This window comes from Mustela nivalis (genome assembly GCF_964662115.1).
Source record: "Mustela nivalis genome assembly, chromosome: 3".
NCBI classification, from domain to species: Eukaryota; Metazoa; Chordata; class Mammalia; order Carnivora; family Mustelidae; genus Mustela; species Mustela nivalis.
In genome coordinates this window covers 102695282-102757882 of record NC_139022.1, presented here as the reverse complement: position 1 = coordinate 102757882, position 62601 = coordinate 102695282, and the positions used below count along the sequence as shown (strand labels likewise).

General features: G+C 53.3%; 1 protein-coding gene across 3 annotated transcripts; it reads right to left on the bottom strand.

Moving 5' to 3' along the window:
• Nucleotides 1-34399: 34399 nt before the first annotated feature.
• Nucleotides 34400-60675, bottom strand: PCDH1 (protocadherin 1). Of its 3 annotated transcripts, XM_082724534.1 has the most exons (6): nucleotides 60448-60663; nucleotides 51195-52057; nucleotides 45905-48100; nucleotides 40626-40845; nucleotides 39640-39678; nucleotides 34400-38453 (listed from the first exon to the last, which is right to left on the bottom strand). In XM_082724534.1, the coding sequence occupies exons 1-5, from the start codon at nucleotides 60485-60487 to the stop codon at nucleotides 39653-39655; spliced, it is 3345 nt and encodes a 1114-aa protein (XP_082580660.1). In that variant the 5' UTR covers nucleotides 60488-60663; the 3' UTR covers nucleotides 34400-38453; nucleotides 39640-39652. The 3 variants fall into 3 exon arrangements, with proteins under 3 accessions (XP_082580660.1, XP_082580658.1, XP_082580659.1); XM_082724532.1 differs by lacking the exon at nucleotides 39640-39678 and having other exon boundaries at nucleotides 60448-60675; XM_082724533.1 differs by lacking the exons at nucleotides 39640-39678; nucleotides 60448-60663 and adding an exon at nucleotides 58169-58324.
• Nucleotides 60676-62601: the final 1926 nt, after the last annotated feature.

Below are 62601 nucleotides of genomic sequence, written 5' to 3'. Positions count from 1 at the left end.
TCAGCTTTGAAGGCAGGGCTCCTGACAGGCTCCTGTTCCCATGGCAACCCGGGCCCAGGCTGCCCTGCCCAGTGCTTCCCTCCGCCTGCCTCCCCGCACCCTGAACCCACATCACCCTCATTCACAGAACAAGAACTGCTTAACCTGGCAAAGTGGACCGCTTCATCCCAGCTTTCTGTCCCCCATTCCTCCCTTTTTCTCCCCCTTTATGGTGAAGATCCATGAGCCAAGGAGAGAAATGCTGAGTGGCAGTGAAAATAGGGCTGGCCTAGAGTGGGTAGAGAGCTAAGATAGGGATGGGAGGGAGCCTCGGCTCACTGTCCCCCTATCTTTCAGTCCCCAAGGCTTGGGCCTCTGCTCCTCCCATTCCCAGTTCTGTCTCCGTTCATGGACCTGTGTCCCTGCCAGCTCTAGTTCTGCGACCATCCAGGCCCCAGACAGGTGCCCTGATGAGCTCAAGACCCTAGAGCACAACAGTGCCAGGTCTCTGCCTCCAGGCTCAGGTTTTTCTCTCCGGGACCAGCCAAACTGGAGCTCAGCCCTGGAGCTCAGCCCAGGAGCATTAAGGCTGCTGCTGACCCTGGGCCCCTCCTGTATAAGGCACTGCCTTGCAATGCAAGAGGGGTAGGGGGGTTTTAATTTACAGTGTGATTATGAGAAGAGCTAGAGGGGTCGCCCACACCCCAGCCCCGGTTAAACAATGCAGCTGCCTTGGCTGGGAGGAAGAAACCTGGCTTTCTGGCTTTGGCAGGTGCTGTTGGAAAGTAAAGAGGAGCCTGCTACTAGCAGGCATCAGTCCCATCCCTGCAGGAGGTCCTGAGCATGGTCAGCATCTCAGCCTCAGAATCAACCGGCCTGGGTTTGAATCATAATGTCCTAATTTACTCACTGCGTGATACTTCCTTCTCTGAGCCTTGATTTCCTTATCTGGAAAGCAGAGATAATAATTATATTCAGGTATATGCTGGACATCTCTGAGCCCTACATCCCTTCCAGACACAGTGCTATAGATGTGATGTTTAATTCTCAGAATGGCTCACCAAGGGAAATGTGACTATTGCTGTGTTCCTTCTGCAGAAGGGGAACTGAGACTCAGAGAGGTTAAGGGGAGTCTGCTAGGGGGAGAGCAGGGCTTTGAAGCCAGGCAGCATGAGATGTAATAAGTAAGGACATTCTTACTAGTGAGGTTCTGTGACTGAACTTGGGGCTCCGTCTCTCACTTCCTTCACTCTGAGGATGCACAGCCTTCTCTGGACTACAATCTGGAGGTCAGGGAGGGACCCAAGCTTGGTGAGGTTTGCAATGGGCTGAATAGAGGAGGTCAACTAGCTTTGGTCCAAGGAATGTCTGAATTGGCAGTGTCTGAAGCTGGGCCCAACCCTCAACCTTGGAAACAAGACAAGGTAAGACGTTAAGGAGGAAATGACTTACCCATGGTTACTTGGTAAATAATCAGCTCTACCCCACTGCCCATTATATACAGCCTTTGTTGTTCTTGTTTTTAAAGGTTTTTATGTATTTGACAGAGAGGATAGCGAGAGAGGAAACATAAGCAGGGGGAATGGGAGAGGGAGAAACAGGCTTCCCACAGAGCAGGGAGCCTGACATGAGGCTAGATCCCAGGACCCTGAGATCATGACCGGAGCTGAAGGCAGATGCTTAATGACTGAGCCACCCAGGGCCCCCATATGCAGCCTTTGGTTAGCAGATCTGTATTATAAGTCTTGGAAAGTTAGAATCCCCTGGGAAAGCTGGGGAGGAGTGGAAGGTAAGCAATTCTTTCTATCTGGGAGGCTTCTCTGAAACTCAAACCCACCTTCTGGTTCTCCAGGCTCTTCAGCTTCCCCCTTCCCTGAGAGAGTCCCCCATTCCTGGGCAGCCCGCCCCTCCACAAACCTCAGAATGCTGGGGCCTTACTATCCCCCACCCCCCACCTTGAGTGAATGCGCAGAACAAACAGCATTGTTCCCCATACAATGGACAAAAAGAACTTGGGAATTCACAGAATGGTCCTGAATTTCAGCTTCCTTCCCCTCCAAGCCCTAGAGAGATCTATTGTCTGTAAACTCCGCTTAAAATATGCTCTATGCTCCAGCTGGGGAGCCACTTAATGTACAGGAAGAGCCTCCGCTACCTCTCCTTCCCAGGCCCAGTTAGAACAAAGCAGGGAGGAGGGGGAAGAGCAGCCACCGAGAATGAAGAAGCTGACAAACAGCCCTGCCCCCGACTCCATGCTGTATCCCTTGGTGCCTTGGGCCTCTATTTTGCAGCTGAAGAGACTGCCTAGCCATGGGGTTGAGGGGCCTGACCCACTGGAGACCCTTTACTGTGGTACCTTGGCAGGGAGATGAAGGCTTCAGGGCCCCTCTCCTCTCAGTCTGCTTACAGGAGCCTCCAAGGACAGGGAACTCACTGCCTTCTAAGGCACCTGTTCCACTCCTGACAAGTCTCACTATTATGATGAGGGAGCAGCCCCCCACCGAACCTGACTTAGGTTCTGGGACTTCATCAATTAGAAGACCTTCCTTGGAAAGAGCCCTACCCACCTCCCCATAACAGCCCAGGCCTTCACCTTCTGGTTCCCTATTAATGTGGTCTCCCTCAGGAAGGTGACAGGCCTCCTGGAATTTCATGGCAGTCCCTGCAACCCCCTGAGGCTTTATTTTTCCTGGGCTAAACAAGCCTGAGCCCTTCCCCCTGGCCCTATTAGTCTGTAGTTTTGAGTCTCTTCACCATCCTATTTTCCTCCTCTGTGCTGCCTGGTGTGTCACTGAAGATTCTTAGTGGTGGAGCCCTGAGCTGACCCCAGCACCCATAAGTATTTATTCAATAAATATTTGTTAAGTACCTTCCAAGCACCAGGCACTGTGCTAACAGCTGGGGATGCAGACAAGATCCCAGCTCTCCCAAGGCTTGTAATTCTGGTGGGGAAGTCAGATACTAACATCAGATAAGCACAAAAATGAATGCATAATTACCAAGTGAGATAAGGGATCTGACTAAAGCAACTTGGTAATGTGGAAGCATCTAACAAAGGAACCTGATTTAGTGTGGAAGGGAGAGGGGTGGACCACCATAGGCTTCCTGACATCTAAAGGATATAAGCTTTAAATAGAAAGCAAGGAATATAGGGAACAGTATTTAAGATGATGTGGAACAGACTGTGCAAAGGCACTGTGTCCAGAAGGAGTTTGTCTCATTCAAGGAACTAAAGAAGCCAGGCTGAGATCTCAGTGAGGAGTTGGACTTGATTCTAAGAGCAATAGAAAAACATAAATGTGTATATGCAATAAGAGCTGATTAAAATTTGCCTCAAAAAGACACAGATCCAGGGGCGCCTGGGTGGCTCAGTGGTTAAGCCGCTGCCTTCGGCTCAGGTCATGATCCCAGGGTCCTGGGATCGAGCCCCGCATCGGGCTCTCTGCTCAACAGGGAGCCTGCTTCCTCCTCTCTCTCTCTGCCTGCCTCTCTGCCTACTTACGATCTCTGTCTGTCAAATAAATAAATAAAATCTTTAAAAAAAAAAAAAAAAAAAAAAAAAAAGACACAGATCCAGGGGCGCCTGTGTGGCTCAGTGGGTTAAAGCCTATGCCTTCAGCTCAGGTCAAGCCTCGCATCGGGCTCTCTGTTCAGCAGGGAGCCGGCTTCCTCTTCTCTCTCTGACTACCTCTGCCTACTTGTGATCTCTGTCTATCAAATAAATAAATAAAATGTTTTTTTATAAATAAATAAATAAATAAATAAATAAAATAAGACATAGATCCCTAGAGTGGCAAGCAGGTTTACTAAGCTTTTGCAGGTGCTGTTCCCTCTGCCATGGATGTTCTGTTCCTAGGTTTGTCTGTCTTTCTTTCTTTCTTTCAACGATTTTACTTATTTATTTGAAAGAGAGAGAATGAGCACAAGCTGGGTTTGGGGGAGACAGAGGTTAGAAGTAGACTCCCTACTGAGCAGGGAGCCCGATGCTGGGCTCAATCCTAGGATCCTGGGATCATGACCTGAGCTGAAGGCAGACACTTAATTGACTGAGCGACCCAGGTGCCCTGTTCCTAGGTGTTTCTGAGGCTAACTTGTTTTCATCATTCAGGGCTTTGCCTAGCACACCCAGCCTAAAGAAGCTCCAGCTACATGCCCTGTCATTCTCTATCTGTTTAGCCTATCTTATTATTTTTATTTTTTTAATTTTTTTTTAAGATTTTATTTATTTATTTGACAGACAGAGATCATAAGTAGGGAGAGAGGGAGGAGGAAGCAGGCTCCCCGCTGAGCAGAGAGCCGGATCCCAGGATCATATGACCTGAGCCCAAGGCAGACGCTTAATTGCCTGAGCCACTCAGGTGCCTCAATAAATGCTTGTCTAAAAAGTTGCCTATGGGGGGGGGGGTACCAGGTGGTGGGAATTATAGAGGGCACAGATTGCATGGAGCACTGGGTGTGGTGAAAAAACAATGAATACTGTTATGCTGAAAATAAATAAATTTAATTAAAAAAAAAAAAAGTTGCCTACCTGGTCAAATTCCCAAGCCCTGTAAGCGCCACTAAATTTGAATTTCTCTGTTGTAACTCCCATGTAATGCCTGGTTAGGCCATCCCCCAGTAGAATAGGACATAGGGAGGCAATAGGAAGTGGGCTGGGGCACCAGGACAAGTCATGAGATGGACACTCTGAGGTACTCTTCTGCTTCCAAGCCACATGGTCAATCTCTCTCTTCTGCCCCTCCTGTAGGGCACTTAAAATTCCACCCTCATCTTTGATTAACCAACAGCTGACCTGAGACATGTCTGTTTGCACAGGTCCTCGTCCAGCCAGAGAGTATAGGTATTGATTAGCTGAAGCAGTGCAATGAACTTCACAGGCCATGACTCTGAATTGTCTAAGAGGCCCCTTGTGAAGTGACCACATAGGCAAAGGATGTCTCTGTGTGTTTTTGGACACATATGCACTTACCCTTAAATAGCTATGCATTTACAGATGTGTATTTGTGGGTAAACACAGGTCCTTTCATATTGGCCTCCATTCAGTGATTCATTCTTGCATTCATTTCTTATTTATTGAGGTCCTACTATGTGCTAGCTCTATGCCAGATGCTGAAGTCACTAAGACATACAAAATTCCTGCCCCCTGCAGAGTTTATTTTCTAGTGAGAGAACAAGAGTAAATATGCAAAGAAATAAATAATTTGCTTTCAGATTGTGAAAGTGCTATTAAAAATAATAAGATGGGGTGCCTGGGTGGCTCAGTGGGTTAAAACCTCTGCCTTCGGCTCAGGTCATGATCCCAGGGTCCTGGGATCAAGCCCTCATGGGGCTCCCTGCTCAGCAGGGATTCTGCTTTCTCCCTCTCTCTTTCTCTCTCCCCCTCAAATAAATAGTCTTTCAAAAAATAAAAAATAAACCAAAAAAATTATTTACTGAGTACCTACTAAGTGCAAAGCATGGCTAGGGACTGCCACATTTATACATAATAGCTTATTCAAGGGAGATTTTTTTTTTAAGATTTTATTTATTTATTTGACAGACAGAGATCACAAGTAGGCAGAGAGGCAGTCAGAGAGAGGGGGGCGGGGGAAGCAGGCTTCCTGCGGAGCAGGGAGCCCGATGCGGGGCTCAATCCCAGGACCCTGAGATCATGACCCGAGCCGAAGGCAGCAGCCCAAACCACTGAGCCACCCAGGCGCCCCTCAAGGGAGATTTAAAAAAATCATAGAAATCTTAGAAGTTTTGTGGGGTTCTTGGCTGGCTCAGTTGGTAGAGCACGTGATTCTTGATCTTGGGGTTGTGAGTTCAAGCCCCATAACGGGTGTAGCGTTTACTTAAAAAAAAAAGAAGAAGAGGAAGATGCTTTGTGTTTCCAGAGTACACATGGACTAGGGGGACAGGGCATGGTTAATTCCCAGATGTGGAGCTCAGGGATAACTTATTGGAGTATTGTTTAAAATAACAACCATACTGATTGAGCACTTACTATGTTAGGTGCTTTTTATATAGATTCTCTCACTTAATCCTCACTATAAATCTGGGGGGGGGGGTGGATTACTCTTATTGTGCAAAGACTAAGTCTCGACGGTGGGTGGGGGTAGGGGTGTTAAGCAACTTGCCCAAATTTTCAACAACTATTAAACAGCAGAATGGATATATTCAAGCTCAAGGGGAAAGTCCAGAGCTCCTACTCTTAACCACAATGGTGGTCATAGCTTTGCCAAAAGCAAAGGTAGGACTTGGGTGGGCAGGTACAAATAGTCCATTCTAGGAAGAAGACACAGCTTGAGCAAAAGTTGGTAGGCATTGCTGCCAGGTCTGCCTGTTTTTGAAAATGTCTGGTAGCCTGAGATCCTGGGAGATTAGAAAGAAAGAAAGAAAGAAAGAAAGAAAGAAAGAAAGAAAGAAAGAAAGAAAGACAAAGCCAGATTTTGTCAACTTTTCCTTCTCCCTGGCCTTTAGCATATTAGCCCCATGGTAGTTTCTTGCCCTAGGTATGTCTCTCTCTAGTCCCCAGACGGAACTTGAGAGTGTACAAGGAGGTGGCCAGGATGGTGCTTCTGTTGAATTGGTCTTTTCCCTACCCTGGCTGGTGGGGGCCACTTGGGGACATTCTCTGGGCCAAGCTCCTCCTTTGCCCATCTGCATCCCTGCCTCCTGACTCATTTCATTCCAACCAATAGATTCGTAGCATGCAAATTTAATGAATAGGCAAAGAAGTGATTGGCTCATTTTCCCCTGATGTAAAAATGCCACTATTCAAGTAACCCCTATGTACCCTCCCCCCATCCCATTTCTGGGCATTTCATCATGTTTCTGGCAAGAAACTCCAACTCCTCTATTTCCCCTCCTTTTTTTCCCCATTCTGAGTTAGTGCATCACTTAAAATGCCCTACTCATCTCCTGAGGAATGGGACATGCGGAGGACCAGAAGCACCCTTAGGCCCAAACCACCACAGTCCTCCTGAGAGGCCCCATATGCCTTTGCTGGCTGTAAGTAGCATCAAATCCAGGACAACAGAGCCCATTTACTAAGAGATTTTGTGAGAATCCATGTCCAAAGGCTTCCTGAAACCAAACCCCAGCATATCGGCTGTTCCTTTCAGCCCCTAATTTAGTAATTCTATTGAGAAAAAGAGATTGTGGGTTTTTTTATTTGGTGTGATTTATTCTTTATCATATAAATAATAATAATTTACAAAGCTCTTCCCCAAACAGAAGAGAATCTGTACATAAAAATAAACAAAAATTAAACTGAGCTGGGCCTGGTGCCCAGAAAACCAGCCAATTCCAAACACAACCAGGGGGAAAAATTCCTCCAGGTCCTGGGAGCTCTGAGGACTTGGCTGGAATTCTGGGTGGAAGCTCTGGTCCGGGAAGCCACTGCCCCCTCTTCCCGTGATCTTGTGCAGGACTATGGCACCCCCGGCAGCCAGCAATCATGGAGAGCCAACCAGCAGACTCTTTGGGCTGGGATGTGGGTGGAATTTGGACCCAAAGCCATAATCAATTTTTAAAACTCCTGGGCAGTGTGCTTGCTGCTGGCTTCCAGGGACTGCAAGAGCTACTGTGCTGGGAAGATGGGGTATTTATTGGCCAACACCCAAAGTAGATGGAGCTGCCTATGATTCCATTTTTCCCATGTAGTTCTTCAGATGATTGGGTTGGGCAGAATATCCTCTGATCTTCTTTTCCCTTGGAGCTCCGACCCCTTCCCTGGAGGCTTGTTATTGCTATAGATATTGAAAAATGACAAGCAATCTCCTTGACTATTGATTAATTTCCCTCAACAGACACTCTCTGGCTGTTTGCAACTTATCTCCCCCACTCCTCTTATTTCCAGAAAAGTCTCTAAGAGCAAGACCAATTGTGACTGGCTTTGTACCTTTTTACTTTAGAGACTATATACAGGGGCACCCAGGTGACTCAGTTGGTTGGGCGTCCGACTCTTGATTTCTGCTCAGGTCATGATCTCAGAGTCATGAGATTGAGCCCCGTGTTGGGCTCCATGCTGGGCATGGAGCCTACTTGGGATTCTCTCTCTTCCCCTTCCCCTCACATGTGCGCGCTCTCTCTCTCTCTCAAAAAAAGGGGAGACTCTATATGGCTGGAGGAGACTAGAAACAAACTGTAAGCACTCTCTTCCCATCCCAAGGGCAAGAGTTATATTTGCGTTGCTCGCCAAGTTCACAGTCATTTGCAATTAAGAATTTTTGTAGATCGGGGCACCTGGGAGGCTCAGTGGGTTAAGCTTCTGTCTTTGGCTCAGGTCATGATCCCAGGTCCTGAGATGGAGCCTGCATCAGGCTCTCTGCTCAGCAGGGAGCCTGCTTTTCCTTCCCTCTCTGCCTGCCTCTCTGCCTACTTCTGCCTACTTGTGATTTCTCTCTCTGTCAGAGAAAGAAAGAAAGAATTTTGTAGATGGTGGAGGTGGTGCTGATAGTGAGATAATGTTGAAGATGATCATGGCAAAACGATGGGGAAGACCCAGAGAAAGGGGAGTGTGGTCATGATGCTGAGCATGCCCTTGTGGCCGAGGTGACTATATGGCTTAGATTGAGATCAGAAATGTGAAAACTGGGGGCATCTGTCTGGCTCCGTCAGAAGAGTGTGCATCTCTCAATCTCGGGTCATGAGTTTGAGCTCCACGTTTGGTGTTGAGATTAAAAAAGCATAGCCAAAAACAAACCAAGAGTCCAGAAATGGAAAAACAATGCATTGTGAAGGAGGCAGTGGTGGCACCAGTGATGGCAAAAGCAAGGAACCCAAGAAGGGCACAATGAAGGTAAATGTGCGTAGGTGAAGAGCCCAGATTCTGGGGCTAGACATTCTGGTTTGAAATTCCAGCTCTACCCCTTATAACTAAGCTTAGCTACTTCACCTCTCTGCCTCCCATCTGTAAAATGGAGGTTGTACTAGTACCTACCTCATGGGCTTGTGGGGGACACATGTAAAGAGTCTGCTCATGGGAAACACCAGAGAAGGGCAGGTGATGTAGGTGTACATGCAGGTTACAGCTGTGTCTGCAACAGTGAGGGCCAGAAAGCATGGAAGGCAGCGCTGGAAGAATCAGGAGACCATGGTCGGGCTCTGTCCCTTACTCTATGTGTCTCCTCACTCCCTCCCCAAGGCTCCCAGGCCTTCATTCCCTTGGTTCCCTTGTGAGTGAAAGGATAATTGCAGTGAGTAATAGTCATACTTGAGAAGTCCCCTTGAGCAGTAAAGCTCTGCATGTGTGACCAATGCATGGCCCTATTTGGACAGCCAGGCCCAGACAAGACCATGCAGGTCTGTAAGTCCAGGTGTGGACTCATCAAGCATTCTTGTACCAGGGGTCAAACAGAGGAAGATGCTCAACGGGTTGGACCAGCCTCCTTCTAGAGCTAATGGAAAGGTGGGAGGTGAGCTCCTGCCTAGGGGAGAGGGGCCCCAGTTGCCTCTCACTCCAAGGCAGGTGCCAGGCCCCAGAGAGCAGCCCTGATGGGCCTAGCTACAAATTTCAGTAATACTGTGACCCTGGTTATGGGGGCCTCTGCTGAGCACAAGCAGGATTTCATAACAGAACCAGCCTTTCCCAGTTCTTCCCCTTGTTCACATTCTCCACCAGTCTCTTCCTCCCCCCAGGGCTAGAGGCCAGAAGTGGGAAGCAAAGTTCATTTACACACTGTGCCTAATTAAATCTTTACAGACTCCTCTTGTTTGGACCTTGCCTAAGAAGGTCAGAGCCCATTAATGTCTCCAGAACCAACAGGTGGTTCTCAGAGGCTGCAGGGAGAGGCAGCAGGAAGTTCTCCATCATTCCTGTCCCAGAAGGTGTCCCCCCTTCAGGGTCATGTGCCCCTGAAAATCAGGGGTAGGGGAGTGGTCTTGGCCTTCAGTGTCTAGGAGCTCTCATCAGTCCCTCTCCTCTCCTCCTGACAAGGTGCTGTGGGCTTCCCACCATTAGCCACTGCTGAAGCAAGGAGAAGAGTCCTGCTGTGTCCTGGGTTCCAGTCCTGAAATTATTACTCACACGTGGTCTATGGGCCTGGCATGATCGTGTCCAGGAGCCAAGGGATGCCTGGTTCGGTCTGCCATTTGGCTTATCCCTCGGCTTAGATCCCAGTCCACCTCAGTTCTATGTCTGTGTTTGACTGGTGCCTAGAAGACGTAATACATATATTCGCCATCTAGGTATTGATCTCTTACTGTGTGCCAGGCTTTATGCTAGATGTTCTATATACGTCACATCACTAAATCCTTATTTATAGAGGAAGAAACACACTCAGAGAGGTCAGGTCACTTATTCAAGGTCACACAGTTAGAAAGCATTGGAGTCTAGATTCATAGACCTCCCTGATGCCAAAAGCTATGCACTTATCCCCCAAGATCTGCACGACCCCCCTGGAGGGACAGGACCTCTCCTGACACTCAGAACGAGGTGCACTGACGACAGTATAAAGAGCCAAGGAGTCACCTCAGATCTACCTGTCCACCCATGAGCATGTCCACCACTGTCCGGGGAGCCTCCCAGGAAAGCTGGCGCAGAGCCCAGGGCTGCCTAGACAGCTCAAGGAAGCTGCCAAGTCTCTGCTGAGTCAGCAGGCACCCATCCACAGGCCCCCACCACGAGCTCACCATGAGAATTCCCCCAGTCCCTCTCCCCAGCTTCTGCCCCCTCCATCAAAATGACCCCCTAACACCTCTCTTCCCAGTACCCTCTCCTACCTCTAGAATGTTCCCTATGGTACCCGCCTCCCGGTCTCCCTTCCTCCTGAAGCTCCAGACCTGTAGGGTTTGACTGGTCCGGGCTGCAGATCTCCCAGTTGGGCTTTTCGTTCTGGTCACAGCTTCAGGTGCCTGTCTGCATCTTGCCTGTACCTCTCTAAATCAGAGGAAGACATGAGTCTCCTCGCTGCTCCTTGGGACCCCCCCCTCCCTGCTCACTAGCTGTACAATGCAGTCAGGGGGAGGGTGGACTGGCAGAAACCAGCTTCTTTCTGAGGATGGAAAACAGAACTGTAGGAAATTAACAGGCTGAGAAATGTCTGTTTGGCTCCGTGTTTGTTTTGCGCCCTCAGTCTTTCTCTGTGCAGCTCCCTCCTTCTGCCCCTACCACCTTCGTCCTGCTCCCCCCACCCCGCCCCCACCACTTCATGTGGGCGCCTGGGGCTGAAGGTTGTGCAGCTGGGGCTTTACAGGAAGGTGCATTTTGGGGTGTGTGTGTGTGTCCATGTGTGTGTTTAGGGATGGCAGACCTGCCCCTCCTTTCGAGGCAGCTTAGCCAGAAACGCCAGCGGCAGAGACAATTGTGCGGGTGGGGATGCTGAGCCCAGAGCCTGCGGAGCCCGTGGGCAGGCAGAGAAGCACCACACAAGAAATTGATTCCATTAAAAAGTAATCTTAAATTTAATAAAAGTTATGATTTGATTATAGCCACAGAACCTACAGGCAAGAGGGAAGGGGGGGTGGATTCTAGTGATGGATAAACAGAAAGGAAAAAAAAAAACAACAAGGGAGGGGGAAGGGAGGAGAGAGAGATGCTTAGGTTTGGATGGATGAGAGGATGGAAAGACCTGGGGGTGGGGAATGAGACCATTTTCTATCCCTCAGATGGAAGAAAAAAGCCTGTGGCTGGTTTCCAAAGAGGAAGCAGAGTGAGGAGTGAGTGAAGAGATTCAGGGAGCTCTGGGGAATAGAGCGGTTGGTTGGAGGCGGCTGGGGCATGGAGACAAGGCTGGGAGAGGGGGATATGCAGGAGGCATGGCCCTGAGACCTGGGAATGTAGGTGACAGCAGGCAGACAGGCAGTCCTGGGGTTAGATTCCAAGCCAGCCTCTTCCCAGCAGCACAACTTAACATGTCAGACCCTCAGTTTCTTCATCTGCTAAATGGACCTGTGGAGATAGCATCCACCTCACAAAGCAGTCGTGAGGATGACTGAAACCACGCAGGCGCAGTATCTGGCATCTCCTCAGAGCCCAATAAGGGTCAGTCTGCTTGCTTTCCCTCCCCTGCCAGGACCATCACCTCCACACTGCCCCCACCCATTTATCTGCAAGCACTGGTCAATCCTACTCCCTTTTTTTTTTTTTTTTTTTTTAGGTTTTTTTTTTTTAGTCATCTCCACACCCACCATGGGGCTCAAACTCATGACCCGGAAATTGAGCATCACATGCTCCTCCAACTGAGTGAGCCAGCCTCTCCCCCGCCAAGCTATTCTTTTTTTAAAATTCTTTTTGCAGTGGTGGGGACTGAGTGGGCTTCATCTCCTATGTCAGTGTGGGGAGATTGTCCTCCTGGACAGAACTCATGCTTTGTCCTTTGCCCATCTCTCTAGAACATGCACAGTGCATGGACAAAGCAGGGAAGCCACATGCTCTACAACCTATTTCCATTATGGACTAAGGGACCACCTGAAGGACACATCTCCCTGACTAATCCCTGATCCCTCACCGACTCAGCCAGGATCATGCTTAGGCAGAGAGCTGCAACTCTCTGGCCCCCTTGGGTGAGTCTGCTCCGGCCCAGCCCTCAGCCACTATAATCAGCTCCTATAAGGCACAACATTTAGCTTTTCATGCAAGCCTCCCATTAGTTCCTTCCAAAGAGCCCGGGCCCTGTCTCCCAGCCTGACAGAGAGAGCCGGGGGCCTGCAGGGTCGGCACCAGCATCTGTGAGTGGGGCCTGGGCTGGAAGCCAGGACATCACTGCGAAATGCTAAGTGAGGAGAGAGCCAGAGATCCCAGCTCCCCCAGAGTCCAGGAACTGGGAATCAGGAAATAGTCAGGGTAACAGGAGCCTCCAGGGGACACAAGAAATCATTCTGGGAATAATGGGACAAGTTCTGCTCAGTCATCTTCTCCCCTCCCAAGCTGTTTTTCACAAAGTAGCTCCATCTGAATTCTCTCTCACCCTTTGGCATGTTAAAGACACCTGCTGGTTGGAGAGATTGAGGAAGGTAGGACTGGTAATATCAGCATCTCCATTTTACTGATGAAGACATTTCAGAAAGGGTAAGCCATTTCCCCTAGACCACACAGCTTGTGATAGATGGATCTGGAACTGAAAGCAATGTGTTCAGACTCCAGTTACAGAGCTCATTCTTTTTTTTTTTTTTTAAAGATTTTATTTATTTATTTGACAGAGAGAGAGATCACAAGTAGGCAGAGAGGCAGACAGAGAAGGGGAGGAAGCAGGCTCCCCGCTGAGCAGAGAGCCCTATGCGGGACTCCATCCCAGGACCCTGGGATCATGACCTGAGCCGAAGGCAGAGGCCCAACCCACTGAGCCACCCAGGCGCCCCTACAGAGCTTGTTCTTACCAGGCCCCCAGAGCCAAAACCAAGACACATCACTCTTCGTGACTACATCCCCCGGAGCCCTCTTCATGGTTGCTGTCACCGGGCTGCTCACCTCCACTGCTTTTGCCAAAGTCACTACTACAGTCCCTGTGGCAGTGGTCTCTGGGCTCACACACTCATCCTCTTCCAGGAAGGGTGGCCCAGTCCTGGATTCTACAGCCCATGTAGTCTCCTGAAAACTCATGGCCCTGAAAACTCAGGGGAGAGTGCCTCGAGAGAGCAGAGCACAATGACCTGTAGCCGGGGCGCTGAGATTGCTGGCATCTGACTGAGACTCTGGACACAATCTGGCCATGACCTCCAAAGGATGGCTACCCCTGCCAGCTTTGCAGACCCCTTCATGGAACCACCTTTTTCCTGAACCAAGACAGAAGGATCACCTTCTGGGCCAGGGTCTCCAGCAGAACAGCACTGCAGCTTCCCACAAGCATGCACAGGGACTCTCAGAGACAGAGATCATGCACTCTAGGCATCCTTGTTCTGTTCTCTGTGCACATGGCAAGCCAGCCACTCCCTACAATAAAATCCAGCCAGCTCACTCTTGTTTTTGAGGAGGATTTTCTTCCTGTTCCTCGGCAGAGACAGAACCTGGAAGGCAGTGGTTGGGGTGAAGGGATCATTTAGTGAAAGATCCTCCAGCAGATGGCCCCCAGGCTGTGTGCTCAAAAGCCAATCTTTATGCTCTACTTGAACCGGTTCCTAGCGCCAAGTGTTGCCTGGGTGACCTTTAGGAGAAGCCACCATGGAGTCTTGACTTCTGTGTGACATTCACTAATAAATCACCTTCTTAGCCTCTCCCCAGAGCCGGTCACCCATGATGAATGATGTAGGGGGGTCTGTGCAGGGAAAGGGCACTAATGTTGCCCAAGATCTTACTGTACACCCCACCCATGCTAGAGGCTTGACCTAGAGGAAGCCATTTGATCCTTGCAACAGGCTCGAGAGGCAGCTCTTATAGTACCCCACTTTGCAGTTAAGGAAACTCGGATCGGTTAAGTGACTTATCCAAGGTCACGCAGGAAGATGGCAGGACCAAGGTTTGAACCTGAATATGTCTGATTTGAAAGCCCATGCTCTTTCCACCCCAGTCACCTCCGATCTCTGCTTCAGCCCCAGGGAGGGCTCCTTCACAGGAAAAAGTTCTCCACTCCAGCTTGGCAGTATCTTTCAGAGTGAAAAACTCATATATACACTTTGAGCTAATAATTTCTCTCCTAGGATGAATCCTCAAGAAACACTCATATAGGGGTGCCTGGGTGGCTCAGTCATTAAGCGTCTGCCTTTGGATCATGTCATGGTCCCAGGGTCCTGGGATGGAGCCTGCATCAGGCTCCCTGCTCAGCGGGGAGCCTGCTTCTCCCTCTCCCAGTCCCCCTGCTTATGTTCCCTCTAACTCTCCTCTCTGTCAAATAAATAAATAAAATCTTAAAAAAAAGAAAGAAAGAAAGAAAGAAACATTCATATATGTGCACAAGGTATATTAGGGGTTCACTGCAAAAAATTAATTGGATATTTAGATTAGATATGCAAAAATGCAAAACAGGGGCACCTGGCTGGCTCTGTTGGAGGAGGAGACAGTTCTTGATCTTGGGGTTTTGAGTTTGAGCCCCACATTGGGTGTAAAGATTACTTAAATAAACTTAAAAAATAATTTTAAAAATAAACTATATTTTTTGAGATTGTATTTTATTTATTTGCGAGAGAGAGAGAGAGAGTGCGTGCACACACACACAAGAAGGGGGAGCAGCAGGCAGAGGGAGAATCAGGCTCTGCAAGGAGCCTAATGTGAGACTTGTCCCAGGACCCTGAGATCATGGCCTGAGCCAAAGGCAGATGCTTTACAGACTGAGCCACCCAAGTGTCCCTAAGAAATTAAATCTTAAAAAGATCCAAAACAACCTAAATGTCCATCAGTAAGGGAGTAGATAAATAAACAGAATGACCATGAAGCTGTAAGAAAGGACAAGGCTGTTCTTAACTGAACAGATGGGGAAATCTCTCTTAAAAAGAAAAAAAACAGAGGTAAGAGAGGGGAAACACAGTATTTGAATTCTGTATGTAGTTATGCACATTGTAATGTATATACACACATATATTACATATATGTACCTTGTTTGTGTAGTTTTTTCTTCTTAAGGCATTGACTGCTTCCCAACAAGGGGATGTGGGAAAAGGTGAGGAAATGTGAAGAGCTAAGTAACTCCCAAGCACCAGGAATCAGACCCTCTACCCTCTCCATCTTTTTTTAAACCCGTGTCCCCTCTGTCACCCCAGAGAGTTCCCAGCCCAGGCATCAGTGTGCCTTTGACAAGAGAAGAGAGTTTCGGATCTGTGCAAGGCATGGCTTCCTTCTCCTCCCATTTCCTCCCCACCTGGCACTGTCTGCAAGCAGGTGCAGACTAGGCCCGAGATCATTCCTTAGGTTGTAACCAGTAGGGTTTCCACACATCTTGCCACTCAAGGGTGAGGAGGAAGGCCGGAGTCATCTGGGGTTGTGCTGGGCTTGTGCACCCTGGACCATGTACGGGTCAAGCTTGTGCCTTTGTTCCTCTTTTCTCTCTTGTTTATCACAAAGTTTAGTCTTCTGTAAATTAGATGAAATCTGGGGACATCTGATAAGGAAGACTGTATGTTCTTGAGAAGATGCTGAGCGCATGTGATAAGCAGGGATTGGTTGAATGTTTTCATTTGTCTTTAAATATCTCTCTTGGAATGAGGTTTACATCATAAGAGCGTAAGGGACATCCGTGGCAACTGGGCACTGACTGTCAAGATAAACTCCACCTGACCATGCCTTCCTCCCCACACCATGTGAACCCACACCCCATGTAGGCTGGGGGTAGATGGACTTCTGTCATGACACAGCTAATGTATATAATGGGACAAAAGTTTTCACCCCACCTCAGATTGGCCCACATGGAGAATCCAATTCGGCTGTGTTTTCCCTGCAGCAAATTCTGGTATCTTGCTTCACCATTGCACATAGGTTCCATGACCCTGATGCACCAGCCCCCACCCCCCACACATATAACCTTGCTCTCCCATCATACTTGGTCCTCATTCCTGCAGTTGTCTTTCCAACTCTCTTTGTTTCTCTAAGCTGACTTAGAGTCTCTTGGATAAAAATCCAACTCAAACTGGCTTGAACTTTTTATTTTTAAGGATTTTATTTATTATTTATTTGACAGACAGAGACCACAAGTAGGCAGAGAAGCAGGCAGAGAGAGAGGAAGGGAAGCAGGCTCACTGTCGAGCAGAGAGCCCAATGTGGGGCTCAATCCCAGGACCCTGGGATCATGACCTGAGCCAAAGGCAGAGGCTTTAACCTACTGGGCCACCCAGGTGCCCCAGGCTTGAGCTTTTTCACACACATAACTGAAAAGCCCAGAGGTAGATTTCAGACATAGTTGGATCCAAGAACTTGGTCATTGTCTCTCTCAAACTCTCTCCAACTACCAGATCTATTCTCCTTTGTGTTAGATTTACACTCTGGTAGCTTTTCTTCAAGTGTTTTTGTTTTGTTTTAAGATTTATTTATTTATTTTGAGAAAGAGAGAGATAAAGAGAGTACATGCATGAGCAAGGAGAGGGGCAGAGGGAGAGGGAGAGAATCTCAAGCAGACTTCCCACTGAGCAAGGAGCCCAAGGTGGGGCTTGATCTCACCACCCTGAGGTCATGAGCCAAGCCAAAACTAAGAGTCAGATGCTGAACTAACTGAGCCACCCAGGTGCCCCATTTATTCCCCAAGTGTTTTAAGCAGCTCCAAGCTTAAACCTACCAATATGGCAAGCCCCACAGAAAGTACACCTTTTCCAGTAGTTCAGTGTCGATCATCCTGGATCAATTTTACTGACTCATGTGGCCCAAAGATTAAAGGCACAGATGGGCCAGCTCCCATCCTGCAGCCCACCCTGAGATCTTGGCTGGTCAGGTAAAGTCAGCCCTTCCTAAACCACATGGACAGGGATAGGAAAGGGGTGGTTCTCGAGGGAAAATATGGGCAAGCTTAGCAGCAGAAGGAAGATGACAGAGCGGGATGGCATATCAACATGACACTGACTTAGAGGAAGGCTTCACTTCTCTCATTCTTAGTTGTCTCTCTGGAAAAACTGGGTATGGTGTCCAGATCGATTCTTTGCTCTTGGACATCTCACAGCCTGGTTTCTTCTCATGGCCTTGGACAAGTGATCTGGGTTAAAGAAGCCCCTAGATCTTTTATGTCATCACCATTCTCACCCCTCCCTTCCCCATTTCTGCTCCCAGTAGAGATTCTGTGCACAGACAAGGCAGGGACAGAGGGAAGAGAAAGGAAGAGAAGGGAAGAGCAATAGGGAGAGAGGCAAGAGCTCGAGAGCTAACTTCCAAGGCTTTGCTGGTGCTGGGCACCTCAGCACCCCTCCTCCTCTCTGCCCACATCCCCCAGCCTGTGAGTGGTGTGTCATGGCTAGCTGGGCCAGCACCCTGGCCGGGCTGGGCTCCAAGCCCCCACTGCTTTGTCAGGGTATCATTATCCCCATTCTGCAGCCCTCGTCACCTGGAGGTTCTTTCTTCTCCTTTGGCCCACACACCAAACCCGCACACAGGTGCCTCTGTGTTTGTCTCCTGCCTGGCTCCTCTGAATTGCCACTTCACAGCCCTCTCCACTGCTGCATGGTTGATGCCTTTGTCCCAGTGGGTGCCATCCCTGTTCCAAGCCCATTTTCCCTCCTCTTGTCTCTTTCTGCTTCGATACTCTTTGACTAGAGAGAGAGACAGACTTAAGACCTCCACTCCAGGGAGCCTCCTTGTCCTCCCTGGGAGAGCAATGGTGGAGAAACCAGAGGCCAGAGGAGGCACAACGTGGCTTCTGGGCACATCCAGTCAACTGGTCACCCAGTGAGAAGTGAGCCTTCACCAGCATCAAGACCATGATATCCACTGCCTTCATAGCTTCAGATAGCTGCTCTCTTACTGGTTATCCTCTACAGAGGACCCACTTTCCCTGGGTCCCTCATACTCATCTAACTGTACAACTTTTACCTGGGGTTTAAGAGACAGTGAGGGCCCTGAGTAAGCTTTGCCTCCAGTTCACTGTGGAAACCTTGGACAATTCTCTTGTCCTCAGGCCTCCTTAGCTGCTCCACAGTGAAGAGGTTGAAACTCAATCAGGGAAGTAAATTCTGGCACACTTGCCACCATTTCTAATGCAGTGCCTATGGCAGACATTGCTAATCAATAGTAGCACTCTCTTCTCAGGACACACTGTAGGCAGCTGCTGCTCATCATTCAGCATTAACTCGTGACTTGAAACTCCATTGCCACTCTGAACTGGTTGATCTCTAAGGGCCCGTCCAACACTGACAGTCAAGGATGCTTTTGGCCTGGTTAAATCGATATCACTCCTCATTTCCCATTTCTGCCTCCAGCTCATTCTTTTGATCATCCCCATTCCTCTCTCTCCCTTCTTGCCTCATTTCTAAGTTCCTGCTGCTGAGTCCATGTAAACCCTAGATGATGTCCGGGTCTCCAAGGTTCTGTTTACTGTCACTCAATTTCAGGCTCCTTGAAAGTTACATTTTCCAAGCAGTCACACTTACACATGTTGGGCGGCTCCGTGGCCTTGGCTCCAGGGAGGGAGGCAGTGATAGAGACACCGAGACAGTCAAAGGAGGAGCGGGAGTGACGTGACCAGAGAAATATTAAGAAAGAGATTAAGGGTGGGCAGACAGAGGCGCTAGAGTTAAAGTTTTGTATCAAGACCATACTGGTAGGAATGGGGAGGAGCAGTTTGAATGGAATTAATCCCGGACCCCTAGGGTCACAGTGGGAGGGAGGATCAGGTAGCCTCTAAAGGAAAAGGTCAAATGAGGCATATAAATTAGTAGCTCAGCTGACAAACATTAAGTTGGGCCCAGGGATTCTCTGCGGGGGAGGAGCTTTCAAGAATTGTGATAGTGACATGGACTTTTGGTGGGTGCTTCCTGCACATAAAAGTATCCACTAGTTATTGATCAAAAGAGTTTGGTATGAGACTGAGTGCTGGCCAGCAGCCAATTAGTGGCTTAAAGCAAAGCCTCACCTAAGTGACAGGACATGTCTAGTCCATCAGAACTGCTTGGAGCAGTTTTAGAATTTCAGGAAGTGCTGCCAATGTAATCTGAAGAGCATATGAACACACAAAAGGCCATTCACCCAGGAGCAGAGTGACCACAAGAAAACCACGTATCTGCAGACCTGGGTTTAACTCGTTTGGCCAGTAATCATGAGGCTTTGGCCTCAGTCTTCTCATCCATAAAATGAGGATGAGCAGCATTTAAGCCAAATGTTAGATACGAATATGTGTTGGGATGCCTGTCTGGGCTCAGTTAGAGGCACATGCAGCTTTTGATCTCAGGGTTGTGAGTTCAAGCCCCATGTTGGTTGTATATATTACATAAATAAGTAAACTTAAAAAAAAATGAATGTGTGTGAAGTGCTTAGCACAGTGTCAGGCCTGTGACTGATCATGAACGGTAGCTGGTAAGTCGGTGATGCTATAGTGTCATTATTATCATGGTTAATGACACATCTAAGGGGTCCCATGAGTGACCCCCTAGTTCACTCACTCTATATATGCCGGGTTTTAGCCTGTTGACCTGTGTTACCCACTTTACTGGTGTGATTCTCCCAGGCACGCCATCTAATTCACCTGTGACAGTTAAATCTTGTCTGAACCAAAAAGGCTGCAATTCAAAATGCCTGCTCTTGGGTGGGGATTACAAATGGTGTTCAGAGAGCTGGACAGCTCCCCTCTGCCTGAGAGGAAGGGCTGACTGTTCCCAACATGTAAAAGCCAGGTGTGGGGAATCACACTGGGGCTGGGTAGCAGGCCGCCAGGAAGGGCCCCAAGATGCTGACAAGGGGGACAGCTTTTCATGTCACTCTTTGTCTCCTTCACAGTTGTACTGTGGGCGTCCCAGTCCAGGCTGCCAACCTGCTCAGCACCCAGTCCTTCACAAAAGGAAATGGAGGCAGACAATTTCTGCTGTTGCCCAAGTGGCTGCCCCAGGAGCCAACCTGGCTGGGGTGAGTAAGGGCCCGCCAGCGGCGAGCCTGCAGTGGGAATGCTGGGCACCGAGACCCCAGGATGAAGCTGATGGGGCCACAAAGCTCCAGATCCCCGAAGCGGGCCTCTGCCGCTTTGCTGAGGCTTGAACTGAAGGTGGCAGAAATGGAATGAGCCAGGGATCATCTAACCCTCTGTGTCTGGCTCTGTCTCTGACCCATGCAGAAAGGATGTCCAGACTAGATGGGAAGAAAGCCTGGCCTCCCAACAGGCCTCTATCTGCAGGATGAGAGTGGTGCCCACTGTGCCTTGAGACCACAGTCACCTTGAAAATGCCCCTTTAGCAGGCACCATACACACAGGCAAAAAGGAAAAGCTAGGGGGTCACCCATTCATGAGTTCACGTCTCAGCTTTGCCAAGAACTAGTGTGACCTAAGGCTAGGGCCAGCTTTGTAAGCAACCTGTGCCTCAGTTTCCTCACCTACAAGTTAAGGATGATAAAAATGGGCTCCTGACAGGATTAAGTGAGAATGATGTATGTATACTATTTGGCCCAGGTCTGGCACATAGCAAGGGCTTGAAAAATGTTAGCTATTATTCTTCTAATTATTACCATTGTTCATGAGGTCCCAAGATGTACTGTTGTCAAGCAGTTACACAAATTCCTGCTGGGAAGTTCAGGGTGGAAGTGGATCTTAGCCAATCTGGCATGATTTGGTTCTGGTCCTTCTGCCACCCTGAGGAAGTGGCTGGGGCCAGCCACAGAGGGGCTGGAATATCCCTGTAGAACCCTGGCCTATGACCCAGGGATATCTTCGGGCCACCTGATCATCCAGCTGGAAAGGAGAAAAGGATCTCTCTCGCATGATGCTGCTCCTGACCCCCTTGGCTTCTGTCCTGGCCAGGAAGCAGAGGGATGAAGAATAGATGTCTCTGAATGGTGTTGCCCAGAGTGGCTGTCTGCCTACTCCTGGGAAGCAGAGCAGGGAAGAGGGCCCAAACCTGCTGGGATTTCCCTGGACTTCAGTCCTGACAGGACATCAGGGCTGGCCTTGATGGGAGACAGCCCACCGCTTCTCCAAGCAATGGCTGAGAAAGGAGGAGGGGTGCACTCACTTACAATTTCAGACAGGGGAGGTCAAGAGGAGCCTCCTCCGCTTTCTTTCTCTTCAGGAACAGACTGGGTTCCTGTGTTTACCTGAGGGGGTAGGGGGTGGCTGTGTCTAGGTATTTCTCTGTACACAGGTCCTTCCTTCTCCCACAGGGGCGGAGGCCAAGGCTGGACTGTATATTTCCGGAGTTGCCTACTTGAATCCCAAGCTTTTATTTTTAGAATCTTCTGACACACACTCAGGGGGGGTGCTGGGGGCCCAGAGCCAGGATGGGGGAAGAAGTTCAGGGGTCTGAATATAGTGACTGTGGGAGCAAAGCCAAGTTAGGCACTGAGGGGAATATGTGAGATGGTGGGGGAAATGAGGTGAGTCAGTAGGGGGATCCCATTCTCCCAATGCCCCTGAGCAAGGAGCAGAGTCTTTACTGGCTGGGCAAGGGAGGGCCTGCTTGTGGAGGGGATGGGTCAAGGGTCACCTCAACGGCATGTAGCTGGATCCCCAGGGAGGCTGAGGAGCCTGGGAAAGAGCTGAGAAAGTGGCTCCCCTCCCCCTCCTCAGACCATTGGGACTGGGAGAGCAGCTTCCTGCTCTGACTACTCCTCAGGCCCCCAGGCTAGGGCTAGGGCTGAGGAAGGGCTGGGGACAGCTTAACCCTTCTGGTGCTGGTATTCTGGAAGGCCGAGAGCAACAGATGTGCATACATCTTCTTACACACAAGGCCCAAACGCTGTGTCCCTGCTGTCCTGCTCAGTACGGCTCATCCCAGAGTCCTGACCCCAAAGCTCCAGATTGCCTGATGCGGCCAGAATCCAGCAGATTCTCTTCTCCCTGAGCACAGACAGAGAGAAATGGGGGTACCTCCCCTACCCAGGGATGGTTGGCAAAGCATCTGCTCCCTCACTAGTGGGTGGTGGGTGGATGCCAGACAACTCAGAGCGTATAGGATTAGTAAGTCCCCATCCTGCAATGAATGGGAGGCCCCGGGACCGGAGAGGAAGCTTCAAGTCAGGAGATCTGCTGTGTCCGCCTGTTTCTGTGTGACCTTGGATAGTCACTTAACCCTCTTGGGCTTCAGAAGCAAACTCTAAAAACCATGAGGAAATCAGACCAGATTGGTCTTTCATTCATGGAGTCCCCTGACCCAGGCAGTCCCCAGAGTCCCCAGACACCCGGAACTTCAGGGCCTTCCTCTCCACCTGCTCCTTGAAGGCAGGAAGCCTTTTGCTTTCTCAAGCCCTGAATAGGCCTGCCCAGCATGGTGCCCTGCACAGACTCTTACAACTGGCTGTGACAAACAAGTAAATAGAAGAGGGACCCACCCTTGACTTAGGGATTTTCTTCCATTGTCTCCTCAAGAACATTAGACTAGGAGTCAGGGTTCAAATGACCTGGGTTCAAATTCTAACTTAACTCACCAGCTGTGGGGGCAGGAGCCCCTCCAAGCCTCAAGCTCATTTATTTGTAAAATAGGGGCCGGAAGTAAAACATTGACCTTGTGGACTTGTCAGGGTAAACCCAAAGAGCCTTTGTAAATTTCTTTTTTTTTTTTTTAAGATTTTATTTATTTTTCTGACAGAGAGAGAGAGAGAGGGAGAGAGAGTACAAGCAGAGGGAGGGGCAGAGGGAGAGGGAGAAGCAGGCTCCTCGCTGAGCAGGGAGCCCAATGTGGGACTCAGTCCCAGGACTCTGGGACCATGACTGAGCCAAAAGCAGTCACCCAACCAACTGAGCCATCCAGGCACCCTGTAAATTCTAAAGTGATACACAAAAGCAAGAAGTATTGTTATCAGTCATACTGTTGTTAACCCTAGACCTGCTTCCAAGGTACTATAAGGGATGGTGGTTTTAAGCCTGAAAGATTTTGATAGGTAGGTTTCTTAACCTCTCTAAGCCTCAGTTTTCCCATCTGCAAAATGGGGATTAGAATAGTACTTACAGCAATGGGTTGTGTTGTGATTTGAGAGAGTACATGTAAATGGTTTGCAGAGTCTCTGGCACATGGCAAACTCCATAAACAGTGGCTACTTTTGGGGCACCTGGCTGGCTCAGTGGAGTGTGTGACTCTTGATCTCGGGGCCATGAGTTTAAGCCCCACACCGGGTTTAGAGATTACTTAAACATAAAATCTTTAAAATAAAAATGGTGGCTACTATTATTTTCACCTGCCCTCCTCATTAATTCTCCCAGCTGCCTCACCCCTGGCCTTCCATCTGGAGGAAGTGGTTGTTTCACCCTTACCTTCAGTGCATGACTACGGATAGTGGATGAGCTGCCTTCCTCGTGTGCTTCTTAGAGGAGGCTGAGCAGGGGTGAGCGTTGGTGAGGAGAGGCCAGAGGATGAGGGCGGTGTGTGTGAGGAGGGGAGGAATGGGGGTTAGAGACTGTCCCACCACCCCACCAGCAACCCAGGATTAAGGCCACTCTGCCTGCCAGGCTGGGTGGCAGCGACGCTGGGAGCTGCTTATCAGGTTAGAGCGGAGCCGCTGTCTCTGGCTGTCTCTGCACATTACACAACCCATCCGTCCCGCTCTCCTGCATGCCCTGCCTGCCCCCAGCTCTGCCTTCGCTAACTAGTTAATTGGATCTTGGCTAACCTGGTTATGGGCCAAGTCAGCCCAGCTCCTCTGCCTCCAGAAGCACCGGTGGGGGCAGGGCAGAGCGGCTGTGCCTGTGTCTGTGTAAGCCTGGGGGCCTGTGGGTAGGAGCCTGTCCTGGAGCCCTTGTGCGAAGCCTGCCAGGATCCCCTGGGTCCCCAGAGACTGATCTGGGTGCCTGAGGGGAGCCCAGAGTGCCCCCACCTCCTGCGAGTGGCGGAGCGGTGGAGGGCGATAGCAACTGAGTCACACCACCCTGTTCCAGAGCTCAGCTCTGCCACTCACAGAATCTGTATGACTTTCAGGTGGCTGAGCCTCAGCATCCTCCTCCCTAAATTATATTATAAAATAATTAAATGTACCACCAAGGGGGCTTGTGAAGATGAAGAGAAACATAACATCCACTTTGGTGCCTGGCACCAAGTAGGCCTTGCGTGAGTGATCGCTGGGATCACTATTGTCCTCAGTGAGAGGCACAGTGGGCTCCAGCCACTTCCCCCATCCTGGCGGGAGGTGGTGGGGTGGGAGGGATCTCAGACTGGGGGCGGGAGAAGCCTTCATTCACAGTTGCTTGCAGGTGTTTCCTCTGAGGCGAGACTCCAATCTCCTCAATTGTTCCTTATGCAAATGTTATGCTAATGAAACGTCAGCGCACCCCTGGGCCCAGCTCGGGGAAGGTGAAGGGTGGGTGTGATTCTCCAGGTTTCACTTTCGCCCATTCTGTCCTCTTCCTCCCCCAAAGAGGATCAAATGCTGGTCCTCTGACAACACTAGTCCTCAGGGCAGAGAAAGAGAGGGAGAGAGGGAGACAGAAAGACCCTGATGGTAAGAGAAACAAAGAAAGGCCCCAGTCTTGGTTGGAGACGGACAGCCTCATCATCACCATAATCATCAACATCAAAAAGGCCTTTGGAAACGTCAGATTCTTCCCCGCCCTGTGTGGACTACTCTACAATTACTGAGGCCCAGCTTCAGGCCCTGGGGAGCTGGGGGTGGGTGTGAGGGGGAGTTAGAGGAGGACGGGGAGAGCTAGGGTCTGCTAAGAGACAAGTGGCCATTCTCTTACTGTCCTTGAGGGCAGGGGCCTCCCTAGAGCCTCCCCCAGGGCCCCAGCTTCTGACAGAGGGAAACCATAAATAAGAAAGTGATCCCTCCAAGGGATTCTGGTCCTGCTCCCCTTTCACTTTCTTATCAGCTGTGTGGCTTCACCTTTTTGTCTGATTTCCCCTGCTCTAAGACAGCCATCCTAATTCCTGCTTCTCCAGGTTCTTGAAAGAACTCAAATGAGATCCCGAGATCCCATAGGCCTCAGTGAAAGAGGACCCTCACTGAGGACCCTCAACCAGAGTCTTGGCCAAGGACAAGCCAGTACCTGTCCCTGCTCCATGGGCCACATTTGGGCCGTCAAACAAAATGGGTCCCACTTTCCACCTGGTAACAGCATGTGTGGTCAGTTTTCTGAACCAAGGTAAGGAATAACATCAAATGATGTGTGCCCTCCGCACCTGGGTGGGTTTCAGATCGGAGTCGCCCCTGAACATTTAACCTGCCCTTGGAGTTAATGTTGGACAAGATTTACAGTTGAACTTTTGTCTTCTGATGCTGTCCCCTGGATGATATAAAAATAGAGACGGAAGGCCATGTGCAAAGATGACCCTGTTACACACAGCTACGGCAGCAGGCAAGGGGTGCTAAAGAAGCCAATGTGGAACCAGTATCTTCCTGATGGGGAAACCCCTGTAACTACTGCCCTTGTTTTGCTGACACATCTAGACCTGTAGGCAGCTCTACCATGACCCTCCAATTCCTGTAAAGAGAGGAACTCCTCCGGCACTTGGAGTCCACTCAAGGGCAGACCCTGCCCTCAAGACATAATAGGTGCTCAATAAATACAAATTAGATGGATGGGGCGACAGCCACTAGGATGCTGCAGAAGAAATACCAAATTGTGCAAGCAGCAGGCCACTGTAATTAGACCAAAGAGGATAGTCAGTTATTAATATGAGACACGCGGCAGGGCTAACAGCCACCGAGGGTGGCTGTAATGAAGAGAGAATCACCTCTGCGCCCTCAGGGCCCTCCCTCCATGACAGTCTCCCGAAGAGAGCTGAGAAGGGCTGATCAGCACCAAGTTCCCTCAGGGCCCCAGAATCTCCACCTGCTTTCCTGGCGGTGCTGGAAGTGTTCTCTGGCTTGGTGTCCCCCTTGCTGAGGGCCCCTGCCACTCCCATTCCTGCCTCCTTCCTGGGAACACCTCCCCCCCAGCCCTTTATCTCCAGCTCCATTAAGATGCCTATCTGTATGGAGCCCAATTAGAGCTTTTTATACCCAAGCCTTATCTCCACCACAGGGTTCTAAACTCCCTGGGGACAGGAGTTATCCTGTCCCCATTGCTGGGTCCCCAGTGGTGGAAGCCAGCACCCTCCCACCCCTTCTGCAACAAGGAGAAGAAGAAGGAGTTAGAAAAAAGGGAGAGAAAGACATTGAGGGAGGTGGAGGGCAAGCTAGCTCAAAGAGGGAGGGAAAGGGGAGAAGCATGGAGAAGCCAGCCATGTCTGTTCTCTGGATTGAGGTACATGAGCCTAGCCCTGCTTTTGGTGTGGATGGTCTTCTTGGAAAGATAAGGAGGCCACACAAAGAGCCCTGCCCCTTGTCCTCTGGCTCTGTTGCTGCTGGCACCACTGGCTCCCATGTACCTGGCCTGGACCTGCCCTCTCTGTCCTCTCAGTCCAGGTCCCCTCGCTCCCCAGCTCCCCCTGGCAACCTGCCTCTGAGGAGGTGCTCCTGGGTGCCATCCAGCGGGAGGGGACCTGGCAGGAACACTGCCAAGCCAGGCAGCATGGCCAGGAAGGAGTCCACGAGGCAGATGCTGCCCCTCTCCTGCTGCCTTGATTAGAGAAATTGAGATGTTAATAATATTCTGAGATGCAAGGTGCTAATTAAAGTTAATTACTGTTTCCTTGTGAAGTAACCTCTCCTCGTGTTTACCAGGAACAAGGCTGCCAGCCGCTCCCCTGGCTTGTGCCAATCACTATGCCCGCTGCTCGGTGTCCCCACACCCTCCCAGGTGCCCTCAGCTGCCCCAGCTCAGGCCAGGCAGGAACCATATCTGAGGTCCCCAGGTCCTGCCTCTTGGCACTGTACCAGAGCTACCCTGCTGCGGAGCATGGGATCATGTGACAGGAATGTCCCGTGGAGCCTAGGGACAGGACCAGTGGCCTCAGTCACTGGCACCCCTGTCCTCCACTCTTCCCTTCCTGCAGAATCTTGCCCTGTCCCTTTCCAGCTCCTGGACCTGGAGCAGTTTACTTCATCTCTTAGAATCTCAGTTTTCTTATCCATAAATGGGGCTGGCAATCCCTCATAGAGTTGCTGTGAGGATCACATAAGACTCCATCTATAAAAATGCTCGCCATAGCCACAGAGCTAGAATTTAATAAGCTCTCAATTAAGGTTAACTGTGATTATTGTTGTCTTTGCTAATAATCATCTCCCTCCCAAATCCCTCTTCTGTGCCGTCTGGCTTCCGGACTGGGATGGGTCAGTTGAGTGTACACATGTCCTCTGCTGTCCCTCTGCACTGGGACTGCGCCCCAGGCACACCACAGAGAGCCCTCCAGGCACACACTTGGGAGCACACCCACTCCCACTGTGAAGGGCCTCCCTCTCTCCAGCCCTAGCACATCCTTTTCTCTTGGCTCCATCCCTGGTCTCACTCAGCCTCACCCAGGTAAGTAGAGAAGAGAGGAAGCTGAGAGGCCTCTCTCAGAAATAGAATTCTGCAAAGCCCAGAAGTGTGTGTGTGTGTCTCCACTCTTGAGTTCCAGGCTGCACAGGGCTTTGGGAGAGAGGCCACCCTCTTGGGATCCAAGTCAGGTTGCCATGACAACCACTGCAGGTGTGCACCTCCAATCTCCTCCACTCGCCCTGGAACACACAGCCACTCTGGCCAGTTCTGGGAGAGACACTATCATTCTCCCATCCAAGTACTAACCAGGCCCGACCCTGCTGAGACACTATCATTCAGATGGAAGTTTCCTGCTACCACCACTATCCCTTGCTTGCCTTCTCACGAAGCCCCTGGGCTGGGGAGAGGGCCACGGAACCAGGCTCCATCCTGGGAAAGAATTCCTCCTTCATTGCCAGTTTCTTGTGGGGTCTTAAAGCTCATGAATGAATTTTGCTGCCACCTTTGGTTTGGGAAGACAGAGGATTCTGAAGGGGGCTCCCTGGGTATAACACGGTTATCAAAGAGTTAAGGCCTCTCTGCTGGCCCTGTGTACCCTGCCCCCACTCAGGAGTATCCCAGGCTCAGGTCTCTGAGGGAAGCACAGGCCAGCCCACCCTGGGGCATTTCCTGTTTATGGTCCTAGAAGGGTATGGCAGGGGGAACTGAGGCTAGGCTTCCAGGCCAGAGTTGGGGGTGGGGTGGGTCAGAAGGATAGTGATGGCACCAGCAGGCCCTGGGAAACTGCCCGGCTCAGCTGTTCTAGTTTTTCTACACTCCACCCATTCTAGCCCCAGACCCAAATTCTCTTGCTGAGAGCACACCCTGTCATTGGCTCCCTAATCCAAGCCTTATCTCCTCCTGCCCCACAGTCCCTGCCTCTAGCCCCTCTGGGAGCCTGGATGCCTTCCCCCAAATCCCAAGTTAGAGCCTTGGCTCTAACTCATCTACCTCCATCCCAAGCTTCCCTCCTCACACCCACCTCTTCTCCCTCCGCCCCACCCCATCGCCCCATCTCTCTCTCATCCCCCTTCCCACCTACTCCCCACACCTCCTCCCCCCTCCCTGCTACTCAGTGCTTGCAGTCTCTATTCCTACTCACCTGTGGCTCACCTGCCCACCCTCTAGGTCCCTTTTCTTGCTGTTGCTACAGAATCCCCAAGTAGATTTCCTCTCATTCATTCATTCATTCACTCAGCAAACATTTTGAACCGTGATAAATAAGTTAAACAAGATTCTTGCCCCTGCAAGCTTTTATTCTAATGGAAGAGACAGAAATTGAACACATAAACAAATAAATGATGATAGACTGGGATAAGGTCAAGGAAAGGAACGAAGGGGGAGCTGGGGAGCCGTGACAGAGACTCCAAGGGCACCTTCTAATCTCCTACTTAGATATGGAGTCAGGAGAAGTGTCAGAGAGAGTGGGGAACAGGGGCCACCTGGAGGCAGGGATTTGGCAGAGGCAGTCTCCCAGCCCATCTGTAAGCAGTGGACACAGAAGCCAGGAGACCCTGCTGCTATCTGCCCATTCCCACTGGCTCTCATAGATATCTCCTTCCTCTGCCAACCTCCTCAGACCTCCTCCCAGCCACCACCGCCACCCCCCTCTGCCCCTGCTGGCATGCCACCAGCTCTTTCCAACTCCTGGGTCTTCCTGATCACACTGAGGAGGTGAGGGGCAAGGACTCCCATCCCTGGGGGATCTAAAGGGGAAACTGCATGGACAAGAAAAGCATGACCATGTCACAATACAGCCTAACTTGCAAAAACTGCTACAGCTGTAAGAAGTGAAATTTGCACGTGCTGAGGGGGTTTGGTGAGGTTACAGCCAGGAAAGGGTTCATCGGGGGCGATTTTCTGTGGGTGCAGCACTTTGAGGGTTGGAGCATGTGCAGAGGGCGCTGGGCATGTGGAAGAGCTCCAAGCCACGTGGAGGGGCAAGCACATTCACAAACACAGCTCAGGGACTTTGCCCTTCCCAGTGCAGCAGCCCCATGAAATATTTAGGTTTCTGGACATGGCTCATCCCTTATTGTCCCCCTCAGCAAGTATACTTCCCCTACATCATTTATGGCTGTCCGCTTTCCACCTCCTGGAGTACTGAGAGGAAGGGAGGCCAGACCCCAGACTGGAGGAGGGTCTGTCCTAACCCTGTGGCCAGGTGGCAGGATCTAAGCCTGCCTTCTCACCCCCCATCCCCCACCCTGTGTAGCCTTGGGAGCAGGGCAGGAGGGTGAGTCTAGGAACTGAGAGGTCATTTTGAGCCTGAAAGCCTGGGGAAGCAGAATAAGGAGGGAGTGAGGAAGATGCAGATGTCCTGGCTCCAGAAGGGAGAGGAAAGGAGTCTGGGAGTGATGAGAAAAGCAGCGCTTGGTATTTATTGTGCTAAGCCGGTTACATGCCCCATCGCCTTAAATCCACACTACAAATTTAGGATTTATTATCCCCATTTCATAGGTGGAGAAACTGATGCTCAGGTTAAGTAACTTGTCTAAGGCAGCCCAAACAGTCCAGCTCCAGAAGCCAAGTTCCACATACTTCAAGAAGGTCTCACCTTAGCTAGGGGTGGGAAGAGAGGGTATGTGGGGTGTGTGTGTGTGTGTGTGTGTGTGTGAGAGAGAGAGAGAGAATGAGGAGAGGCATGTCAGGCAGTGTCTGTTCCATTCCCTCTTACTCCCAGAAGAAGAGGCTGCTCTCAGTATAATCCCCTCTCCCTGCTCCCCTCCCCCTGATTCAGCCCCAGCCAGAATTCCTAAATACTTTACCTGTTTATTAGACAAATATTGTTGGCCAGAGATTGGGACACCTTGATGAAAGGGGAGAAGGAAGGTGAGGAAATAAAGACGGGGAGCCAGAGAGAGAAAGAGGTAGAGCAAGAGACAGGGCTGAGCAGAAAGCAGGGGCATTTGAGAGAGGACTGGGGACAGAGGGCCAGGATGGACACTGACCCACAGCCTGGATAGTTAGACCACAGCCCATTCACTAGATGGTGAGGGTATGGGTGGAAGGTCACAGAAAGAACTCCTACTTCCCACCCCTCACTCCTAGCTCCCACTCTTCTCCACCTACCCTTCCCCCTTCACACCCCAGCTTCTCCTTCCCCTCCCCCACTGTCTTCTCCGGAACAATTCTAATTAGACTAAGTGACTAAGAGGCGGTTTCAGCCTGAACAGCCAATTAGGCCGGGAAGAAGGGAAAGGAGCTCCCCCAAGTCTCCCACCTCCATCCACCCCCCCCATCTGTCTTTTACCCAGACCAAATACTCTTAGCCCAAGACTCCAGACTGTCACTCAAATTTCCCTGATTCTGCTCCTCCCTCATTGCCCACTGTGTCCACATTACCTGTGTCCAGATAGCCCCTGGCCCATTCTCTAGTCCCCACCTTGAGCCCCTCCATCCTCAGGCTTGAGTCTGTTCAAGTCTCTCTCGCAGGGTTTGCAAGGAAAGAGTGGGGTCCTCCTTGGGAGGCTGTCTTTCTGAGTCTCTTTATTTCTGATGTTTCTCCTCTGTCTCTCCCTCTCTCTTCTCTTCCTCTGGCACTTATTTCTAACATCCATGGACCAGGCCTACTGGTTGCCATGGAGATGCAGTGTGCAGCTGGATGGTGAGTGTGTGAGGAGCTGTGTACGCTCTGCAGCACTGGGAGGGGAGGTGGAGGGGGGGGGCTGTGTGTGAAACGCATCCATGTGCAAGAAATCTTTCTTCCAGTTCTTCCTAAAGAGAAACCCAGGCCAAAGGGGGAACTCCAAAAGTCCCCAAGGATCCTGAAACACTGGGCCATATTCATCAGGGACACATCTTCTCCCTCAGCCCCTGCAGGGTCAGATACTAAACTCTGTTCAGTCCAGGCTCTGGACTGGCAGATTCTGGAGGGACCCCAACCTGCCCCTCCCATCCAAGGAAAGGATTGGGAACCCTGGGAAAGGAGCAGGGGTGGGCAGACAGGCCTTTCCTATACAGAACAGCTGGAGTGCAGATTAAGCTGTGCAGATGGAAATTCTGATGAGGCCAACAACCCCCCAACACCACAGCAGGCCTCCCCTCTGGGGAAGGTTGGCCCAACAAACTGGATAATCCCCTCCTTTTCTATTTACCTTACCCTATATTTGTCCAGAAGGGTGGGAGAGGTAAGAGACTAGTTCCTGCCCTCAGTAAGTTTACCATCTCGGAGGAATGAGGCTAACTCCTTTCTTGTCTCCCATCCCGGGGCCTCAGCAGCCCCACTTTCCTGAACCTGGAATGCTCTGTTCTGAGCTCTACATCTTCACGTGTTGTCAGAGAAGCTGCCCAGGCCGCAGTGAGTAAGGCAGCCCCTTCCTTTCTCCCACCTCCAGTCATCCTCCTTCATGTCCCACTGTTTGTTTCCTTCACGGCACTTTAACACAATCTGTAATTATCTCATTTGTTTGTTTGTTTATTGTCTGTCTTCTCTACTGGAATGGAAGTTCCAAGAGACAGTAGGGATCATGCCTGTCTAATTCGGGGCTGCAAGGCCAGCACCTGGCATAGGGCCTACCACATCGTAGGTGTGAAACGTGGGTTCAGTCAAAGAAAGGACATGTTGTTTCACTGAGGCCCCACAAGAACCTTCTGTGATGGCGAGCATTATTATCCCCATTTTACAGATGATGAAACAAAGGTGCAGTCACCTGCCCAAGGTACTGCCACTATGAAGCAGTCCAGCCAGATTTCTAATGTAGGTCTCAGATGCCAGGCATGAGGGAATGAGGTGGGGACCATCTTTCCTAACCTACAGTGCACCTGGCTCGCCTTCCTGTTTGTGGGTGTGTCTCCACTCCCAACCTAGGCATCCCCAGAGAAACCTGTGCAGAGAAGCAGGGAGGACAGTTAAAACCTGTGATTGAAGAACGTGATTGTGACCTTTTCTTTCAGAGGCTTAAATCTCTTCAATGGCTCAGCTTTCCCTCCTTAGGTTGCCTAGCAAGCCCTTCTAGTTCTGCTTCTGCCCCCCTGCCTTCAAGCTCTACAATTTTACCTGCCCCCCTGAGGAACAGCATTTTCTCCTCCTACCTTAGTCCCGTGCACATAGAACTGCCTCAGGCCAGATCCGTCCTTGGCAAGTCAGCTCTGGTACCACCCCTTCCAGGAAGGCTTCCGGACTCTACTGGACGAGGCACCTCCTTTAGCTCTCCAGCCCAAATTTACAGCGCAGGGCAGGGCTGAACACCTGATACAGTTATTATTTACCTGTCTGACTTTCCCAGAGAGACTGTGTGTCATTCTTGGGGTGTCCCAGTACACTCTGCTGGGTAGGCACAAGGGAGAGGCTCAGGAAATGTTTAAAGAACAAATGAACCAACCAGGCGCAGGATAACCTACGTCTCTTGACCCCTGACATCTTTTTCAGGGCTAGGCCTTAACAGGAGCCCCTTATCCCCAGCTATCCGGCCCAGTCTGGAGTGGGATTGATGTGAGGTCCTCTTGATTGCCTGCCTCCTCTGATCAAGGGAGGCCTCAAGGTTAGGGACTGATCACCCCTGTCAGGTAGGAGGGTTTGTGATTCTGTAACTGGAGGACTGGTGGGGGGCCCTTGGGTTGCTCACTGAACTGGAGGGCTGACCTGATTCAGAGGCTGCCAAAGAGTCCTCAGCCCTTCCTTGGCCTCCCAGAGCCCCCAGGCTCTGGAGCATCATATTCGAGCCGCCCCCGCTCTCCCACCAGCACATCCCTCAGGGCCGACCCAACCACTAGTCTCTGAATGTAGTAAGGAGATCTGGGGTCGGGGTGGGAGATGCTTCAGGCCCTGCGAAGCCGCGCGTATAGGAATGGATGAAGGGGCGCCTGCGACCTCCCCTATACCCACGGTCGATCCGGGTTTACACGGAGGCTCATCCAGGATTAGTCCCTGCGCTCGACTAATCCCAGCCGCAGAACCGACCCCAGGGTCGAGGAGCCAGGCTGGTGGGGGAGGGGGAACGCGGGCTGAGCGGAAGCACGCGAAGGGGGGAGGGGCACCCCGGGAGGTGGGGCCGGGAAACCGGCTGATCCGGTCTCTGTTCTTCGACCTCTCTGGAGCCGATGTTTACCCGGGAGCCGGACGGAGGAGACCCAGGCCGCTCGGGCCCGGAAGCAGGGGGAGGGGAGAGCACTCGGAGACGAGATGAGACCTTTCCAGGTCCCCTGAATCGACCTCCAACCCTGGTTCCTGACCGTGGGAGATAGCCACCAACAGCTGTCTCCCGCCGTTCTCTTTTGAGTTCCGCAGTCCATACTTGTTGCCAAATGAAGGGGGAATAGGAAAGGATACCAGCCCCTTGGAAAAAGAAAGCAGCACAGCGTACCCTTCCCCAGCGCTCCTCATCGCGCCCCTACCCCACCCCATCCCTAGCCCGCATCTCCGCTCAGGGTGGGGCCCTGCCGGTCGCGTACAGCGCATAGGTTGGGGGAGGGAGGCACTTTGACAGGCATGGAGTAGATATCTGTCCTCGGTCAGCTTCCTTTTGCTTCCCATTCCAGAGTGGCACCGATTAATCCCAATGGGTCTCCGTCCCTCTTCTTCGGCTGCGTCCCCTGGCTCCCTCCAAGGCCTCTATCCCAGAATGAGTCCCCAGCTCCCCGGGACGCAGGCCTGAGGGCCCGGAAGAAGTGAGGTGGGGTCCGGTTTTCACACTTTTATTGTAAAGCTCGGGAATAATTACACGGGTCTTCCATTGACAGCTCAGCAAACAAACCGGAAACGAACCGAACCGGAGGGGGTAGGGGCGGTGCCTGCGCATGCTCGCGGCGGGGGAGGGGGGAGGTCAGAGAAAGAGAAAGACAGAAAGAGACAGAAATCATTACAAATCAACGGGATTGTGCTCGCAGCGCCAGGGATGGGGCGGGGTGGGGGGAGTGGGGGGCGGGGCGGGGGCCCTTCCCGGGAGGAGCGAGGCGGTGGGAAGTGGCACGAACCAAGAGAAACACGACCCCAGTGTGGGCACCCGACAGCCCAAAACCCCCCTCCCCGAACCCCACCCCCCAACACACGAGAGAGACACGGCCCCCCTCCCCACTCAGATAACCCGAGGAGACACAGTCTCCCTCTCCCCAAGGGCAGACACCCCCGCCCGGGAACCCCATGGGCGAGACACAGTCCCCCCCTCCCAGAGAAGTCCCGCGTGGAGACGCCCCCTAAGAGACTTTCTCTTGGCCAACATAAGCCTTCCCAACACCAGGAGATAGCCCACATCCAGGGAGGAAATGGCTCCAGCGGCCGGATCCTCGGGAGAGAGGTATCCCAGAGCCTCCAGGAGAAAAGACAACTCAGAGCTGTCCCGTCTCATCCCCAAAGTGCTGCAGGTCAGAGACGTCCCTAGAGGAGAGATGCAGGGAGGGCCAGAAACATCCCTTCCCAGACATGCTTCAGAGATAGCCCCCTTCCCTGGGAAGAGAGATGGCCCAAGACTGACATGCCTTAAGTACTCCCAGGAACCCTGGGAGGAAAACAGGCTCCCCAGAGAGCCTGGGTAGGGGGAGACATGCTCCCATGGTCCCCAGAGGGAATACATGTCCCTCCAGAGACTCCCAAAGGGAGAGATAGGGCCGAGGGAGCCCCCGGAGGTGAGAGATGCCCCAGAGACCCTCCCCCAGGGATGTGAGACAGGCTTCAGGGACCCCAGGAGAGAAATATGTCCCCATATACCCTCCCCCTACCAAGAGACATGCTCTGAAGTAGGGAGTTGGGGACCAATTAGGTCCCCTCTAGGAAGACACTGACTGGGTCAGGCTGGGTTTGAGGGGGGTCTCCTCTGGCCAAATGTCGCCTGTTTGTACATAAAACTGTACGCGACACAAGGCATCGGGGAAGGGCTTCACAGACCTAGGACCAATAGGGGTGGTCCCTGGTGCTTTCACCCATCCCCTGCCCACCTTTGGTTTCACCTCTCGAGTACCCAGGGGGTGACAGACTCAGCGCCCTGACCCCAACCAGGGGGCTGGAACTCTGCCTTTGCCTGTAGGAAGGGCTCCTCCTCTGTGCTTCTCAGCCCTCCCAGCCACCTGGGCTACCCCCTTCCTTCTGGCTTCTCCATTGTGCAAAATGCTCCTCCGCCCTTCCACTCGGTGCTCAGGGGTCCCCAAGACCAGGGCAGGGTGCCCAGGCCACCAGGGGCTTCCAGGGGAGTCCACTGACTCCAGGAATGCTTCCTGTCTGGACTGCCCACTCCACCAAGCAAATGGGTCTCATACAATCTTCTTGCCAGAACCCTGACCTCCAGGACACAGGACAGCCCTTGAGGCCACTGCCCCACCAGCTGGGCACACCATGTTACCAACTCTACCGCTATTGCACCTGCCCTGTTTGTGCAGGGGGAAGGAGGCTCTTTATCAAGCCTGCAGCCCACTTCTGGGCTTCCCCCAGGGAAAGGAGCCTTTGGCCATCCCCCAGACCTGGTTGCTGCCACCCCAGCCCACTCTACCCTCTGCCCTCAATAGAAGGGCTGTGTATGCTGAGGCTACCAGCCTAACAATGCTCTCCTTCCCAGCACTGTTACCCCAGGCCAAGTTAGGGGCAAGGAGCAGAGAATAGGGTGATTCTTCAGGCCCCTGGCTTTCCCGAGGTGGAGTAGGGTGTCTGGGGTTACAGGAGTCAAGACCCCAGCAGCACAGCTCCCAAAGGCACCAGACAACCCAGCAGCCTGTACCCAACCCTCCCACCCTTGGGCCACCCCCCAAGCTTAGACTAAGTCAAGCAAGGGCCATACCCTGAGTCTCCAGCCTCCCAGCCTGGGCCCCTGGGGAGCTGGAGAGGTATGGGCCAAGGCAGTGGGGGGTTTCTGAAAGGAAGAGGGACTGAGGCTTTGAGATGGCCACAGTAGGAGATGAGGGCTCTATAGGATGCCCATCACACCCTGGCCCCCTGAGGTGCAGGAAGGAATCCCACCTCATCATGGCTGACTGGGCTTCTCTGCCCCCCCAATCTCCCCACCCCCTCCCCCAGGGGACCCCTGACCCTGGCAAAGGGAAGCCCAACTGGAAGAAGGGGGCCTGGAGTCCAGGGTGCCCTGAGGCAGCCCTTCCCACCCCCTGAGATCAAGGCAATGGTGGTTTTACAGGCTGACGGGTCAGTCATGGCAGGGGCTGGGGGTTGGGGAGCAGGGAGGGGGCAGGGTGCAGGTTCCCCCTATTAGAGGCAGCAACCAGCCACCCCTTGAGCAAACCTTCCTGCTCCCAACTCACCCAACCAGGCCAGAGGCACAGTCATCCCACCCCTGTCCAGCTGCCCCCCACAGCCTCAGGGCCCCTCTGTAATGCTCATCTGGATGTGGGGGGGCCAGCCTGAGCGGGGATTCCCCCCCCCAGGGCACAGCGCAACAGTTCCAAAAAAATAGAGATTTGTATTTTTAAAAAAAATTAAATAAAAGCCCAGCTCTGCTGATAGGCGAATGTTACCCCCATCCCCACCCCCACCCACCCACTGTTTCCCTGGCCTGCACCCCCATCCCACTACGGCCCCAGGGGTATTTACAACATGGAACAGTAGAGGCCTGGGGTGGGGGGCACTGCGGCAGGGAGGAGGGGGCACAGGGCAGCCTCCCCCCACCCAGAGGGGTCCCCCAAGACAACACAACATCAACAAGAAAAGTTGCAAATCAGGCAGAAATGGGGACATCATTCCAAGGTCCTTATATACAGACACTGCATGACCAGCAGGGAAGGGGGGTGCCCAGATGGGATCAGGCAGGGGCACTTGGCAGGCAGGTGGGCGAGCCCAAGGAGCAGTATAGGAAGACAAGGCCTCCGGCCCACTCCCACCCCATCCCCACCCCACCTTTGGTAACAAAAGCCCTTCAGGGAGCCCCTGGTGGTTGAGTTTCCTCTGGGAGTTCCCAAGGAGAGGGGCTCCCCAGTTCAGCCCTGCAGCAGGGCTGTAATGGGGACATTCTGTCTCCACCCTGGTCGCCCATGTGGGAAACAATGAGTTAAAAGTGTGTTGCCCACCCTTGACTCCACCATCTGCCTAAAGTAAGGGGGTGCTCCCTGGAAGTCGAGGGAAGGGAGCCTAGTCATTATAGAGGAGCCCTCTTGGGCACCAGCTGGGGGGAGCCCCATAAAGGGGAAGAAGGGCTCCCAGGGGCTGGGGGATGAAGTGAGGAGAGAGGACCTGGACCCTGCTTGGGGGAAGGGCCTGCGTGGTCATGAGGCCAGTACTCACCCCACCTGGGGTCCTGGCTGGGAAGTCCACGCTGAAGGGGGTCAGGAGCAGGACCCTGGAATGGGCCCAACTGGGGCCTGGCCGGTGGCTGGGGTGGGGTATGGCCACCGGCCAGAAGGGGGCTCACAGGTAGATCTCACGCTTGGCTGTCTGGGCAGATGCCGGTGTGGCTGCAGGTGGGAAGTCCGAGGTCTGGGTCAGGGGAATTTCCTCCAAGGTGGCCGAGTCCTTGCAGGAATCATGGCTACTGTGGGAGAAGGCACTGTAGGAGGGCAGGAGGCGCACGGGGGCCGTTTTGGTGTTCCGGTCTTCCGGGGGGCTGGGGCTGCCGGCACCCACAGGCTCCTGCCCTCCTCGGTCCTGGTAAGGCACGAAGGTGGAGAGTTTGAGGGCGCTGCTCTTGGTCCGGCGGCTGGGAGATGACTGGCCCGGCATCCAGCACGTGTCAGAGTGGCCAAACTCGCTGCACTCCTGGGTACATGTGCCTGTCATGGCAACATCAGGCAAAGGGCGCAGGTCTGTGCAAGAGAAAGGGGAGGACAGTCTTCAGGCAGAGTAACATTGCAGAGCTCCCTTCCAGGGCTTCCCATGGGCACCTCCGCCCTGCCTCGGGACAGGGGTGCACGCCCCTTTTGCCCACTGAGTTGGCAGGCATACACACCCGCAAATAGACACACTCCTGCCGCCCACCGCAGGCTCTTCTCTCTCATACAGTCTACCCTGAAATAGATGTGTTCTTCCATCCTCAGCCACCCTCCAGCTCTCCTATCAACACACCCACCAAATCTGCCCTCCGACAGGTGCACAAACACACAACCCATCTACACCCTCCCTCATCTATCTCCAGACAGGCTTAAAGAAGCAAATCTATCTTTAGGGGTGAGGAAACCCCCATCCTCATTTAAGGGTCCAATATCTCTGTCAGTCTGTCTGTCTGTCTGTCTGTCTCTCTCTCTCTCTCTCACACACACACACACACACACACACACACGCCTAACCTCAGTAGACACGACACACAAATCTATACTGGGCTTCTCCAGCCTCAGATGAAGGTGGGCAAATACCTTCCTTCTGAACCCCTTCCAAGCCTCACCGTGCTCCCATCTATCCTAGAACCCCACCCTACCCCAGCACAGTGAAGCCCTCCTTTAAAGCCAGGGAGAAGATAGTGGGGAGTTCACATAGAAGCACACACTCGCATCCTCACAAGCACACTCATGCAACCCCTCCCCACCGCACTCCAGCCCCCTATGCCAACCACCGCCCCTGGCCTAGCCCCGGCTCCCTGCCCAGAACACCCACGGGAACAGGAGTTGGCCGCCTGACATCAGTAGCCAGTGTGGTTGCTGGGCAGCAGGGGTCTCCATGGGAACGGCTGGGCCAGGAGCACTTCCTGTCATAGTTGTCCCTGTCCCGCCCTTGCTCAGGGACAGTACCAGGCGGTGACCCTCCCTCAGGGACATGACTGAGCAGAACTGCCTGGGGCCGGGACTCCCCCGGTATCACCCACCCTGGCTTGGCCTCCTGCCAGTGCAAGGTGAGGAGGGGACAGCTCTGTCATTAACCCTCAAAGCACCAAGGCTCTTCAGCTCATGGTTGGGGGGACCCAACATGGCATAGAGCAGAACAAGGTCACTGGGCAGGCGGGGCTGGGTGCTGGGCCAAGTCCCACAGACCCCAGACCCCAGAGCAGCTCCCACATACCTGGCACTCTGCCTCAGGGCCTGCTCCGGCCAGCCGGCTCTGCGCGGGCACAAAAAGGACGAGACGGGCATGAGATAGAGCATGGAGGGGCAGGGTGGGGTGGAGGGCACTCTGAGACCTAGGGCCTGGAATGTTAGACAAGGGCCCTGTGCCTGAGGGGTGGGGAGTAGAACTTTTCATCTTTTGGGGGGAAGTTTGGACTGAGGGAGAGGGCAAGACCCAATGACAGCTCCAAGCTGGAGAGTCTTTCAGTCCCAAGGGGAAGCTTCTTTGTTCTCCCCCTCCAGAGGCTACCATGGATCCCTTCACACACACACACGCATATGCATCACACACACACATTTTGAAAGTGTACCCACTATACATTCCCACACTGACCTCTGCTCTGGCCCAGACCTTCCTTCTGCCACCACCTTTCAAACCCCTCCCAGGCAGGCCTCTCCCCTCTCCAGCCTTCCCCACTTCCTTCCCTCAGCCAGATCCTCTCTGGTTCCTCCCCTCAGGGGATCATCATACCCTCTTCTGAGCTCCAAGGAGCATCCAAGGGCCTCTTCCTTTTCTCAAGGCCGTCTGACCCCATTAAGGGACTGTCATGACCTCAAGGTTCCCTCCAGTTTCCCTCAGTGCTGTCTGAATCCCTGTTCTCAGGAAGGCCGCATACTGCGGTGCCCAGGGCAAGATCTTCGGAGTCGGAGTAGCCTTTGCATCCCTGCCGGCTCTGTTACTTCCTCTGTCTTACTTTGGGTAAGTGACTCAACCTCTCTGAGCCTCATGTTCCCTGCACTTGTGAAGAGAACAGTCTAGTTCTCAGATCAGAGAGCAGTTGTGAGGATTAAATGAATATATAGTTGAAAGCACTTGGCTCAGTGAGTGCCGCTAAACACACAAGAGCTCAATAAATGGAGGCTATTGTCCAAGTCTCATCCCTGTTCTCCACTCCTACCCACCCATTCCCGGGGCGCCCTGTCCATGCTGAAGCTCCTCACCGTTCTCGGGGTGCTCCATCTCTCCTATGCTGCCATCGGGGGTGGTACGCTCATAGTGGTCCTCGGGCAGAGCCAGGGGACCGAGTCGGGGTCCCGAGGATGACTTGCTGGATGGCGTCTCAGATTCCTCCAGGCCACTGTCATAGTAACTGTGCTGGGACGGGTCCTGCAGTTCTTGGGCCTGACTGGTGGCGGAGAAGGTGACGCGTCGGTGAGGTAACTGTGGGGAGAAGGAGGGTCACTGCTGGCAGGCCAGCTGGCCCTGGGGGGGCCCACCACCAGAGCGAGCCCCAGCCCCAGCCAGGCCCTCCCCAGAGCTCCCGGCCCCCCAGGCCTCAGCAGCAATCCAGAAGAGGCCCAGCCCCCCAGCACAGCAGAGCCCCCAAGAAAGCGCAGACCGCAATGGAGGAGCCCCTTAATTCTGGGGCAGTTCCCAGGAGAGCCAAGTCCCCACACTGCAAGTCCCACCACAGCACAGGCCCCAGTGTTATTGTAGCCCCCAGGCCACCACAATAAGCCTAATCCAGTACAACCACTCGTCACAGCACAGCTTCCCAGTATCGGCACAGCCTTTAATTCCAGAACAGCCCACGCCAGAAGAGCACAATACCAGCCAACTCCCCTAATTCCAGCATAGCCTCAATCAGGAGCAAGCTTCCGGATTTCCAGAACAGCTTCCTTAAAGCAGTATGGAGTCCTCATTCCGAAAGAGCTCACCAATACCAGTGCAGTTCCCTAATTTCCAAACAGCACCCCTGAACTTTAGCTCCTCACCTGTCTCATTGCTCTTTAACTTTCCATTGCCTCCATCCAAAAGAGATCCCAGTGTCTTTCTGATCCTTGGTTCCCACCCCTGCTTTGAGATGCTGTAAGCAGCCTCAGGACTCCCTGCTGCGTCCCCTCCCACTTGAGCCCCTTTGTCCCCACTTCATTCCCCTCTAGAGAGGCCTGGGAGTAGAAAAGGTGGGAGGGGAAGAAGGAAAGGGAGCTTGATAACAAACCGGGGCCCCTTGGGGGTGGGGAAGCAGAACAATGGAAACTCCCCCATCCTCCAGATCAGGAAACAGAGTATTAACTGTAGAGGGCAGGGCCCAGGAGGACCTGGGCATAGGGGGAGGGGCTGGCATCCATCAGCAATTAGGAAGGCTGGCCTCAAAGAGAGACTCCTTCTAGGAAATTGGAAGGAGCTTCTGGGAGGGGCCGTGGCTCAGTGGAACCAGGACTTAGAAGCTTGTATGGGGGATTGGGGTGGGGGTAGTGGAACTGGGACAGGCTGCTCCTAGCCAGCAGCCCTGGGTGCCTGCCTCGGGTTAAGGATTCTCCCAAGAACCTGGCAGCCTCAGCTTGGCACTTGGTACAACCAACCAGCCATGGAAACACCCACCTGGGACTGCCACTGATTTTGCTGCCATCCAGACATGAGTTGTGGAGGGCGGAAACCCAGGGCCCCCAGAAGCAGGGGGATGGGAGCAGCTCAGGCCCAGGCCCTGCTGCTGCTAAGTCTCCAGTCTCCCTCTAATTCTCTAGGACTTCACTGGTGCTTTGTCTTTACTCTAAAACCCTCAGTAGGAGCTTATCAAGAAGGCCGGAAAAGGGGACCCCGGGTTTGCAGACCCATTCTCCCGGTACCTCCTGATCCATCACAATCTTCATTCCATTCAAGGCATCTGAGGTAAGCTGCTGGGAAGGCGGCTCAGAACTGCCTTCCTAACTTGGCTCCCACCTCATCTTCAGGAATAGACAACCCTTCTCGGGATCCATGTTGTGATCCAAAACACCAAGGAGTCAGGGTGATGACAGATGAGGTCCCCACAATTGACCTGGGGCTGGGATGTGGTAAAGGAGTCTCCAGGAGGGGTCTGCAGGCAGACTGGTCGTCCAGTGCTTCTCTTCCCAGTTTTCCCCAAGATGGTAGCCAGCGGCCTTCTGTTCCCCCAAAACTTACACCTGGTCATCCAAAACTTGTCACTTGGGCCTTTTTTCCTATGATTTTTTTTTTTTCTGTAAAACGGAAGGTTGGGCATCCTCAACTCTAAACATTCCCTATAATTCTATCACTATCATATCTTAAAAAGCCTAGATCCAAAATCTCTCTGATGCTGGTCCTGAAGTTCTAGACATTTGCTGGGTATATTTCCTATTGGCTGTCTCTACTGACCCTTCAGATTCAACAAGTCTGAAACTCAATTCTTCTTTATCTTCAATCACCTTGTGCATGGGCAACAATTTCGTCACTATGCCATCACCCAGACACAGAAGAATGATGCACACCTGGGAATCCTGGGAGCTGTCATACCCATTTCCCCAATATCCAATCATCCTTTGAGTCCTAGAGGTCGTTTCTCCCCAAGTTTAGCCAATTCCACCCATCATCCATTGTCCCCACGGCCACCGTCCTTGTCTGGACCTTGGAGTTTCAATTCTATACATTCACCTCTACCCCATTTATAGCCACTACATGCTCTGGTGAACTTTCTAAAACTCAGTTCACCCAAAACTCGTGAGCTTTCAGGGGCTCCTGTTTCCTGTTAAGGAACTTTTGGCCAGGCATCTGTGCACTCTATAACCTCCAGTTCTTCCCATCTCATCTCTCAGCTCTCTCCTATACCCTCCACTCCCGCCCTGACCCTCCCCTTTCTGCCCTCTCCCTGTCCCCAACTTGGCCATGCTCACTCCTGCCTCAGGAGCCGGCTCACTCGGCTGAATCTCCTGCCCAACTCCTGCTTGTCACTGAAGAGCTGGCTCAAGTCTGACATTTTCCTTCCAGGAACCCACTCCCATGTCCTGTGTGGGTTTTCCCACACTGTGTTCCTCAAAGGGAGGGGCACCACCGTCAAATAAATTTGGAAAACCCTGAGTTACACAAAGTTTAACGGGTCCCCCACCTTTGTTGCAGGCGTTGCAGAGCCTTTAATAGGCTAATGTGATAGCACATCTCTTACTCCCCAAACGGACTTAATTAGGGGACTCCTCTGGTAAAGCATTATGGGTAACAGCAGACTCTGGAAATCAGATTTCCTGACGCTTTGTGTTTGAATTCTGAGTCCAGCACTAACCAGTTTTCCCTCCTGGAAAATGAGCATTGTAATGACTTATGTCACCAAGAGTTATGAGCTTTGAATGAGCTAATTCACAAAAAGTGCTGAGTATGGTACACTGCACCTTGTGTAAGGACGAAAAAATAGTAGCAGCTAGTAGCAGAAGGAACAGTGGAACAAGCTGGGAAACTTCACTAAGACATTTCCCACTCCACGTTTAAGAGGCTCAATTGCCTCATCTTTTCAAGTGTGTTATCTCTCTGAATATGACCATGTCCCCTCAGGGTCTAGTACCATGCTGATCACACAGTGGGAGTTCTGATGATGACAATGGTGTTGTGGTTTGGTTGTGTCTTAATGTCGAAGGGAGGTGTTCATTGTGGCTCGGTGGATGTGTTGGGTTGCAGCTGAGTAAGGGATAATCCCTGGGAAAGACAAAGCAATGAAGAGGCTAAAGGAATAGAAGAGCAACTTGGTGGCAGCAAGGATGGGAACAGAAAAGAATCATTGGTCAGGAGCTGCTGGCGGTCCCCCTAGAGATGCTTATTTGTCCAGGAGAAATGGGATGCAACTAGTTTTCACTTGCCCCTGTCCCACTCCTCCAAAGCCCCCAGGACTGTTTACTTTGGGGGTACCCCCAGGGCATTGGGGAGTTTGTGGATGGAATCCGAGAGCTGGCGCCTTGGACCTCCTGGGAGTGTCTCAAGCCTCTTCAGTCGCCATGGAGACATGTTGCCTCTGGCCTCAGAGACTCCCCCAGGACCTGAGGCCTCTCACCCAGGCTTTAGCCCCAGTGCCCTGCAGGCACAGCCAGAGACAAGGCAGATCTAGGAGAGCAAGAAGTGAGAGACGGAGAGAGAGAGAGTGAGAGCCAGCAGCCCAGGGTAGCTAGAACAAGGAGCTGAAGGAAGGGAAGGGAGGATGGGCAGGACTAGGGTCCCTCAGCTTAAAGTCAGAAGGGAGCACCCTACGAGTCGGGATCCAGAGCAGGCCAATCCAAAGAACTTGAGGATTCCCCCCCCCTCCTCCCTCCCAGTAACCCAGGCTAGTGATCATAGCGGGGACATGCAGGGCAGGACCCAGTAATTGCTGGGCATTGAGCAATGCTGGGATGAAAAAGCTGGGAAAGGGACTTGGAAAGATCTTGCCCTGAGGGAAGGTGGCTGGTGTAATCAAGGGCTTCTCTGTCTTCACCTGAGGTGGGCGGCTGCAATTCACCCTTACCAGGTGTTCTGGCCCAAGCTCCATCAGGGGCTCCTCAATGTGAACAGATTGGAAGGGTGAAATCCCAGCCAGTGGACAAAAAGTGGGACCTGGGTGCCTCTCACTTGAGTGTACCTGCCCTTTCTTGGGGAAGGATGTTGTTCCTAGGAAGATGGCCTCCCAAACACAGAATAAGAGGACATGTTGTCAGATGGGATGATGGTAAATGAAGATAGGGCTGGGGTAGAGGGCAAGTCTGGGAAGCAGGAAGGGGCAAAGAGAAGGGATAGGGAAATTGGGTAGGGACCTAAGGACAAAGGGCCATTTCCAGTCTCTCTCACTCCTTCTCTCAGTTCCAGGAAAATAAGAAACCAAAACTCCAAAAATAGAGAACTTTATTGTCAGGGATAAGTGTTTGGGACTGGGGAAGGGGAGCCAGGGCCCAGTCCCAGGAGCTTGGGTGGGGAAGAGGCTAACACAGCACACACAGAAGGCACAAATAGGGAGGACCCCCCTCCCTGACAGAGTCCCTACCCAGTTACCCAATAGGACCCCAGGTTTCCCTGTTTCCCTTCTAGAGAAGCACCAATAGGTGGTCTCAGCTAGAGACCCAGCTTTGGAGTAGACTTCATCTTCCCTTCCCTTCCCCCTTCTGCCTCCACCCCTTCTGCTCATCTGCCCATCAGCCCCCACTGGTAAGACCCAGCAGCTGCGTCCAGTGTCTTGGGAATTGACAGTCACAGGCCTCTCCCAGTGGGGAGGGGGCAAGGAGGAGAATGCCACAGAGCACACACCCTCCCTCAATTTTCACTCAGTCTATCCCTCTGCCTGGGCAAGGCAGCAGGGTCATCACCAAGGCCCCGGCATCCCCAGATCTTTGGTCCCACCTCCCACCACTGGCTTGCGTTGGCCCCTATGGGCTGAGGAGCGCACAGGTCTGATCCACCTGCCCCATCACTCCCATACCTCGGTCCAGATGGCCCCGTGGTAGGGGTGGGGTAGGGGCCGGGGTGTGCTGAGCCGCAAGGGCTGGCCTACCTGCTTGCTGGGGTATTTGGGGGGGTTGGTGCGGTAGCTGTAGTCGGAGTACTGCTCTGAGCCCGTGGATGTGGTGTCACCAGTGCCCACAAATGTGTTTGCAGGTGGCAGGTCCTGCACCACTTGGTGCTTCTTGGAGGCTGAGGGTGACTGGGGCTGCAGCTGGATGGAAGGCAGTGGGGAGTTCGAGCGGTAGTGGCGGCCCAGGTCAGGGCTGCCTGGCGGGTAGTTGAGGGGCAGGTGGATGCGGGGGCTGTCTCCAGGGGCATCACTCATCAGGTTGAACTTGAGGGATTTCTGCAGCCCAGCCTCATCCTCGTCCTCCACTGGCTTCACAGGCTTTGGGGACTTGCTCTTCTTGCCCTTGCCTTTGTTTCCCTTGGAGGCTTTGCTGCTGGGCTTGGGGGCATACAGATCCTTGGTTTCCTTCTTGCCAGCCTGGTAGCCACTCTTGGCCTCCCGCTGCCGGCAATAGCGCACAAGCACTGCCAGGGCAATGAGCAAGGCCACGGCCACCACACCGGCCACCACTCCAAAGAGGATGTTGCCACGTTGCTTGGAGCGCTCATATTCTGGATCCCCAGCAATATCGATGTCCAGTGGCGTGTCCAGGCTGTGGCCCAGCAGGGTCTCCAGAAGGGTGCGGTTGGCCAGGGTCTCATTGACGTAAAGGTGGACCAAGGCCGTGCCATAGCGCGGGGGCTTGCCTCGGTCACTGACTTTCACCACCAGGCGGTGGAGCCCATGATGGCGCCGCTCAATCTCCTTCTCAAGGGTGATGGCCCCTGAATGGGATCCAATCTGGAAGAGTCCGTAAGGATTGCCACCAGCGATGCTGTAGGTCAATTCCGCATTGACCCCGGAGTCAATGTCCTCAGCTGTCACCTGGCTGACTGTCTCACCAAGACGCGTCTGTGGGGTCAACAGCTGGTGGGAGGTGTTGGAAGGGGCGGTGATGAAGGGTGCGTTGTCATTCTCATCCAGCACGTTGATGGTGACACCCACATATGCTGAGCGAGGTGGGACACCCCCGTCCACTGCCTTCAGCTGGAAGGTATAGGTGCTCTGATGCTCCCGATCAAAGCTCAGGCTGGAGAGGATGGTGCCTGTGCCATTTTGGATAACGAAATCACCATTGTCCTGCTCCACCGTGAGCTGTACCCGGGCGTTCTCCCCTTTGTCCCCATCAATGACGGTCACCATGCCCACTGGACTCAGTGCCGGCATGTTCTCCATCACTGAGAAGTTGTAGCCACTCAGCATAAACTTGGGGTCATTGTCATTGCAGTCCAGCACATTGACAAGGACGGTGGCTGTGCCCTGCAGGCTGGGACTGCCCCGGTCAGCGGCAACCACCTTTAACTCATAACTATCCCGCTGTTCCCGATCAAGGGATGTCTTCACCCGGATCTCTCCAGTGTCAGGAGAGATAGTGAAGAGGCCCTTGGCAGCTGGCTCTGGCTCCAGAGAGTAAACCAGCTCCGCGTTAGAGCCTGAGTCGGCATCACTGGCAGTGACTTCGGCGACCACTTCACCCGGCTTGTTGTTTTCTGGGAAGGCAACCTCAGTGACACTCTGGGTGAACACAGGGGCATTGTCATTGACGTCTACCACCTGCACCTTGAGGGAGTTGGTGCTAGAGAGCGGGGGGTTGCCAGAGTCCACGGCCACAATCTCTATGGTGTAGTCTTTGACCTTCTCATAATCGAGTGGAGTGGTGGTCTGTAAGAAGTACTTCTTTTTGCTGTCACTTCCCGTCTCACTGGCCTGGCGCAGCTGGAAGGGCACGTCATTTGCCACCACACAGGTGACAGCTGCGTTCTCTCCCTCATCTCGGTCAGATACCTGCACCAGGGCCACGGCTGTCTCCTCTGCCACATCCTCCGAGATATTAGCCATCCCATCTTGATGGGTCACCAACCCTATGCCCCGGATCTCAATGGTGGGGGCGTTGTCGTTCATGTCCTTCACAGTCACCACCACTTGGGCACGGGCACTCTTGGGGTTGGTGCCTCGGTCCTTGGCGAGCACAGAGAAGCGCAGGGTACTCAGGTCCTCGCGATCCACGGGGCCCTGCACAGTGATAAGTCCAGTGTTCCTGTCCAGTCGCAGAAGACGCCTCACCACCTCAGGTGCCTGGTGGAATGTGTAGTCGATCTCTGCATTGGCGCCTTGGTCCGAGTCATTGGCCTTCACCTACAGGGCAGCAGAGGAAAACAAGGGAAGCCGAGATGGGTTAGTCTTGGGATAGCACACTAAGGGACATGTGTGCTGCCTTTGCAGTGAGCATGGCAGATACGATTTGTCTAATGCGGCATCCTTTCCAAAAGCAACACATAGACCAACTGCCCTTTTCCCAACCCCGACACAGGGCAGACAGTACTGATCTCGTTCCCTAAAAAGCACAGATGTAGCCTGCAAATCTTCTGCTGTGTTACAAGAACTAGCAGAGATGGGACAGCTCTGCTTACTGTTCCTGTACTGGTGTGCCCCAATCTGGGGATGCGAAGCCAGCTAGCAACTGGGGTAGCCCTTCCACCCAATTAAATGGGCCTTCAACCTTTCCAAAGAGCTGGAAAGGTGTGGAACGTCTGCCTGATGTGAGCACAGTACCCACATGTGCGCGTACATGTATTCTGAGACGGGGGGTATGTGTGAATGTGTGAGAAAGTATGTGTTTGTGCATGTGTGTGTTTGCACACAAGTGGAGACCCACATGCCCACCTGGAGGCCCTAGGGGAGGGGGCTTCGTTCAAAAGCAGTCACATAGGGATATGGGTCAGAAGGAGCTGGCAAGGCCATGGCTCCCTCAAACCAGGGAAACCGGTTTCAGCATCTTCTCCCCTGGCTGGTGCTGGCTAGGCACCAACTTGAGGAATCTGGGCGGCTGAGCCTGCGGCCGGGAGGGAGGGGCTGGTGCGGGCTACAGAGCCTGCTGGCAGCGGGCTGGGCTTCCAGCATCAAACAATGAACTGTCTGTCCCTTTGCAGTGGGCACGCCCTCCCACGCCAACGCCCACGCACACTCGGCCCAAGTCTATACAAACATGGGTGGTGATGGGGCAGTGGGAACCTGGTGGGAATGGCCATGAGGTACCACTGGTAAGGGAGAAGTGGGTGTGTGGGGGGGAAATAGGGAGGACAGGACAGGTATAACCTGGCAGAATCTTTGAGAAACACAGCAGAAGAGTTCTGGGTTCAAATCCCAGCTCTACCACTTCCTAACTACGTAAGCTTGGGCCAATTACTCCATCACCCCAAGCCTCAGTCTATAAATGTATAAAATGGGTTAATAATAGAACCTATTTCATAGGGCTGTGGTGAGAATTAAATAATACTTGTAAAAATGCCTGACACTGCCTGGTATGTGGCAAGTGCTCCCTAAATAGCATTTATCCCTCCTTTCATCCACCCATCCACCTGTCCATCTCTGAAAATCAGTGCTAACACAGTGCTAGGCACCGTGTCTAGTGGGGCCTCATACCACTGCTAGTCTCCTCTCCTTTCTGTTGGGAACCAGAACTTGTTCAACAGTGGAGACACCTGGGCAGGGCATCCTAGCTATTCTGGGCCTTTTTCACCTCTGTGAGAGCCAAACTGTTTCTTCTCCTTACCCCCCCGTCCCCAGTCCACCTCTCTGTCACCTACCTTTCCCTTGGGATTCCCACTTCTCCCTGTCTCTAGACTGCTCACCTGGCTTCTTACACACTTACACACTTCTTACACACCTCTCTTACCCTCTTACCTCCCTTTGTCTCTGTGACTCTTCACTTCTGTCCCTGTTTCCCTCCCAGCCTTGCTCAGCTCTTTCTGCCTCTCTCCCATCCTCTCTTTTCTGCCCCTTCTCAAACCCCATTTCTGCCCACTCTTCTGCTTCGGCCCACTGGAAGGGGGTGTAGCTGTTACACGCATACGATTCAGAGTTTGAAGCCGGGCTGTTGGACATAGCCAGAGGGGGATGTGAACACAACAGCTGGGAGACCAGGCATCAAATTTCCAAATCTCTGTGGGCTCAGTTTCCCATCGGTGAAATGGGGATAATGCTTACCTTGTACTGTGAGGATTCCATGACATAATATACATAATGTGTTCTGAACAGTGCCTGGCACCCAGGCTGTTATTATTCACCATCTCCGACTGTCTGTCTCCCTTTTCTTCCTCAGACTCTCTTCTACATGTTCAAGTCCACCAGCCTCTAAAAAAAAGCCTAAAACTCCTCCCCACGCCCCACTTCAGTTTGAGGACACAGAATGAAGGGTTTCCCAGGACCATAACGGTGTACAGGACAGGCTGAGCCCTCCTCAGCTCCCTCACTTCAAAGACAGACAGCTTCAGCCCAGGGGGAAGGAGAAAGGAGCTGGGGCTGGCAGGAGGCCAGGGTTGAGATGACAGCGGGAGATACGCCCACCTGTCTGCAGGGACGCTTTCTTTGCTCCCTCCCAGGCCCTGGCCCCACCAAGCTGCCCAGCCCCTGGGGCAGTTCCCATGGAGAGGGGTGCTGAGAACTTCAGCAGAGGCAACGGACCCCCCACTGTGCCAAGCACCCCATACTCATGAGCACCCTTGTCTAGGGAAGGAAGCTGGTGTACAGAGAGGCCTCTGAATGCAGTTTTCTAGAACTCTGAGGACTCACTTGGCTCAAATAATCTCATCTGACTGTCAGGGAGAAGCCAAGAAAGGCTCTGTTCTCTAGCTTCAGGAAAAGTCTGGTCTGGCTTAGGGGCTGCTGGTGGGGAAGATATTCTCATCTCTGGAGTGAGTGTTCTTGTTCTAACCTGGCTGGCCTGGCTGGAGAGGAGGATATCATTTGACTTGAGAGGGGGTTTCCCTTCTCTGAAGTTTCTCCAGTTTGAGTCTGATTGGGGGATGAGGGGACTACTATTCCTACACTGTCACTCTCACTAAGTAGCCTTTTTTTTTTTTTTTTTAAGATTTTATTTATTTATTGGAGAGAGAGCAAGAGAGCATGAACCTGAGTGGGGATTGTGGGCAGAGGGAGAGGGAGAAGCAGATTCCACACTGAGCAAGGAGCCCAACAGGGGGCTCGATCCCAGGACCCTGGGATCATGACTTAAGCCCAAAGCAGCTACTTAACCAACTGAGCCACCCAGGCGTCCCTCACTAAGTAGCTTGATAGAGGGAAATAGTATCATCTGCTGGCATAGGAAGGTCTCACCAGATCACAGTACCCTCTCAGTTTACCCCCGAGTGAAGGGAACTCTCACCAGCCGTGGCCAGGCTCCCATTTCCTGAGGTGGGAATCCTGACAGTTAGATGGAGGGACCTCTCACCTGGATGACTGAGTGGCCTATGGGGCTGTTCTCAGACAGTTCAGCCTCGTAGGAGGGCCGCTCGAACTTGGGGGCGTTGTCGTTGGTATCAAGCACAGTGACACGCAGCAGGGCACTGCTGGCGCGTGGGGGGCTGCCGCCATCCTGCACCTTGATGGTGAGGTCATAGGAATCCCAGCGCTCCCGGTCTAGGTTGCCCATCACGATGAGCTGTGGCTGCTTCCCCTCCTGGTCTTCTGCCACCTGAAGCCCAAACAGCTCCTGGGCCTCAGGCCCGGCCTGCAGCTCGTAGGATGCCACACCGTTGGGGCCGGCGTCGCGGTCAGAAGCCACTGGGATGGGGAAGAGTGAGCCAATGTTGGTGTTCTCAGGGATGGGGAGCGTGATGACTGGCGAGGCGAAGTTGGGTGTGTTGTCATTGATGTCCTGTACCTCTATCTGGCCCTCTAACAGCCGGGGACTGCCGTTCTGCACGAGGTCTGTAATAGACACCTCAAACTCCAGGATGCAAGGCTCACCAGGGAGCTGGTTCTGGCATTCACGGAGCCCCTCGCGGTCAATAGACGTCTCCGTGGTGAAGATGTCTCCCGTCTTGCCATCCACCCGCAGGTATGGGGCGCCTACCTCTAGTTTGTACAGGTGGCCCACGTCTGGAAAACCATAGTCCGCAGCAAGGCTCCCAATAAGGGTGTTGGGTGGCTGTTCCTCCGGCACCTTGTACACCACCCGAGTGGCATGGCCTGGGGATGCCGCCAGCAGAAGCAGCAGTGCCAGCGGCAAGGGGGGCAGCAGCAACCGTTGCCCCCCGGGGCCTGGGTTGGGCCTCGGGGGCCCCATCCTGGCAGGATCTAGAATCAGGAGGGCTGCAAGGAGAAGAGGCAAAATAGGAGGTCAGCTGGGAAGAGGAAGCTGGCCCTGAGGGTTGCCCAAGCCAGGCCCTGATTCCCCTTCTGCCATCTATACACTATCCCACGAAGAGAGCTCAGCCCCAATTCCAGAACCCAGAACCCTGAGTTTCACTCACAGCTGGGTGTAGCAGTAGCGTCTGCCCCAGCTGGAGGAGCCGGTAAGGGCCCAAAACAGGTCTAGAGGAGCTCCCGCCCATGGAACGCCCTGACCCTGCTGACACTCCCTCCTCCCTGCTCTCTATCCTGTGCTTTGCCCAACACCTCCTTCTCACCAGCATCCTGCCTTAGTCACCCATGGTAATTACCCTGATACTGAGATACGGAGAGACAGCAAGTGGAAGGGTAAGCCCTTAAGCACCCCCACATACATGACAGGAAAGAGATACAGGCACTCTTTATGTTCTCTGGACCCCACGCTGAGGGCCACTCAGGATGGCTGGAGGGAGTGGGAAGGCGTCTCATTTCTTTTCCTTCTGAGATGCTGGTCAGTATATGTGTATGAGATATGACACGTCAAATCCTTCTTTTCTGAAAGTAATCACCAGATTCCCCAATGCCCCCACCCCCATGAAGGGTCAGCTTAAACTAGGCACCCATCAAGGCTTGGAAACAGAGCTGAAGTGTAGGAGTCAGCCACCCACCTCCCCGCACCCCCCAAGCACACTGCCCCCAGCTCTACCCCCAGCTGGGTTCCCAGGGCTCCTCCTCCTCCCTTCCTGCCCTCTTTCCACCAGTGGTGGTGGGGGGGGTAGGGGGAGGGAGACACTGACGGATGTGTGGAAGAAGAGTGTAGAGGTCAAGATTGGGGTCAGGACTGTGGTCAGGGCTGACTCGCCCTGGAATTGGCATTGGGAGCTGCCCTAGCCTGTCCTTAGCAACTGTGAACCCAGCAGGTCTAACTGGGATGGTGCTGCCAATGCCACCACCAGCCTGTTCCTGACCACTCCCCTCCAAGCAGGCTCCCAGGCTCTCAGTAAACATCTGGCCCCTGTCTCATACCTTGCCCCTCCCCCCTTGACGTGTCCAGTCCCATCTCTGACCGGCTTCTCTGTGCCCACCCCCACATCCTTCCAACTGGAGCCCTCTATGCCATAGCCAGCCACAAGCTGCGCCCTCATCACCCCAATAACCCACTCCCCCTTCATCTCCCCCACCCCAGCTTTGAGGCAATGCACCTGCAGACCCCAGCCAGCCCTGCTGCTGTCCCAGTCTTGATCCCTTCCTTCTCTCCAACAAAACCATGGCCAGCCCCTCTATTTAAATCCAAAGTCAGGCCCTGCTTTTTCAGCAGAGGGCTCAGGCTCACTCTCCTTTCCCCACCTCCCCACTTGCACCTGAAATACCTGACACGCCCCCTCCCACCAGGAAATCCTACCTATCCTTGTCAGAGACCACACCTACCCCACTGAAGGCAGCCCCTAATCCCCCAGGAAGCCTTCCCAGGCCTCTCCAGCCTGCGGTGACCTCTCCTTTCTCCAACTCACAGCCACTATTGTCTGCCCCAGTCCTAAGGCAATGAATCACTGAGCTGCCTGGACCCCGCCCACCTGCCAGTGTTGTTCAACCCCAGTACTGTGCACCTATTCCTGTGTTCTCTGGCTCTCCAGACAAATGCCAGACTTCCTGAAGGTAGGGCCAGATTCTCTACTCATTCCCCTGCCCCAACCCACGCACGTTCACAGAGCTGGGCACCATGCATTCAACAAATGTTTACTGTGCACTTACAATGTGTGAGGCAATCTCCTGGGCACTGGGACACAGCAGCATACAAGATAGACTCAATCTGCTATCATGGACCTCACAACCATTTGAATTCAATGACTATTTGTCATTTTTGTTTGGTTGTAATCATTTGGCACATGGAAGGAATCAGGGTGGAGAAGACATCAGACTATCCATTTCCTGGATGCTGAGCAGGAGAACAATGATTTAGGGCCAGTTTCGTTATCTGTAAAATGGGAACAACACCACCTATTTCCTAGGGAGTTTGAGATCACGTGGGCTAAACACCTAGCGCATACTCTAAGTACTCAACAGATGCTCCCTCACAGCACTTATAATTGAAGTTATGTAGCTGCTAGATGGGAAATAATTTCTACTGTTTTTTTTTTTAACTTTTTTTTTTAAGATCTTATTTATTTATTTGACAGAGATCACAAGTAGGCAGAGAGGCAGGCAGAGAGAGAGGGGGACGCAGGCTCCCTGCGGAGCAGAAAGCTGGATGCGGGGCTCCATCCCAGGACCCTGGGATCATGACCTGAGCCAAAGACAGAGGCTTTAACACACTGAGCCACCCAGGCGCCCCTAGATGGGAAATAATTTGTCAGTTGTCTCTCCTACAAGATTGGGCAAAGATGAGAACCTCTGCTTTGTTCCTACAGCCTCAGGACCCTGCTCTGGACGTGGCATACAGTAAGCACTCAGTAAAAGTTCCTAAAAGACCACGGTAGCTCTCAGGTTTAGCCTATCCTGGCACTTTCTGGGTGGTCACTGCTTATTTCCTTGCCCAATTCCCTTATTCCATCAAGAACCTACTGGCGTCAAATTTAATCCTTCTCTCTTTAGGACCATAGTTGACTCTCAGCAAATGCTCAGTGAATGCAGATTCCTTACAAAGTCGAACACTTCACTTCTTCACATAGCACTCCCAAACCACACCTCCTCCCTGGTCTCTCCTTGCCAGTAAAGTGCCCTACGCAGAAGAGGCTGTTATCAGATTAGTATTGTGCTTGTTCCTAGTTGCAATCTTAATCTCTTTAAAGGAAGGAAGAATTTATCGAATGCTCCAAGTGGATCCACCCTCCAGCCACTATCCATCATCTACCTACACAGATCTAGCACAAGGCTCCTCTTACTTCTAAAGCTCCAACCTAAACACACCCTGGGAAGAGGGTCTCCAGGGAACCTGATTCCCTTCTGGGCACCTTAGTCTGCCTTCCCTCCATGGCAGACACAGAGTTCATCACTCCACACACCAATTCCACACCTAAGTCTTGGCAGGGTGGGGGCTCTATGGGAATTACCCTAAACCTGACACAGAGGAGAAATAAGGCAGTGACTGCTTGCCTCTCTCACTCTCTCCAGAATCCAGATTCTTAATCCTTTTAGATCAAGCCCCCTTTATGAATTTTATGAAATGATGGGGCAGATTTTTCCAAGAAAAATGAATGCTCACAAATTTTGGCTGTAAATTCAGAGGTCTTGGTCTGACAGAGTCAGGGTGACTGATTTGTAGCAGCTCCAAGAGCTACAGATTAAGCCCATTCTTCCACCTCTCAGGGTCACAACCCAGGGCTCCAACCCCACAGGCCTCCCAGGCAGCACACACACTAGAAGCCTCCCCACCCCATACACACTCTTTTCCTGTCTCACTCATTCACCATGTCACCCTCAGGACATCCCTTACCTCCAGCCAGCAGTGGAATCACGAAAGGATTATGGTGTACAACTTGGAGTCAGAAAGAGGACCACAGAGAAATATCCAAGGCCAGGAATGTATGGGGAAGAGGGTGTTTCCAGAAGGTAGGAATTTGGGGGAACATGGGTTTGGAGGGGTGGCTGCCCAGAGTGAGGGCAAGAGTTGAAGAAGGTTTAAGGCCCATGAAACACCTAGAACGTTCCTTTAAAATGAGCATTATCTGTCCCCACCAATTCTGATTCTGGGGGAGGGACCTGGAGAAACCCCTAGGCAGTAGAGTGGAGGCAACAGGACACACTATCAGGAAAAGACTAACTCTGAGATGTGCTATGTCCCTGGAGTTGAGAAAGAAGTGCAAATTCTACTGTCACCTTTGCCATCATCATCACCGTCACCATTGTCATCATCATCCCAGCTAACACTCCCTGAGATTTTACTCCATTTATATACACTATCCTTTCTAATCCTCCCCACCCTCCAAAGTGGGTACTTTATTAGTATTACACTGCTCTCCATTGTACAGATGATAAAATTGAGTCTCAGAAAGAAACACGAACTGTCTCAGGTCACAGAAGGAGTAAGCAGAGTCAAGATTTGAGAAATAAGAATGCCTCTTCTCATCCAGAGTCTGGGGGAAAGTCTGGATGGGGGGAAAGAAAAACCACAGAATTCTCAAAGGCTAGAAGATGTTGGCTGAGTAGCCCCCCCACCCCATCCCTGGGCTGCCAAACTTGCCTGGCAAGGAAAGAGAGAGGGCTTAGGGTTCAAGGGCTGTACAACCCCAGCCTGAAGCTGTCCCCTCCCCCACCCAGAGGCCCTGAGGATGAAGGGACACAGTCAGAGGAGCCAGGAGCAGCAGTGAGGCAGCCCTCCCTTACCCCTGCCCCCACCATCCCTGAACTTTGCCCAGTGATGGTTGCGTATGGAGAGTCATTAGTCTTCAGGCACATTCTGAAGCCATTAGCTTTATCTGCCCTTGCCCAGGCCCTGGCTGCCTTCCTGACAAGTGTGTCCCCACCTCTGCCCAGTGACATAGGCACCCAGGGCCCTGAGAAGCAGAGCTGCAGCTCGCACAGTGACTCATTCTTCTCAGGCCTGAGGAGAGCAGTGAGGTGTGAGGGGACAGAGTCCAGGGAGGGCCAAGGAAACCGCCATCTGTGTCAACATGTTGGAGACGGGGAGAGGATAGCAGTGAGTGTTCACCCGGAACCTTCTTTTCCAGCCCACCTCAGGGACTAGGGTCCACTTTCTGCTGAATGCTAAAATACCCAGAGGCAGCCATCCGCATCCCAGTGACCAAGTCAGCTGTGACCCCCCCCCACCCTTACCCCTGCGCCCCGCACTGTTACACAACAGCCACTGCCACCGTGGCCACAAAAACCAAAGGACAAAGCCAACCTCTGGGAGAGTAGGGTAAGCCTTAGTGGGGCTGTGCAGAGTGGGGCTGTGCGGAGTGGAGCTGTTCGGAGGCTTCCCACAGTGAACATGTACATGGCCCTCAGCTCCTCTCCCTGCTCTTGCACAGCCCTCTATTAGCATCTGCAGGGCTTCTAGGCACCTGCATGCTCAAGTCAGAATGCTGGGGTTCAAACCCTTGCTCCACCACTTCCTAGCCATGTGACCTTGGCCAGGTGGCTTCACCTTTCTGAATCTGCTTCCAGATCGTGAAATGGAAATAATCAATTCTGCCTCTTGTTAGTTATTTGGGAGATGAGATCCGTGGCATTCAGATCTATTATATTGTAAAGGACCAGTACATATATAAAATAACTGAACAGGGCTTTTTCTTTATAAATATTTTTTAAATTAAAAAAAAAAGATTTAATTTATTTATTTGACAGACAGAGATCACAAGTAGGCACAGAGGCAGGCAGAGAGAGAGGGGGAAGCAGACTCCCTGCCAAGCAAAGAGCTTGATGTCTGGCTCGATCCCAGGACCCCGGGATCATGACCCAAGCTGAAGGCAGAAGCTTTAACCCATTGAGCCACCCAGGCACCCCATGAACAGGGAATTTTATTCCCAGCACCAGGCACACAGTAGGTGTTTGCTGGTTCAGTAAGTAAATGAACCCATCCCCTGCTAGTTGGGAAGACCTTGGAAGACAAGGGTGGTGTGTGTCTTACCACTGTGCGGCATCCTCACCCCCAACTATGTACCCTGGCAGATAGAACCAGCAGGTGCTCAAGACATTGTTGAAAGAATCTCACCCTGCAGCACCAGCCATCCTTGTTCAGGGTAGGGGGAGCCATACCATCTCACAAGGGCCTCCCCCATGTCCTACCCTCACCACCAGGCCCTCTCCTGGTGCTTCCAGCCCACTTCTCCCAGCAGTTAGCTCACCGTCTCTCTCTAGCCCAGATCCCCTGACCAAGTAGCCACACTAGCAGTCCCTCTGCCAGGAAGAGGCCAGACCAGCAAGACACCCTCTTCCAGCTGAAGTCCCTCTGGGAATCAGCTTGGGGGAGAGGGGAAACTAAAGGCTGCCAGAACTGAAACCAGATCTGATCAGCTCCCCTACTGCACTACCCCTGCCTATCTTCAGAGGCCCTTCTCACCCCTCCTCGCTGATTCCATTCCATGCCCTGGTCTAGTTGTAATTACAGATTTCAACCCTCCTAGACCTCCACATCAAGAAAATAACCCCTACCTCTAGGCTGTCACAAGCATCTTCTGGGCACTCTCTTTTCTGGCAGCTAAGGAAGGTTGGCTCAGAGCAGGTAATGGTAGGCTCCCTCTGTCTTTCAGCACGGTGTCCTGGACTCCGTGGTCGCTGGGGCAGGCCCCTGTCTACACCGCTGTGGTCAGCGGGTGCTCCCCGCACACACCCAGAGCGTGGGCGTCTCCTCCCAGAGGACGCAGTAGTGTGTGTGTGTGGGGGGCACTGTTCCTCCACCATCCTCGGACTCAGGCGGCCCCACCCCCACCCCCACCCCCACCCCCACTCCAGCGACACAGGCCTCCCAGAGCTCAAGGCGAGGTGGGGGAGCGGTGAGAAACGAGCCTCGGCCAGTAGGCCCCCTGGGCCTCCGGCCCCCAAGGGCCGCCACGGGGAATCCCTCCTCCACCCCATCTCCGCCCACTGCCTAGGGTCCCCAGCAAGCGAGCGTCGGCGGGAGCCAAGCGGCGGGCGCCGGGAGGGGGCGGGGAGGGAGCCGGCACCGGAATCACAAAGCGTGGCGAGCCAGGCCGGGTGGGGACATTCTCAAGAAACGGACCCTCTCACGGCTAGCGGAAAGGGGTCTTTGCCCCGCACTCAATCCTCAAAGACCTCAACGCTACACCGAGTATTTCCGGCTAGAAGAAACAGTCGCCAATCACTGCTGGGTAAACTGAGGCCAGAAGTCTGGGCTCCCAAGGGTAGCTGAGTCCACCTAGCCTGCCAATTCTGCTCCAGCGCGAGCCGAGATCTTCCTTCGGGCCCTAGGGCTTTGCCAGTGCACGCGACTCTGGCCTACAGCCTGCACCCGGCGGAAGGGGCGTCCAGGTGTGTGAGGGATACAGGTGTGCGGGACCCAGGTGTGCTGGGGCCCCAGGTGGCTCGCAGAACGCAGCTAAATGGCCCGAAGAGGGTCGCAAACACCGCCTCAGGCTCCACTCCCTGCAAAGGGACCCACGGCCTTGAAGCCCAGCGGAGCCGGGATGGCGCGGCCTGCCAGTCCAGCCAGTTCCGGGAATACCCGGCCCGCCCGGCCCCGGAGTGGGGGTGGGGGAGACGCAGGCGGGGAAGCCGGTCCGGCCAGCCCCCAGGGTTCCCGCGGCGCTGATAGTCACAATAACAGTGTCGTGATTAAGATGAAGGGACGCTAGGGGCTCGCCCGATTGCCCCTCATCTTCCCAGAACGCAATCTGGCCTCCGAGGGAGAGAGAGCAAGCGTGTGTGTTTGTGTGTATAGGCTGCAAGGTGTAATGTGACACTGTTGGTGTAAGGTGTGTGACACCCAGTGTTAAGATGTGTGAAGCAGTGGATTCTGTGTTCTCGCCCGTGAGGCGCCGCTGTAGGTTCTACTTCTGTGTTAGGGTGTGTGCTGTCAAGGCGTGTGCTGAGACACTGGGGTTGTGTTTATGTGGGTGCAGTGGCGGGGAGGGGGCAAGTGAGACCTGTGTTGTGCATCTGTGTTCTGGCCAAGGAGTGGGTAACATAATTCATGTTAGGGTGTGTTCCTTAAAGGAATATGTACGTGCGAGGTTAGGTTTTGAGTGTTCATTTGCGAACTGTGGCCGCGACTCTCATACATGAGGGCACGGAATTGTGTTTGTGTGTCTTTGTCGCCAAATGTCACACTCGGTTGTGTTCTGTTGCTCTGTTAGGGCCACGGGTTGTGTGTCCGTGCTGCTGAGTGTGCAGACGCTGAAGCGGATTCTGAGCTAGTGACGGTGCCCCAGTGGGCGCTGGTGTGCGGGAGGTATGTCTGTATGCACATATGTACGGATGTATGTATGCGTGTACGTATGTCCGTGGTCTGGCCCTCTGGGTGCCCGCGGGGAGCTGGAAGCGCCTGAGTGATCCGATCTGGTCGCCCAACAAGTGTGTGTGTGCGTTGTGTACGAGGGTCCTTGCCGGCTTCGTCCCCCCCTCAAACTGGGGGTTGCGAGCTTCCCCCAACCACCTCCATTCGGCGCGCTCCTAGAGTCCCCTTATTCCCCGTGGCTTCCAACGCGCAGGGGTGCGGGACGCCACGGCAGAGGTCCGGTTCAGCACCCCCTCTCCTCGCTCGGTTTCTCGCCGCGGACTTTGGAGGCCAGGGTGCCCCGACCTCCACCCCCGGTCCGAGCTCCCAGCCGCCCCCACCTCAGCCCAGCGCGCTGAGCACCGCCCGGGCCCTCGTGGCCTCGCTCCGCTGAGCGCCCCTCCCTCAGCTCCCGCCGGCTATGGCCGCTCCCGAGCGGGAGCCGCCGCCGCTGCCTCCACAGCCACCGGATCCTTACCCGCCTCGGGGCAGCGCCGGCCGCCGGCCCTGCTGACCATGAGCCGCCACCGGCCCCGGCCCGGGCTGCGGCTCGGCACGGCTCGGGCTGGCGCTGCGGTTCAGGCTCCGGCTCCGGCTGGCTCGGGGCACAGCAGCCCCGGCGGCTTCGCGTCCGCGCCGCGCTCCCGCTCCCCGAGTGTGTGAGGCGGCGGCGGCGGCGGCGGCGGCGGCGGTGGCGGCGGAGCCAGCAGCGAGCAGAGCGCACAGCCCGGCCCGCCCCCTCCCTCCCCCCTCCCTCCTGGCCCGCCTGCCCGCCTCCCTCCCGCCTCCCAGTCCTCCCTACCCCCCCGCCCCGGCCGGGAGGTGGAGCTCGGGACCGCTCTGGTCCCTCAGGGAGGGGACCCCAAGCACCGCTCCCCAAAGCCACGACCCCCTTCGCTTTCTCCTCACTACCCGGGACCCGGATACACAGGCTGTCCCCCTCCCTGGCTCTTCACCTTGCACTTATCGCACGCGAGCCCCATCTGGGACCCCTCTTGAATTCCGTTCCTAACCTCACTCAAACACCTGTCCCCTACCCTGCCTGCCTCTTTGGAAGTCGGGCGGGGGAAATGTCTTCCCCAGTGGCTTCTTCCCTGAAGGGCATCTGCTTCTCCACATCCACCTTCTTCCCGCGCAGACCCCCAGATCACCCCGTGTGGCCCTCCCTTCCCACTGCGCTCCGGGGAAGTCCACCCCTCCCCCTCTGGCCGAAGCCGCAGAGCGGTCAGCCTCGGTGGCCGCAGCAAGCCGTGGGGGTGGGGCTATGGAGGGGGCTTTGGGAGGAGGAGGGTAATGGGACGCGGGGGCTCCCCTAGAATGAGGATGGGGGGAATATACAAGAGTGAGAATGAGGTGACTGACACGCCAGAGCTCGGGCTTTTCGAGGGTCTCCCTGTCACCTGCCCTCAGGGCAGGACGGAGCTGTGGCCCCACATATTTACCGGTGACATACACACATTCACAGACTCACACGGGCCCCTGCCCCACGAGGCCGCGCAGTGTCACGGCCTGTGTCACACGCCCTCACAGTGCCACACGCTCCCTGTCACACTCACACTCACCGAGTCACACACGGTGTCACACGCCGTGTCTCACACTCCGATTCTCAGTTTCTCCAGCTCAGCTCTGGCTCTCTGGTGCCATCTAGAGGCCTCTGAGCAGCTTGGGAACTCCCTTTCCTGCGCTCAGGGTTTGGTAATCCAGGCTACAAAACGCTCCACTTCAATATGACCTCCTGCCTTTTGCCACATATAATCCTAGCCAGGGTGTTCTCGGTCGTAAGAATGAGGAAGACTATCCCTGGCAAGGCCTGGCACTGGGTCTGGAAAGGCCTATTGCGGGATGACTGGTTGCTGGACCTGTATTTGTCATAGCCTCTGTCTCTTTCCTGACCTCCCCCACTATCCCATCCCTACAGCTCTTTTATTCCCTCTTTCCTTTTTCTCCCCTCCTCCCCATCTCTCTGTGGAACACTCTTCAGAGTAAGATGGGATCTCTGGCCAGCTAAAGGGGTAAGCAAGAACTGCCCAAGATCTCTTACAGAGCAGCTCCCCTCCATCAGCCTCCCTTTCTGGCCTGGGCCCTGTTCTAGTCCCTACTCCCAGCCCTCAACCCCATGTGGGAGGTTCTGGGTGGGAGATGGGGTGAATTAGTGAAAGGAGGATCTGTCATGTAAGTGGCTTCTCTATCACTGTCCCTTGCAAAACTCACACTCTCCTCATCATTGAGCACAGCTCCAGGGAAGAAATCAGTGGCCCAGAGAGAAGAAATCTTCCACAGAGTAACTGCCCCATCCTCCCTGCCCCCAGCATGTGCCCACTGCCCATTGCAGCAAACCCTCCCCAGTTGGCTTGCTTGGAGCCATTCAAAGGCTCCTCTGTTCTCATTCCTTGCTCAGGACTGAACAAGATAGGCAGCCACAGAGCTGGGCAGGAAATGCTAATTTCCCAGATGTTCTCCTCAGTCCTCCCTGCTCCACCACCATCAAACCCAAATCCTGCACCAAGTGGTAGGAGCAGAACTGGGCCAGAGCAACACAGGGTGTGTCTACTCTTCTCCCTGCTCCCCATCTCCTCTTACCCCTGCTGCCAGGCTAGGCTCTGAGTGGGGGATGGACCTAAGCCTGGGGCAA

Coding starts and splice junctions, on each gene's coding strand:
- PCDH1 (XM_082724532.1), bottom strand. CDS start 60,487: ATGGTCAGCAGGGCCGGCGGCCGGCGCTGCCCCGAGGCGG. Junction 52,058..60,447: donor CCGGCGCTGCCCCGAGGCGG/GTAAGGATCCGG, acceptor TTCTCCTTGCAG/CCCTCCTGATTCTAGATCCT. Junction 48,101..51,194: donor TAGGCCACTCAGTCATCCAG/GTGAGAGGTCCC, acceptor GCTGCCCTGTAG/GTGAAGGCCAATGACTCGGA.